Below are 72,089 nucleotides of genomic sequence, written 5' to 3'. Positions count from 1 at the left end.
ATGTAAACAATGGACTTTTCATATTTTTCTTTTCCTTATTTCTTTTCTTATTTTTTCTTCTTTCTCTTTTTTTCTTATTCTTTATTTTGTATTGTTTTGTTTTGTTTTCTCAGCACCTGTAGAGCAGAGGGGAGCCCCTCATGTGCTTGTAGCTTCAAACAGATTGCTAAGGGGCAGACATACACTGTCTGACATTGGCTTACACCAGAGTCCAACATAAGATACCCAGAACCAACACACCAAATGGCCAGGTCCAGACAACATTGAAGCAGGTTCCAACAAACTTTCCACACAGCACGTACAAAGGGAGATTGCAGCAGGCACTGAAGTCTGTTAAGGCAAACTCCACTTTTATCTTTTTACTCCTTTCTTTCTTTTTTGTTTCTTTTATCTTTTATATTATATTTCTTTTTATCCTTGTCTTTTTGTTCTTCTTTCTCCTTTTCTTATTCTTTTGTTTTTTTCTTGTATCTTTTCATATTTTTTCCTTTTCCTTATTTCTTTTTTCTCTCCTTTTCTTACCCTTTTATTTTGTATTGTATTGTTTTGTTTTGTTTTCTCAGCACCTGTAGAGCAGCTTGCATACTGTGGTCAGGGTTAAGCCTCACAGTCAGACAGCCTGAGAGTCAATCCTACCCTTGAATGGGCCAATGGCAACCAAGAATCAATGACAACAGGAGGACCTACATAACTCACATAAAAAACATTCCTGGAGCACTCAGCTCAGTAACCAAGAAGTCTGCACCACTGGGTCCCAAAGAACACCTACTACCAAATACGGAGTTCAAAAAAACAATTATGAGGATGCTCAAGGAACTTAGTGAGAACTTCAATAGCATTAAAAAGGAAATAGAAACCATAAGAAACAAGCAGAAATGAAGGATACACTAACTAAAATGAAGAATACTTTATAGGGAACCAATGGTAGAGTGGATGAACCTGAAGATAAAATCAGCAATTTGCAATATAAGAAAAGAAAACAAGTTTAAAAAATCCAAAAACATGAAGATAGTGTAAGGAGCCTCTGGAACAGCTTTATCCATACTGACATTCGCATAATAGGGGTGTTGGGGAAAAGAGAGCAAGAAATTGAAAACCTACTTGAAAAAAATAATAACACAAAACTTATCTAAGCTGGTGAAGGAAATAGACAGAAGCTCAGGAAGTGCAGAGCATTTTAAATAAAATAAGCCCAAAATAATCCAAACCAAGACACATCATAATTAAAATGCAAGAGGTTAAAGAAAAAGAGTGAATCTTAAAAGGAATAAAAGAAAAGCAGTTAGTTACCTATTAGACAGCTCTCATAAGACTGTCAGATGACTTCTCAACAGAAAATTTGCATGCCAGAGGGAGTGGTAAGAAATATTCAAAGTGATGAAAAGCAAGGACCTACAACTACTAATAAGGTTACCCAGCAAAGCTGTAATTTAGAATAGTTCAGATGAAGAGCTTCCCAGACAAGAAAAAGCTATAGGAATTCACCACCACCAAATCAGTATTACATGAAATGTTAATGGGTCTTCTTTAAGAAGAAGTAAAAAAATGAAAAATATGAACATTGAAATGGCAATAAATACATATCTATCAACAATTGAGTCTAAAAATAAAAAATAAATGAACAAGAATAGAAACAGATACAGAGATACAGAAAACATTTTGACAGTTGCCAAGTGGAAGAAAGAGGGGGAGGGATGGGTGAAAAAAGTGAAGGGATTTAGAATTACAAATTGGAAGTTACAGGACAGAGTATCGGTGACATGACAGATCCTGTTAGCCTCTCCCCCTGGATTTTCCAAGACACATCATAATTAAATGTTGTTTAACAAGTTAACCAACTATAACCCAACAAAGATTTCCTGACTTAGTATAGAGGCATGCCTGAGAGACTCGCACCTTGAAGCATCTAAAGGCAGGCAACCAGGAATAAACAAGGAGGCTAGAAGGGAGGGAAGCTCAGAAAGCCACTGACATAGCCTTGCAGCCAGCAGCTTGTGGCTTGGCCAAGAGAGGGGAAGAAGCCGGCAGTAGCGTGTGTTTCCTTCAGCCAAGAGGAACAAAGAGTCACGGCAGACAGTCCACCAGGGAGAGCAGGGTAAGCAGTGAATGAGCCAGCAGAGATGTCTGACAGAGCATAGCGGGTGTGCTGGTGGCTACCCACTATCGAGCAGTGATATTTCAGACAAAGGAGCCGAACCACAGAACCCTGCCACCCCTCGGGTTGCCCAAACTCACACCCCGTTGTCATTGGTGTTGAGGCAAGCAGCACATAATTTTTAAACCAAGAACTATTGCAGTAGAACCCCTATTTCCCTCAGTGATTGATCCCCAGGTGGGGCACATGGGGTGTTGGGGGAGGAGGCCCACGGAAGTCCAGGGTTGCCATTATGGTGAGGGCAAAGTACCCCCACCTCTAAGAAGCATGGCCATACTGTTTTTGGAAGCCATAGAGATCAATTCTGGGAGATCACAGAGGTAAAAATCTTGTGTGTCCCTATGTTCATAGAAGTACAATTTATCATAGCTAAGATTTGGAAACAGCCTAAGTGCCCATTAGCAGATGAGTGGATTAAAAAACTGTGGTACATATACACAATTGAATACTATGCTGCAGTAAAAAAAAGAGAAGAAATTCTTACCATTTGCAATAGCATGGATCGAACTGGAGAACATTATGCAAAGTGAAATAAGCCAGTCAGAGAAAGATAAACATCACATGATCTCACTCATTTATGGAATATAATGAACCACATAATCTGATGAACAAAATCAGATCCAGAGACAGAGAAGCATTGATCAGACTGTCAAACCTCAGAGGGAAGGTATAGTAAGGTGGGGGTAAGGTGGAAAGATCATCCAAAAGACTTCTATGCATACATATAAGTCTAACCAATGGACACAGACATTAGGGGGATAGGGCATGAGTGGAGGTGGGTGGAGGGTAACAGGGGGCTAAGGACACATATGTAAGACCTTAATCAATAAAATTAAAAAAAAAAAATCTTATGTGTCACCGCCATCTACTGGAAAATAATAGAAATACCTCTTCAGAGAAAGCTGCTAGAGAAGGGAAAATAATAGTAGTATCCACATACATACATGCATAGATATATACATACATACATACACACATACATACATACATGTCTATACAAAGGAGACCAAATATTATGAATAGGGGGAGAAACCAAGATGGCGGCATAGGTAAATGCCTAACTGCAGCCTTGCACAACAAATTCAATAAAATACAACTAAAATACCAAATGGACATTATCCAGAACTACAGGAAAGTTGACTGACTGGAAATTCTACAACTAGAAGGAAAGAGAAAACCAGAAGGAAAATAAGAGGAGCTGTAAAAGCCGAAGATACAGAGACATGGTATGCACGTGGGGAGAGGATGGAGCCAGAAAGGAGGGGGAGGCTGAGTGTCTGGCTGGTGTTCCCTAGTGGGAAGGAGATAAAAGCTCCAGACTGTGCTGAACTCCAGTTCTGACTGCATTGAACCCCAGTTCTGGGTGAGATCCTAGGACCCAGGCTCATATGAGGGAAACTGGTCTGTAAGGTGGAAACTCAGGGGAGCGGCGAAAGGCAAAGTTCTGGAGGCGCGCACATTGCATGCAGAGGATGGACTGTTGACTGTGCCGCTAGATTGCCCTAGCGGGAAGGAGACAAAAGCTCTGGACTACTTTTAACCCCACTTCCAACTGCACTGAATCCCAGTTCTGGGCTCATTGAGGGAGAGACTAGACTGTCTGGTAGCGGGCGAAACTTGAGGGCACCTTTCTCTCAGAGGTGCTTGCAGCAAGTAACAAAGGACACTGAGGAACACTGAGACTCAGGAACCTCATAGGGTGGGGCTGACGGGAAGCCAAGGCTGTAGTCTCCACCCTGAAACTTCGCCCCATCCAAGCTGAGCACAGAGGCTTTTACAATTTTCCAAGTCTAGGCGATTAAGGCTGTCTCCCTGCATAGACACAGCTGATCTTCACAGTCAATTGACCTGGAGGTCAGTTCCTCCCAGTGATACCAACAACAATCAAGACTTAACTACAATAAAGGGGTGGACCAAGAGTGTCCACCCTCAGGTAACTGGGAGGTTGACCCACTGAACCATATAGGACACCTTAGCACACAAAGCCACCCTACCAACTCAGGGAAGCAGTGAAAATGCCAAGACAAAGAAACAGATTACAAAAGAAAGAAATGGAGGACAAAAAGTTACTGAATATAGAGTTCAAAAGCACAGTTATAAAGTTTTTCAAGAATTTCCTAGAAAAGGCCAATAAAATAAACGAGACCTATGAGATATGAAAGGGATCAACTAGAAATAAAGAATACATTGTCTGAAATAAAAAATATTATACAGAGTCCTAAAAACAGAATGGAAGATTGCAAGAATCAAGCCAAAGATTTGGAACATAAAGAGCCAGAGGACACTCTTCCACAGAAGCAAGAACACAAGAGAATCCAGAAAGTTGAAGATAATGTAAGAAACCTCTGGGACAACTTCAAGCAAACCAACATCAGATTTATGGGGGTCCCAGAGAGAGAGAGAGCAAGATACCAAAAGAATACTGGAAGAAATGGTGACAGAAAACTTCCCCCACCTGGTGAAAGAATTAGACTTACACACCAAAACCGGTTTGGCTCAGCGGTAGAGCGTTGGTCTGCGGACTGAAAGGTCCCAGATTTGATTCTGGTTAAGGGCATGTAAATTGGTTGCGGGCACATCCCTGGTGGGGTGTGCAAGAGGCAACTGGTCGATGTTTCTCTCTCATCAATGTTTCTAGCTCTCTATCTATCTCCCTTCCTCTCTGTAAAAAAATCAATAAAATATATATATATTTTTAAAAAGAAATAATAAGGGATCAACTAGAAATAAAGAATACATTGTCTGAAATAAAAAAAAATCAATAAAATATATATATTTTAAAATAATTAGATTTACAAGTCCAGGAAGCCCGCAGAACCCCAAACAAAAGGAATCTAAAGAGGACCACACCAAGACACATCATAATTAAAATTCCAAGAGCAAAAGACAAAGAGAGAATATTAAAAGCAGCAAGAGAAAAGCAGGTAGTCATCTATAAAGGAGCACCCATACGATTGTCAGCTGATTTCTCAACAGAAACCATGCAGGCCAGATGGGAATAGCAAGAAATATTCAAGGTGATGAATAACAAGAACCTACAGCCAAAAATACTCTTCCCAGCAAAGCTATCACTCAGAATCGAAGGCCAGATAAAGAGCTTCACTAATAAAAAAAAGCTAAAGGAGTTCATCACCGCCAAACCAGAATTATATGAATCGCTGAAGTGGAAGAAAAATAAAAATTAAAATTATGAACAACAAATACATAACTATCAACAAGTGAATCTAAAAACCAAGGGAATTAAAAAATCTGATGAACAATATTAACTGTTGAATATAATAGAATCAGAGGTATGGAAGGGGAATGGACTGACAATTCTCAGGGAAAAGGGGAGAGGGGGGTGTGGGAAGAGACTGAACATAAACTGTGCACCTGTGGATGATAATAATGGCAGTTGGGTAAAGGACAGAGGGTGGGATGGGAACCTGGTGGAGGGGAGCATTGGAGGGGGAAAAATGAGGAACATTTGTAATAATGTGAACAATAAAGATTTATTTAAAAAAACACAAATACTATGAATAACTACAGTAATGAAGAAGCTCAGAAAGAAAACAAAAAATCCTTAGAAAGCAAACTGGAACACATGGAAATATGTGATATAAATGACAGATTTCAGGATTGCAGTTCTGGAAAAAAAATCAATGAGATGGGAGAAAATACAGAGAGGTAAGTAAATGTACTCAGAAAACAAATTATTATGATCAAAACAAGTACTTTACCAAAGATATGGAAACTAAAAAAGAACAAACCAATAGTTGAACATTAACCCATGAACCAAGAGGTCACCAGTTTGATTCCTGGTCAGGGCACTTGTCTGAGTTATGAGCTCTATCTCCAGTAGGGGGTGTGCAGGAGGCAGCTATTAATGATGTGTCTCTTTCATCAATGTTTCTATCTCTCTATCCCCCTTCCTTTATCTCTCTCTAAAAATCAATAAAAACATATTTGAAAAAAGAACCAGTCAGCAATCCTAGAAATGAAGCATGCCTAAGAAGATAAGGAGTGAGCTACTGAACACAAGAAACAGAGCTAGCAAGATGGAGGAAAGAATTAGTGATATTGAAGCTAAGAATCTAGAAATGATGCAGAGGGAAGAGAGACCTAAGCATAAAAAAAAGAAAGTGCTCTATGAGAACTATCTTCTTCCATCAGAAAAAGTAATACTAGAATAATAGGTATACCAGCAGAAGAACAGAGGGAGAAGGGAGTGGAGAGCCTATTCAAACTAATGATGAATGAGAACTTCCCAAACCTAAGGAAAGAGCTAGATTCTCAAATCCAAGAAACAACAGAATGGCTTTCCTATTTGGATGCCTTTTATTTCTTTCTCTTGCCTTATTGCTCTGGCTAAGACCTCCAGCACTATCTATCACCTGCAAATAGACTGAATGACAGAACAACCTGTTGCTATGATGTGTGCTGACCACCAGGGGGCGCATGTGGAGCATGGCAGGTGTTGGCCAAGGCAGATGGTGGAGTAGGTGAGCAGGGGCACCAGACCAAGGCAAGGCAGAGCACCAGTTGCTGTCATGAGGCAAGCCTCTGGTGGATACTGAAAATTCTTTGTTCCCATATGCCATAATCCCACCCAGTGCTTGCATCTGCTGCCTGAGCCTGGCTATCCAGGTAACTGGTAGTCTTTTTGAGATCAGAAGAGACCTGTATTAACAAAATGGCAACCTGAGAGGAGAATTCACATCAGCCTCAGCTCCCTAAACCAGTGGGAGCAGGCTATGAGCACTGCCTAAGGATCAGTACCATGTGGAGTGGAATTTGAGTCCCTGCTAGAGGCTTCAGCAGGACAAGAAATTGCTTCACAATGGCTGCCTTGTCTCCAGCCATAGGGTAAAATGAGGCATACCTGGAGTCTCCATCAGACAGACTCCTCCTCCTGTTAATGGAAGGATCCCAGTTGCTAGGGTATTTCTCCTTTGAAGTATAGCTTACTAAAATTCCTTACCTCCAGAATGCACTTGCAACCCCAAATGTGACTCTAATTAGCTGTTGTATTAATGGGTGTGGTTTTTAAATTTTCAGAAAAATATATTTTATTGATTCTTTACAGAAAGGGAGAAGGATAGAGTCAGAAACATTGAGCAGCTGCCTCCTGCACACCTCCCACTGGGGATGTGCCCACAACCTAGGCACATGCCCTTGACCAGAATCGAACCTTGAGTCCACAGGCCGACGCTCTCGACACTCTATCCACTGAGCCAAACTGGCCAGGGCTAATGGGGTGTTTTGTTTATGAGATGAGTATTACAAGAGAAGAGTGCCATTTACTCCCCACCCATCCCTGAAGTCTCTTGTTATATTGCTGTGGAAACTGTTCTGAAAAGTGTGATGACTTTCACAGGACCGTACAGCTTGTTAATGGCAGAGCTGGAACACAGATCTCTTCTACCACTCCCTCTGTCTCCATGTTATATTGCTTTAGTCGATGACTCCAAGTTTAATATTACCATAAAGTTGGGATTGGTGCTTTACAAGCAAGAGAAATATTACTACTAAACATCCAAAGTTTAGTGTTTTTCTCATATATATTCCACATTTGAAAGAAAAAAAATTATGAAGCAGAAAGGTAAACATTTTAGTTATTAGGAAAAAGCATTTTGTTATAAAATTTCTGGAGAATTTTTTAAAGAATTACATTTATAAAGGATTTTGTTTATCAGTTAAATTCATATTATATGTTAGAAGAAATCTGTGATAAACTTGAGAATTCTGGAATTTGATTTTTAATTCTTTTTGCAGCAGCAAGATTAAGAGAATTTTGCATGCAATTGTGTCATCCTTTTTATTGAGGTATGTGAGACCCTAGAAAAGAAGGTAATTAAATATGTATAGCACTTAATATTGATATTTTTAATGAGAAAGAATATGGCAAAAAAAACAACACGTTTCTTCTGTCAGTATGTTGCTAAATAGTCCTTGTGCCACATTTAATATAATATAATTTATCTTGAAACTTCATTTAAGCTGAACACTAAAACAAATGGCATTTGACTTAGTCTAATATTAATATAGTAATGTGTTTCTTCTATGTGAAAGTAGAAATATTAAAACATGCATTTAAAAATTCTATACTTATGGGTTTTATTAAATATTTACTTGTCTAGAATTTATGAAAGCATTCTACTTTAGCTTCTTCTCAACATGATAGTAAGATTTCATACTATAATACAGATTCACACAAAATAGTTCGTTCCTTTTGAATTTGTAATATTTTAATTTGTTTTACAATTGTAAAAAAAAAAGTAACTGGAAGACATTTACCTTCATAGATTATATAAACTGTATAATCAATTTGTGGCAAATGTGTTTAAAATATATGATACTCATTTTTCATAGATCAAATTTGACAGCTAATAAAGGTCCAAGTGAGAATGCTTGTTTACAACCTCCCCAAAAGCCCCACTCTCTGAACTAGCTGCCCCATCGTGTGGAGCACACACCCTGGTGATGAGTCATTTGCCTGACTGGAGTGTAGAGGGGTCTGGACAGACCCAGGGGGTATCGACTGAATTTTGTAGCTTTGGGGTGGGTCCATTTACCCCACTTTCTTATACTAAACCTAACTGGTGCCTCCCTCTCATTGAAATCCACTATCCCCACTCTCCAGGCTCCAGTGGCCCCATTCTCTTGACTCTTCATGACTCCACCCTACCCAGGTCTGAGCAGAATCTGGGACAGACTGAGTTGTGTGGCTCTAGGGTGGGGACATTTATACTTTTCATGCCAACCAAGGCTCTCCCTTTCACACAGCCAAATCTTGGTCTATTGGGGCCTGACAGACTCTGCTGGCTTCACTCTGATGACTCCCTGTGACCCACCTCACTACAAAGGTCTGTGAGCACCCAGGAGGTAGAAGCTACTCTTGGTGTACTCTGGGACATTAGCTGAATGGTCTCAGAACCTGTATCAATCTGGTCAACACCATTCGCCCCAGGGGCTCTTTCAGTGGCTGAGCCTAACAGGTAGGTGGTGGCTGGTAGACCTCACGGTGCCTAAGGACTTTTACTGACCTTCCCCCAGGGCAAGCTTGGTCCTCCCCACACACATCCAAGCCCTGCACAAACTGTGGATTGCTTTGTAGCACCAAACAGGTCACACAGGCCAGTTACAGACAGACATTGGCCTGCACCAGAGTCCTTACAAAGAGACCCCAGACAAAACACTCAGGGGCCAGTTTCAGACAACATTAGAGCAGGATCTAATTATTACCTTCACTAATGACATATTCAAAGAAAAATATCAGCAGGCAGCAGACCCTGCTGAGGTGAATTATGTGTTGTGAGGTCAGCACCTGCATAGCAGCATGTACACTGTGGTCCAGGTTAATTCTCATTGTCAGCCAACCTAAGAATTGACCCCAAAATGAAAATGGCTTAAGTGACATTAGGGAAAACATGAAGTGTAACAATATTCACATCAAGGGATATTATAAAGAGACGAGAGAGCATAAGAGATTTGTGAATTTATTTGAAGAAATAAAAACTGAAAACTTTCCTAACTAGTAAAGGAAAAAGACACACAATTCTAAGAAGTGCAAACAGCCACAAACAAGATGGCCTCAAAGAGGCTCTTAGCAAGACACATCATAATTAAAATGATAAAGGTTAAAGAAAAAGAATCTTAAAAGCAGCAAGAGAAAAGATAGTTAGTTACCTACAATGATGTTCCCATAAAATTTAAAGCTAGTTTACCAACAGAAACATTCAGGCCAGAAGTGATTGTTATGAAATATTCAAACTGATAAAAAAGTAAGTACTTACAACCAAAACTACTTTATCCACTATCATTTAAAATTGAAGGAGAAATAAACAGCTTCTCAGACAGGAAAAAGCTAAAGGAGTTTGTTACCATCAAACCAGTATTGCAAGAAATGTTAACGGGTCTTCTTAAAGAGGAAAAGAGGAACATGGTTTAAAAAAATAAAATGGTGATAAATATGTACTTATCAATAATAACTTTAAATAACAATGATTTAAATACTCCAACAAAAATACATTGGGTAGCTGAATGGATAAGAAAAAAGACCCATAAATATGTTGCCTACAAGAGACCCACCTCAGAATGGAATACATACACAGACTAAAAGTAAAGGGCTATTAAAAGATATTTCATACAAATGGAAATGAAAACAGTGCTGGGGTAGTAAAACTTATACTTGAAAAAATAGAATTTAAAACCAAAACTGGACCTGTCTGGTGTTTCTGTTGGCCTTTGCAACAGAGGGTCATAGGTCTGATTCCTGGTCAAAGGAATGTACCTGGCCACAGTCAGGGTGTATGTGGGAGGCAACAAATTAATGTGTCTCCCTCTCATATCAATGTCTCTCTCTTCCTTTCTTCTTCTCTTTTTAAAAATCAATGGGAAAAATATCCTCAGGTGATGATTAACAAAAAACCCACAAAGCTATAGTAAGAGACAAAGTATAATGATAAAAGGAGAAATCCAGCAAGAGGATAGAATGCTTGTAAACATTTGTGCACCCAAGATAGGAGTACCTAAATACATAAAGCAAATCTTAATGGGACCTTCATTAAGGCTGCTGAGATGATCGCTTCACTGTGGCAGTCTCCACATATCATGGAGAGATAGACATGCTGCTTATTCCTCATAGAGATTAAAACTGACAACAGAGTAAGTGGATGCTAAATGGATACACTCCAAGGACAAAACTGGGATTCCAACTAAAATACAGAAAAAATTTCCTGAAAAATCAACTGATGGCTCTCTGGAGAGAACCCTGATAACCTAAGACAGAAAGTAGAGACCTCATAGACACTGGTATGAGGAGCAGAGGTGTGAAAGGACAGCAACTGTTGTGGTGTTGCCACTGAGAAATCTGAGCCCCTCAGCAGAGAGCACCAGAACTGAGAAGGGTACCCACATATCTGGCTGTGAAAAGCAGCAAGGTTGCTGTATGCCAGGGGGAGACAGTTAGAAATATAGGCACCCTTTTAAAGTGCCAAAGCACAAAATTCCCTGTGGAGCCACGCAGCTATTGCTCTGGAAGAGGGAGGGCAGAGTGGACTGGAGCTTTGTGAGAAAAAGCCAGGGTTGGGATCTTAGTGAAGGAAAAAGACACACAATTCCAGGAAGTGCAGAGTCCCAGGCAAGAAGAACCCAAATACACCCACGCCCAGACACATCATAATTAAAATGCCAAAAATTAAAGACAAACAGAGATCTTAAAGGCAGCAAGAAAAAAGCAAACTATTACCTACAAAGGAGCTGTCAAAGGAATTGTCATCAGGAAATCTACAAGCCAGAACTGAATGGCATGAAGTACTCAAAGTAATGGAAAGCAATGATCAGAAACCAAGATTAATATATCCATCAAAGCTATCATTCAAAATAGATTGTGAAATAAAGAGCTTAGCAGAAAAAAAAAAAATCTAAAGAAGTTCATCACCACCAAGCCAGCATTACAAGAAATGCTAAAAGGACTGCTATAATGAGAAAAATAAAAAAAGAGAGAAACTTGGGAATATAGAATTAAAATGGCAATAAATACCTGAAGCAGCAGCAGCCAGGCCCAGAGCAGCAGCAGCCAGGCCCGGAGCAGCCAGGCCCAGAATGTTGTGGGGTTGAACCCTGGGTTCAAAATGAAAGGAAAGAAGGAGCAATGCAGCCAATTTGGGTACCAGAGTGTTAGGTTCATCATCACAATGGACTCAGAGAAGCTCCTGTGTCCCTTCACCCAAAAGGACTGAGAGTTGCCCAGACGACAGCAAAGTGGGAGAAGAAAACTGAAGGCTACGCAAGGGACTTAGGTGCGAACATGGAGTCATCTGAAGAAATTAAAGACTGAAGTGGAAGCTACTTCTTTAATCATGTTCCTGCTCATGCTAGCATCTGTTAGCTTCCAGTCTTCTGCAAAGTCTTGTGCAGCAAATCCAAGGACTCTGAGTAAATCTACACCAGCAACAAAAGAGACTCATTTAGTAGCTAAGAATAATATGTCCATAATTCTGATTTCTCATTTTGTTGTTTTGCATTGGCATTGTTGTTGTTATTTAATAGCCAGAGTTTTGCTCTTGACATTCAAGTTTTGAAAATAACATGTATGTGGTTTAGGTTTTGCAAAAAAAAAAAAATAATGGCAATAAATAAGTACCAATCAATAATAAACTTACATGTAAATGGATTAAGTGCTCTAATCAAAATGCATAAGATAGCTGAATAGATAAGAAAACATGACCCCCCTATATGCTGTCTACAAGAGACTCACCTCAGAACAAAAGACCCACAAAAGATGAGAATAAAATGATGAAAATTTTTTTTCTATGAAAATGAAAATAAGAAAAAAGTTGAGGTTGCAATATTCATATCTGACAAAATAGATTTCAAAATGAAGGCCATCACAAGAGACAACAAAGGCCACTATATAACACCAAAAGGATCACCCAACAAGAGAATATATAACCCTGATCAAAATATATACACCTAATATAGGAGCACCTAAATATATAAAAAAATTTCTAGAGGACTTTAAGGGAGAGATTCACAACAATACAGTCATAGTAGGGGACTTCAACACCCTGCTGACTTCACTGGATAGATTTTCCAGATGAAAACTTAACAAGGAAACAGTGACTCTAAAGGACACACTGGATCAGATGGATTTAATGGACATTTATAGAACATTTCACCCCAAAGATGCAAAATATACATTCTCTTCAAGTGCACATAGATCATTCACAAAGATAGACCACATTTTAGGACACAAAACAAGTCTCTACAGTTTAAGAAAATATGAAATCGTATCAAACTTTGTGTTTTATTTTTAAAAAGATCATACATTGCAATTTATTCTGGGGATGCAAGGTTGGTACAATGTTTGCAAATCAATAATGTGATATATCACATAAAATGAAATAAAAAATCACATGATCACATCAATAGATACAGAAAAAGCATTTGATAAAATCCAGCACCCACTCATGATAAAAACTCTTAGCAAGTGGGAATAGAGGGAGCATAATTCAATGTAATAAAGGCTATATATGATAAACTACAGCCAACATCATAATCTATAGGCAAAAACTACAAGCATTTTCCTTATGGGGAAAACAAGTATCCGCTTTCACCTTTGTTAATCAACATAGTTTGGATAGGAAGTCCTAGCCACAGTTATCAGACAAAAAGAAGAAATAAAAGGCATCCAACATGGAAAGAAAGTAGTAAAACTATTATTTGCAGATGACAAAATATTGTATACCTTGAACTCTAAAGAATCCATAAAAAAATACACTAGAATTAATAAAAAGAATTCAGTAAAATAGCAAGATACAAAATAAATATCCAGAAATTAGTTGAATGTTTATATACCAATAATGAACTATCAGAAAGGGAAACTAAGAAAATAATTCCATTTACAATTGCATCAAGATTAATAAAATACAGTATAAGGAATAAATTTAATCAAGGATTTAAGAGACCTGTACTGGGAAAATTATAAGACACTAAAAAAGAAACTGAAGAAGATATAAATAATTGGAAGCATAAACTATGTTCATGGAAGGGAAGAATTAACATCATTAACATGTTCATACTACCCAAAGTAACATATATTCAACATAATTCCTAACAAGATATCAATGGCATATTTCACAGAACTAGAACAAACACTCAAAAAATGTGTATGGAGCCAAAACCGGTTTGGCTCAGTGGATAGAGCGTTGGCCTGTGGACTGAAAGGTCCCAGGTTCAATTCCAGTCAAGGGCATGTACCTTGGTTGCAGGCACATCCCCAGTAGGGGGTGTGCAAGAGGTAGCTGATCGATGATTCTCTCTCATCGATGTTTCTAACTCTCTATCCCTCTCTCTTCCTCTCTGTAAAAAAATCAATAAAAAATATATTTTTTAAAAAATGTGTATGGAACCACAACGACCCCAGTAGCCTCAGCAATCTTGCAAAAGAAGAACAAAGTTGGAAGGATCATGCTGCTTGATATCAAACTATACTATCAGACCATAGTAATCAAAACAGCAAGGTACTAGCATAAAAACAGACATATAGATAAATGCAACAGAATAGAAATACCAGAAATAAATCCATGCCTTTATGGTTGATTAATATTTGACAAAATAGGCAATAACATGCAATAGGGTAAATATAGTCTCTTCAATAAACGGTGTTCTGAAAATTGGATATATACATGCAAAAAAAATTAAACTTGACCATCATTTTACACCTTACATAAAAATAAACTCAAAATGGATTAAAGACTTAAATGCTAGACCCAAACCCATAAAAATCCTAGAAGAAAACATGGGCAGTAAAATCTTGCACATCTCTCATAACATTTTTTTTCAGATATATCTTTTCAGACAAAGGAAACAAAATAAAAAAATACAAATACACTAGAATGCACTGTTTTTCTAATATCACATGATCTCACGCATCTAGGGGAAATAGTGAACAACATAAACTGATGAACAAAAACAGACCCGGAGACAGGGAGGCATCGATGAGACTGTCAAACCTCAGAGGGAAGGTAGGGGAAGGTGGTGGTAAGGAGGAGAGATCAACCAAAGGACTTATATACATGCGTATAAGCCTAAGCAGGGTCACAGACAACAGGGGGATGGGGATATGCATGGGGAGGGGTTTGGGATGGGAATGGGGGCATGAGGACAAATATGTGATACCTTAATCAATAAATAAATTAAAAATTAAAATTAAAAGTAAACAAATGAGACTACAACAAACTAAAACGTTTTTGCACAGCAAAGGAAACCATCAACAAAATGAAAAGACAATCCATTGAATGGGAGAACATATTCACCAATGATGTGTCTGATAAGATATTAATATCCAAAATTTATAAAGAACTTATAAAATTCAACACTAAAGAGCAAATTAAAAATAAGCAAAGGACCTGAATAGACATTCCTCCAAAGAGGACATACACATGGCCAGTAGACATACTAAAAGATGGTCAACATCACTAATCATCAGAGAAATGCAAATTAAAGCCACAGTATCACCTCATACCTGCCAGAATGGCTAACAGGAAATCAACAAACAAGTGTTGGCAAGGACACGGAGAAAAGGGAACCCTCGTGCACTGCTACTGGAATGCAGATTGGTGCAGCCACTGTGGAGAACAGTATGGAGTTTCCTAAAAATAGAACTCCATTTGACCCAATGATCCCACTTATAGGAATACATCCTAAGAAGCCTGAAACACCAATCAGAAAGGACATATGTACCCCTATGTTCATAGCAGCACAATTTACAATGGCCAAGATTTGGAAGCAGCCCAAGTGCCCATAAACAGATGAGTGGATAAAAAAAACTGTATTCATTCACACAATGGCATACTACTCAGCGGTAAAAAAGAAGGAAATCTTACCTCTTTGCAACAGCATGGATGGAGCTGGAGAGTATTATGCTAACTTGAATAAGCCAGTACGAAAAAGAATAAAAGAAAAATTGAAAATGTATATAAAAGAAAGCTTAGGAGATATTTTAGTATGCAATCATGTATGTATTTATGAAATTGAATTTCTTCTCATGTGCCCAGCCTTGTTTTAAAAGCATCCATATGTAAAATCTCACTGATAAAAAAATTCTATTGGCCAAAGTGGTCTTTTAAGAGCTTATTTAGTCATGATTTCACTTGTTTTTTTTCTCACTAAATTCTTTACATTTATTTAGATTAATAAAGTTTAATTATTTTAAGAAACTTACAGAAGCCCTTATAAAATTTGAAAATTTTAAGAAGAGTTTACAAACAAATGCATGTAATTTTAATTCAATTACCGTATTTTCCGGCGTATAAGATGACCCCCAATTTTACAGATAAAACATAGGTTTAGGCCTATATTCGCTGTATAAGATTACCCCCCACTTCCGAGGCAACACCAGTTCTTTTTTTATTAGACCGCCTCTCTGACTCTGGCCAATCTGAACAGGCTTTTTACTAGAACACTGTGTCATCTTATACGCCGGAAAATACGGTAATCTATTCTTGTTTCCGAGTACTGATGTGTCTATGCTGAAAGAACATTATCACATGAAGTGGTTTGATAGGAACTTTGTTTCCTTAACAACTGCTTCCATTGGATGAAAACTGAGTAACATTTTTTCAGATTCTAAGGCAATGTAGTTCACTACATGGTTTAATTTTTAATAATGACATTTTTTTTATCAGACTATTGGCCTAAATATAGTTTATTTTTATTCTCTTTATTTATTTGTTGTAGAATATTTGGAATTTTGCTGGTCTTTGTGGATGTGTCCCTCATCATTGCAGACCTACTTACCACTGATAGCACAATGTATATTCCTTTGGAATATCGTTTAATTTCTTTATCGATTGCTTTATATTTTTCCATGGATGTTCTTCTTCGAGCATTTGTAGAAGGGTAAGTTTGATTAATTTTTTTATAAGCGCATCAAGCTATTTTGTACTGCTATGAAAAGCATCCCCAAATAATTGTCAGGTCAACCCAACCAAATGTGTCTCTCTTTATTAAAACAACTCTCCTAGAAGGCACAGTCCACAAGAGAAACAATCCAAATCCCAATTTATACTAGATTGGGCTCTAATATTATTGTTGCAACTGGCCCTCTAGTCTCTGACAATGTATTCTGGATGGTTTTTTCAACAGGTAAACCCATTTTGGGTTTGCAAAATGGAGCCAGACAGGAATGTGTCTACATACAAATTATTAAGAGGAACATGTATGTGAAACATTTATATAAATATTAATATTTCATTAATAACTGAATCTAAATAAAAGCTGACAGTATGTGAAATACTAAAAGGAACACAAACAGCCTCTCCCTCAGTTAAAATAAAAACTTTTTTCAAGGTCCACAGGAGATCTGAGGCATGGTTATTCCATCAGCTTGGTACTGAGGCAGCAGCTGCTTTCTGAGAAGGTGCGTGGAGTGAGCCACGCCTTGGAGCTGGATTGCTGTGGGAGTTAGGGTCTAAATCCCCCAGCCTTCCTTCATCCAGATCATTTCAGAAGGCAGCTTGTCTCCTTTCCTCATGAACTATCCAAATGCCTTTGAGTTAAGGACAGCTGCCCACTCCCAGGTCACTCAGAGGCGGAAAGGGCTGCCCAGATTGGGAAAGCCTTCCCTGGAGCGTCAGAGCGTGGCTGAGGGAGCCAACGCTGGGAGGAGAGTCATCAGTTAGGGATTGTGCTGCAGGTGCAAAGCCAGATGCTAAGTTTGCAGGCAAAGTTGAGGACCTTTCTTCCTCTCATAAGCTTTTGTTGTGCATTCTTCACAGTCCTGGTTGCTCTAAAAGTGTGTTATGTTCAGCTTCCATTGCCCAGTGGTACTGCCAAACATCCTTCCTTTCTTTTGCACCTATGTAAAGGCAATGCTTGCCTCTTCTTAAATGGTTTGGTTATATCTCATACTATATTTAAATTGCCAAATATATATAAACGAACATTATATCCTTAATCTAGTTTATAAAGTGAATCTTAAATAATTTATTAAAATAGAATGCTTAATGGGAATGAGTCTCTGTGTTTTTACAAATATCCCTATCTCTTCTTTGGGGGGCATAAACATATTTTTTGTTTTATACTACAGGATACTATCCTATTTTTCTGATATACTTAATTCCATGGATGCTGCCATTATTGTATCGACTCTAGTAATTGATTTCACTTATATTTTTTATGACTATGAGATTTTAAAAGATATCCCCAGGTAAGAAACACATGATTCATCTCTCTTTTTTAAAGATTATTTTCTTCATTTTTTGTGGCTTTCATTCTGTGTAATCTTTTTAACTTTGAATATCCTGATTCTGTGCCTGATAAGTTGCTTGAAAATGAAATGTTTAGACAAATTTCCACATACACGGAAACTAAAGGCTTGGTAGGTCCAGTGAAAGGTGTACACACTTTAGTTGAATGAAGAAGATGGAAACACCCAAAGGAAAAACTAGAGACTTTACCTCTGTACTAACTTCAACTTCTCTACATTTTTAAATTCCCACTATTGGAATTTGAGCTTCAACCACAAATGACATATGAAATTCCTAGTTTTTTTCTACTAGAGAATATTGATTTGAGCATATGAAAAATTTTAATGACTCCAATGATGATTCTCTAAAAAACAGCAAATGGAACATAAAACTAGATGACATGGGTAGCAACAGAGGTAGCATTTTCAGTATAGTGTATTTAAAATTGGGAAAGCTGAGGCAAAGTTAGAAATGTTAGGGATTAGGGAACTAAAGCGTGTGTGAGGCACTGATGGATTTTTCTTTTTGTTCTTCCTCTTCCTACTCTGGTAATGAGGAAAAGAAGAGCAAATGTGGACTGGGATGTAAATGTTGGGTGGCTCACTAGGCTTATTCGATCTTCACATAATTTGCTTCTTTCTGCTATCCAGCTTCCCAGAACTTCAATTCAGATTCTGACATTTGATAGGCTTTTAGAGTTGTTTGAAAATAACTGGGGTCAGAATGGTCCTCTGACCTACAACCTCAACATCACCTACGAGCTTGCTAAAAATGGAAGAAGAAAAACACCTAAGGCCCCATTCTAGACCTACTGAATCAGTCTGTGCACTCAAGTTAGAGAGGCACTAGTCCCCGCCATCAGTTCTCTGCTATTGTGTTTCTTCCTGATGGTAGGCGGGACACCAGCTAACCCATTGCAAAGTATCTCCACCTGCTGCCTGCCTGATGTGTTAGCAGCTGAAGAGAACCTCTGTTATTGATGGAAGTAACAGAGGCCAACAAAAATCCTGAGTTTGTATTGGTGGGAAAAAGACTGAAAAATACTCATCTTAAACCACAAAAGTTAAATCTACAAAATTCTAAGTGTTTATTATCATACAACTATTTCTCTAAACTAGAGTTTCTCAGCTTCATTACTACTGATATTTGGGATCAAATTTTTCTTTATTATGGGGGCTGCCACTAGATGGCATGCCCTTACACACAATTGTGACAACCCAAAATATCTCCAGACATCCCCAATGTCCCCTAGGTGGCTGGGTGGGAAGAATCGGGTAAGAGGTGCAAAATGATCCCTTGTTAAGAACCACTGCTCTATATTTAGTTCACATTAAGAAAATCTCATTTCCAAAGCAAAATTTAATTTTTCTAATTTATTGTTAGATTGGTAATTATACTTCGATCTCTACGACTTATCATTCTGCTAAGAATTTTTCATTTGGCTTACCAAAAAAGAGAACTTGAAAAGGTGACCAGAAGGATGGTAAGTGGGCAAAACATGTTTATGGTTCACAAAAAATAAAAAATAAAATAAAATAAAAAATAAATTTAAAAAAATGTGTTTTAGGAAATACTGGCAAGGGTATAGGTATCTATATAATGATCTTTATTTTTATGTTGATTTATGTTTTACAAATTAATGATTCTTTTAAATGCTCAGGTTTCAGGAAACAAACGACGATACATGAAAGATGGATTTGACTTAGACCTCACTTACATTACTGGTTTGTGAAGTTTAACTGTTGATTTACTTACATTGATTTCACTTTTTTGTGTTTGTAAGTAATTATGTGGGTTTTTTGTTGTTGTTCTTGTCTTGTCTAAGTCATGTTCTTTCAAAGCATTCTTTATCCATGAAGAAATATGCCACTATGGTAGTGTGACATATTTGTAATTTAACCCTGACAATGTTTTTATTGTCATCTCAAATAAGGTCTACTTGGTTACAATACAGGAACTGAATGGATTTTCAGTTGACTCCATTTGTTGGGTTTAGAATTTATTGAGTAGTTATACTAAGTCCAAAAATTCCAAAAAAACCCTTTCCTAGAATCTCAAAGAACAGGTCATTCCTTTGTAGATGTCAGGTTTCTGAGTCTGCATCCTGGCAGTTCCTGACACCCCTGGAGCGCAGATCTCTCATTTTTCTTTGGTGTTTAAGTAAGAAATAAATTCCCACCACAGGGGGAGCTCCAGGCTGAGGTCAACACAAATCTGTTGCATATGGCTGGAACCAACTGAATTGGGAACACTGGGGAGTTTAATGGTCATTGTACTGGATAATTTACTATATTATCTTGATTTTCTTGAGGGTTAGTTAGCTTTTTCTGTCATTTTCAATCCTGAAAGTTTTTTTTTTTTTCTATAAAAAAGGAGTTTGGTTATTAGTAAATTAAGTTGTCACATATTGTTTGGCACCTATAATGGCATTCATAATAGTGACTATTTTGACTTCCAGATCGTATTATTGCCATGTCATTCCCATCTTCTGGAAAGGAGTCTTTCTATAGGAATCCAATTCAGGTAAGAGTATTGATCTAACAAATGCTCATATTTCTCAGTATCCATAGACTGTGGCCCAAAAATGAAAGTATTTTACTAAAAATTTACTCTTTTAGGTAAAAAAATTTTAAGGGATTGATATTAATTAGCTTTTGCTCTGTTGCACACCATCCAAAAACTTAGTGACTTATAACAGCAACCATCGACTTAGCTCATGATAATGTGGTTTGTGAATTTACATTGGACTTAATGGGTTGGTTCTGGTGATCGCAGACTCAATTAATTTAGTTGAGTTAATTCATTTATCTGTGGGCACCTACGGGGCATCTGAGGACTGGTTAAATGGATCCGGGGGCTATCTCCTTCTAACAGGTCGGTGTGGGCTTTTCACTGTGGCAGTGGCAAGGCTCCCACAGTAACAAGCAAAAGACTGCAGAGCCCTTTAAGACCTAGACTCAAAACTAGTATAATGTGGCTTCTGCCTCATTCTATTAAAAAAGCAAATTACAAATTCAGTGCAGATTCAAGGAGTTAAAAACAGACTCCATTTCTTGATGGCAGGAATTGTAACAAATTGTGACCATATTTTTGCAGTCTATCATTGGGGGGAAGGGTGAGAATACTTTAAGTAAAACATGTGCTCTTAGATTGAGATCTAAAATTATAGTAGAGGCATACTGCTTTAGATTCAGTGGATTAAGTAAACTAATTTTAAAGGTAAAATTATGTGTACTATGAAATTTCAATTAAAAGTCATTGTTTAAGAAGTTTGCATAATGTGTGAGTATGTATATATTAGAGCAATTTACAGTATTTATATCTCAATAAATATAATTATGTGTTTGTGTGTATGTCTATATTCATACATATCTAATTATACTTTTATTGTGGCATAACAAAACCTGTAAGATATACTGATCTTAAGTGTATATCTTGATGTAATTTTATATATGTATATGCATGTAACCAAAAGCAAAAATATTTCATGCTCTTTTTCAGTCAATATCCCAATACACTAAAAGTAATTACTATCCTAACATAATTAGTTTTACTTTTTATTGAATGTCACATAAGTGGAATCATACACTAACCATATCTTTTATGAATGGTTTTTTATGTTCAAAATAAATTCTGTGAGATTTATCTGATATTGTTATGTGTACAGTAGTTCTCTTAATTTATTGCTTTCTAGAATACTGTATTGAAAGTCCAAGCATTCAGTTTACATGGAGAAATTGTAACATTATACAGTACCTCACAAAGGCAGCAGATACATTACAATTTACAAAACCTACTTTACAAAATTTGAATTATCAAAAAGTACAGCTGAAGAAACAGGTATAATACTGGCAACCAATAATTTTTACAGGAAAGTTGTGCAGCTTACATGACTTTACATACATGAATTTGAAAATACTGGATTAAGGGTAATCATTATGCTTTGTATTATATAAAAACTATTAGAGGCCCTGTGCACGAATTCGGGGCTGATTGGGCTGGGCCAGCCAGGGAAGAGGATGCGGGAGCTTGGCCAGCGGGCCCACCCGTGATCAGGTTGGGGGGGCGGGGCAGCTGAGGGGAGTGGCTGCTGGCAGGTGGCAGGCCAGCCCTGCCCCCTGGTCAAACTTTAGGTCGAAATCCTGATAGAGGAAAACATTTGCATATTAGCCTTTTATTATATAGGATAATACTGCCTGTTGAAGAATTAACAGTATAATACTGATTGTTAAAGAATTGTGTTCAAAATTATTTAATTCACTTCAAAATGTCATATATTATTGTGTTTTTTACTGTGCCATTAAACCTTCACTCGTTTAGCTCAAGTACATTACTAAAGTAATATATTAAATTTTCCACTGCAGTGCTGTTTCATACCATTGACATTTGCATACTTTAGTATAAATTATAAAGAAATGTGTGCTATTCACAAATGTTCAGAAAAGCAAGCAAAAGCTCAATGAACCTGCCAGATTCTTGAGATGGTGTCATGTCAGCTTCATAAACATTCATTCCATAAAATAGTTAGCTAATATTTGAACACCATTTTCAAGATAAAATACATTTTCTCATAAATAATGAAGTCTTTTATCAAGCACTATAAAAGTATACAAAATAATTTGAATTTGAGCAAGTCCTGGAATGTGTTTAGCCTAATATATAAACAGACTTGTTTCCAAGGTTTCACAAAGACAAGATTTTAAATTGCTCAGAAGAGTTAGAAACAGCTTTGAGAGAGATGAACACAATCATTATCAACAGAAAAAGTAACCATGTGTTTATCTCATAAGAAACAGAAAAATATAGCATTTTCCCCTTAAGATTCCATATATATATATATATATATATATATATATATATATATATCACATAATAAAAATATATCCCTAACCGGTTTAGCTCAATGGATAGAGCGTTGGCCTGCAGACTGAAGAGTCCCAGGTTTGATTCCGGTCAAGGGCATGTAGCTTGGTTGCAGGCACATCCCCAGTAGGGGGTGTGTAAGAGGCAGCTGATCGATGTTTCTTTCTCATTGATATTTTTAACTCTTTATTCCTCTCTCTTCCTCTCTGTAAAAAATATCAATAAAATATATATTTTAAAATATGGTATAATATATGTAATATATTAGATACTATTGCTTCAAAAAGAATAAAATACCTAGGAATAAATTTAATCAAGGATAAGCAAAAGACAAAGAGAGAATATTAAAAGCAGCAAGAGCAAAGAAGGTAGTTACCTATAAAGGAGCACCTATTCGATTGTCAGCTGATTTCTCAACAGAAACCATGCAGGCCAGACGGGAATGGCAAGAAATATTCAAGGTGATGAATAGTAAGAACCTACAGCCAAAGATAATCTATCCAGCAAAGCTAGCAATCAGAATCGAAGGTCAGATGAAGAGTTTCACTAATAAAAAAAAGCTAAAGGAGTTCATCACCACCAAACCAGAATTATATGAATTGCTGAAGGGGGTTCTTTCAGAAGAGAAAGTAAACAAAGATAAAAATTATGAACAACAAATACGTAACTATCAACTAGTGAATCTAAAAACCAAGGAAATTAAAAAAAAATCTGATGAACAATATTAACTGTTGAATATAATAGAATCAGACGTATGGAAGGGGAGTGAACTGACGATTCTTGGGGAAATGGGAAGAGAAGGATGTGGGAAGAGTCTGAACATAAACTGTGCACCTATGGATGAGGACAATGGGGAGTGGGAAAAGGGCAGAGGGTGGGATGGGAACCTGGTGGAGGAGAGCAGTGGTGGAAGTGGGGGAAAAAGGAACATTTGTAATAATATAAACAATAAAAATTTATTTTAAAAAAAGGATGTAAAGAAGAGCAAGAAAATTATGATACTGAAGAAAAAAATTGGGGAAGATACAAATAAATGGGAGTATACACTGTGTTCATGGGTAGGAATAATAACCATCATTAAAATGCCCATACTACCCAAAGCTTCAACATGATTTAACATGATTCCCATCAACATACCAATGGTGTATTTTGCAGAACTAGAACAAATGATTCAAAAATTTGTACGGAACCACAAAAGATCACTAATAGCAACAGCAATCCTGAGAAAGAACAAAGTTGAAGGAATCACCCTGTATGATATCAAGCTATACTAAAAGGCCACAGTAATAAAAACAGCATGGTATTGGTATAAAAACATATATATAGATAAATGGAACAAAATAGAGAGCCCAGAAATAATTCCATACCTTTATAGTGAATTAATATTTGACAAAGGAGGCAAAAACATGCAATGAACTAAAGGTAGTCTATTCCATAAATGGTGTTGGGAAAATTGGACAGATACATGCAAAAAAAAAAAAAAAAAAAGTGAAACTAGACCACCTTCTTACACCGCACACAAGAATAAATTTAAAATGCATTAAAAACTTAAGTGTTAAACTCAAAACCATAAAAATCCTAGAAGAAAACATACACAGTAAAGTCTTGGACATTTCTTGTAGCAATATTTATTCTGCTATATCTCTTTGCGCAAGGGAAACAAAAGAAAAATAAACAAATGGGTTTACATCAAACTAAAAATTTTTGCACAGCAAAGGAAACCAATAACAAAATGAAAAGATAATCCACTTAATTGGATAACATTTTCACCAATGATATATCTAATAAGGTATTAATATCCAAAATTTGCAAAGGACATAAAATTCAACACTAAAAAAACCTAAACAATAACATTTTAAAAATGGCAAAAGACCTAAATAGACACTTCTCCAAAGAGGACATAGAGATGGACAATAGATAACTGAAAACCACAATGAGATATCACCTCACACCTGTCAGAATGGCTATCATCAATAAACCAACAGTAACAAGTGTTGGCAAGAATATGGAGAAAAGAGAACCCTTGTGCACTGCTGGTGGGAAGACAGATTAGTGTAGCTCCCTGTGAAAATCAGTATGGCGTTACCTCAAAAAATAAAAAACAGAGATGCCTCTAATGCAGCAATTCCACTTCTGGAAACTTATTCAAAAAAATCTGAAACACTAATTTGAAAGAATATAAGTACATCAATGTTCAATGCAGCATTATTTATAATAGCCAAGATTTGGAAGCAGTCCAAATGTCCATCAGTAGATGAGTGGATAAAAAAGCTATGGCACATTTACACAATGGAATGCTACTCAGCTGTAAAAAGAAAGAAAATCAATGGTAAGATATGTACACAGATAATAATTTAATAAAAAAATATTCTGGAAAAAAAATAAAATAAAAAGAAAGAAAATGTTACCCTTTACCATAACATGGATGGAACTGGAGAGTATTATGCTAAGTGAAATAAACCATTGAGAAAAAGAAAAGTACCATATGATTTCACTCAGATGTGGAATTTAATGAGCAAACTGAACTACCAAGCAAAATAGAAATAGACTTATAGATAGCAACAGACAGCTCATGTGTGTGGAGGGGAGGGGAGAAGGGATGAGCAAAAAAGAAAAAAAAAAAAAAGAAAGAGAACTCATGCACATGGACAATGGTGTGGTAATTGGGAGGTGAGAGGAGGGAAAGAGGTAGGGGTAGAAGAGGGCTATAGAGGGGATAAATGGTGATAGAAAAAAATAAAATTAGAAAGAAAGTTATTCATGGATGTTCAACTGTGTGGTGGTTGGCACTATTAACCCTAATGTTCAAGGTTCAAATGTATAATTATATATAAATTATATGTAGTACAACCTATATAATCTATACTAATAAAAGAGTAACATGCAAATTAACCATCACTGCTACACCAAGCCATGCCCACCAGCCAATCAGAAGTGGATATGCAAATTAACCCAAGCAAGATGGCAGCCAGCCACAGAGCTGGAGCAAGCAGGAGAGTTGGGTTGTTCTGACAATGGAGGAAGCGAAGGTTCCTGCCCACCCTGGCCAGCCCTAGCCTCCGTCAAGGCTACAAAATCTCAATTATAGAAGATAAATAAATCCCAACAAAAATGGCAGCAGCCATGAAGCTGGAGAGAGCAGGAGGCTTGGGTTGCCCCTGGAGATAGAGGAAGTCAAGCTTCCTGGCCTGCCCTAGCCTCTGCTCAAGGATACAAAGTTTCAATTATAGAAGTTAAATAAATCCCAGATACCAGGGCCTCTGCTTGGGTCACTGGGGTGGGGGAGGGGGTGGCCAGCCTTCAAACCACCACAGGCCCCTCTCTCAGGCTGCCCCAGCCCCAAGGAAACCCCCACCCTGATCCGGGACACCCTTCAGGGCAAACCAGATGGACCCCACCCCTGCACCAGGCTTCTATCTTATCTAATAAAAGAGTAGTATGCAAATTGACCATCACTCCGAAGCACAAGATGGCTGCCCCCATGTGGACACAAGATGGCCAGCAGGGAAGGACAGTTGTGGGCGATCAGGCCTGCAGGGGTGGGCAGTTGGGAGGGACCATGCCTGTAAGGGAGGGAGTTGATTGGGACCAGGCCTGCAGAAAAGGAGAGTGAGTTATGGGCGACCAGGCTGGCAGTGCTCCTTCTTACTCATTTTTTTTTGGAGTATTTTGAGGACTATAGCTATTAATTCTTCTTTAAATATTTGGTAAAATTCACCTGGGATTTTATTTGTTGTGGGTTGTTTATTATTGGTTCCATTTTATTCCTAGTAATCAGTTGTTCAGATTTTCTCTTTGTTTTTACATAGTTTAGTTTTAAAAGATTGTATGTTTCTAGAAATTTATCAAGTTCTTCTAGAGATTGTCCAATTTGTTGACATACAATTGTTTTTAGCATTCTTTAATGATCCCTTTTATTCTGTGATATTGGTTGTAATCTCTCCTCTTTACTTTCTGATTTTATTTATGGTGGCTCTCTTATTTTTTGCTGAGTCTGGCTAGAGGTTTGTCAACTTTATTTTTTCAAAGGACCAGCCATTAGCATGTTTTCACATGTCTCTTGGCCTTCCTTCTGTCTTCTTTGGAAAAGATTCTATTTAGGTCCGTTGCCCATTTTTTTTATTGGATCGTTTATCTTCCTTTTATTAAATTGTATAACTTGCTTGTAGATGTTGGAGATTAAATCTTTATCAGTGGTAACATTTGCAAATATGTTCTCCCATACAAGAGGGCTTTCTTGTTGTTTTATTGTAGGTTTCCTTTACTGTAAAAAAGCTTTTTATTTTGATGTAGTCCCATTTGCTTATTTCCTCTTTAGCTTCCATTGCTCTAGGGGCAGTATCAGTGAAGAAGTTCTTTCGGCATACATCTGAGATTTTGCTGCCTGTGGATTCCTCTAGTATTTTTATGGTTTCCTGTCTTATGTTTAAGTCCTGTAACCATTTTGAGTTTATTTTTGTGTATGGTCTAAGTTTGTGATCTAGTTTCTTTTCTTTCTTTCTTTCTTTCTTTTTTTTTTTTTTTTTTTTTTTTTTTTTTCATGTATCTGTCCAATTTTCCCAACACCATTTATTGAAGAGACAGTCTTGACTCCATTGTATGTTCGTGCCTCCTTTGTCAAATATTAATTGAGCATAGTGGTTTGGGTCGATATCTGGATTCTCTATTCTATTCCATTGATCTATATGTCTGTTCTTGTGCCAGTACCAGGCTGTTTTGAAAACAGTGGCTTTGTAATACATTGTGAAATCTGGTATTGAGATCCCTCCTACTTTATTCTTCTTTCTCGGGATTGCTGTGGCTATTCCGGGTCTTTTTTTATTCCAGATGAATTTTGGGAGAGTTCTTTCTAGGTTTGTGAAATATGCCATTGGTATTTTAATGGGGAGTGCATTGAATATATAGATTGCTTTGGGTAGTATGGACATTTTAATGATGTTGATTCTACCAATCCATGAACATGGTATGTTCTTCCATCTGTTTACGTCTTCCTCTATCTCTTTTTTCAGTGTTGTATAGTTTCCCGCATATAGGTCTTTTACCTCCTTGGTTAAGTTTATGTCTAGGTTTTTAAAATTTTTTTGGCACTATGATAAATGGGATTGCTTTTTTAGTCTCTCTTTCTGTAAGTTCACTATTGGTGTACAGAAATGCCATAGATTTCTTGGAGTTAATTTTGTATCCTGCTACATTGCTGAATTCATTTTAAGTCTATTAGTTTTTTTTTTATCAGGAGTCTCTCAGATTTTTTATGTACAATATCATGTCGTTTGCAAATAAGGACAGCTCTACTTCTTTTCCAATTTGGATGCCTTTTATTTCTTCTTCTTGTCTAATTGCAGTGGCTAATATTTCCAGTACTATGTCAAACAGGAATGGTGAGAGTGGGCATCCCTGTCTTGTTCCTGTTCTTAGGGGAAATGGTTTTAGTTTTTGTCCATTGAGTATGATGTTAGCTGTGGGTTTATTATATATGGCTTTTATTATGTTGAGGTATATAAGGTTTTATTTTCATGCCACATTTACTAGCATTGGATTTTCTCATTAAAAAGGAAAAGGCGATTTCATGGGTGCCTGACATTTCATTTTTGCTTTGACTTCTTTATTGGTGAGGGTGAATATTTCTTTATGTAGGTTCTTAGCCAGTAAATTTTCTTTATTGTGAATTTATTTATGTCTTTGGCCCATTTAGCTTTAGGGTGAGATATTTCAAGTTAAATTATTGTGAATGGGTTAGTTTATATTAGTATAACTAATTTATAGATTATATTAAACATGATCCCCAGTCACTTAATTTTTCTGAGAACCCTCCTCCCCTGTTCTTTTTTTGTTATACTGAGGCATTTTTAAAACAGAAATTTCAGATTTTATGAAGACAAACTTAAATTTGTTGGTTTTTCATTGATTTAACACATAGTTCTTCCCCATCCAAAAATTGACTAATGTTCACTTAAATTTCTTAGAGATACTTGTGGGATTTTATATTTCATTTCTCAATATACCTGAACTCCTAAGAATTTTTTATGTAAATAAAACTGCTTACCCCCATAGTACCCAATACTATGCAGACTCAGAATGTTTATCTTTTTTATTTGACATGGATTAAGCAATTAATAATTTCATCACTTTGATACATTAATTTCTCATCATTGATGTTTCTATCTCTCTCTCCTCCCTTCCTCTCTGAAATAAATAAAAATATATATTTTTTAAATCACTACTTATTTCTTACTTTAAAAGTTATACATATATGCACATTATGTGTATATTCATATACACATAATGCACATATACTGTATATTTTAGAAAATAAGAAAACACAAAGAAGACAAAAATAGTCTCCAAATTGCCTCCACTTACCTAAAAGTTGACATAATGTGTTCATCTTTTTTTATCAAGCATATATAAGAAATCATACCACATGCTTTCTTTGCATTTATTTATTTAAATAATGTTGAGGTAGATTGTAATAATCAGATCATTACCTAAAAGAAATATCTATTCAGAATTAGATCTAGATAAAAACCACATATTATTTGCCGAGACCGGTTTGGCTCAGTGGATAGAGCGTCGGCCTGCGGACTGAAAGGTCCCGGGTTCGATTCCGGTCAAGGGCATGTACCTTGGTTGCGGCCACATCCCCAGTAGGGGGTGTGCAAGAGGCAGCTGGGCGATGTTTCTCTCTCATCGATGTTTCTAACTCTCTATCCCTCTCAATTCCTCTCTGTGTAAAATCAATAAAATATATATTAAAAAAAACCCACAAAAACACACACATATTACTGTGAATTAATGATTTGGTGCAAATTTACTTAAAGTTATTTTATCATCTAATTTCTTTTTTGGGTAGCTTAAACAATGTATATTTATATTTAGTAGAGGCCAATCAGAGTAGCTAAGAAAACTTTGTGGGTTTTTTAAAAACCATCAGTGGGTTAGCTGTGACTTGGAATGTACATTAGCTCATATTTCCAATGAACTAAGTGAGAGACCAATGAATAAAAGGTAATAACCATTTTAGGTTATTCCTAGAAAATGGCTTTTGTTGGTGTCAGGTGGATATATGTAAGATGTGTGTCATCTTTCTTAGGAAGTTGTGCGGTTCCTGGATACCAAGCATCGAAACCACTATCTAGTCTACAATCTTTGCAGTATGTACACGACTATATATGTTACTACTATAGGTAGAAAATAGATTACTACTTATAAGAAGATGATTCAGTTTTTGTATTTCATTTAATCATAAGTATTTGGCGGTAGTGGGAAGTGAGTTAAAAAATCTCCATCCTGTGCTGGGCCTCGTTGGTGGGACAGGCAGGAGGCTGAAGTGGAGTGGAGCCAGGTAAGGCAGAGTCTATTCTAATGGTATTAGGTTTAGGAAAATGTTTTTGTTCTTTTTGCCAATTCAACCAATGTGTTCTCTAACCCCCTGAGGGTGAACTGTGAGAACAGGGCTCTCACAAAAACAAAACCCTGTAAAAAAGCATTATATTCCACTTTATGTTTCTCTTGATTTTTTTTCTCTTCCTGTATATTAGACATTTGCAGGAGGCAAGCATTCTTGTTGGCCACATTTGCTTCTGCTCTCTGATGTCTGACTACCCTAGCATAATGTAATGAGCAGCCTGTTAGCGAAAGGTTGGAGTGGGCCGGGGTCACACACCTATGACATGAGGCCATAAGGTATCAAAAGAAGCTTTTATTTCATGCACCTGGGTGCAGGTGGGCTGGGTCCGACAAAGGAATCTGCAGAGACTGAAAGGAAAGAAAGATTTTTTATTAATCACTAGAGTCCCAGTGCACGGATTCATGCACTGGTGGGATCCCTGTGGAGTGTGGGAATCGGGCCAAAACCAGCAGTCCAACATCCCCTGGGGGGATGTAATAGTGCGCAAAGCGAGGCTTGCTGCCGCTCCACTGCAGACTCCACAGCCATCCTAGGGCGACACCCCCACACCCATGACTGAGAAGTGGCCACTCGTGCCCAGTCATTCCCGTGCAGGTCCTGGCCCACATGAGGAAGGGACGCTCAGGGAGAGTGTCCGCGGTAGAGGCTCATGCCACTGCAGCTGTGCTTGCCCGCCTTGAGTCCTGCATCTGGAGCCCACCAGTCAGCTGAGCAGCTCTCCCATGGTGGGAGTGCACTGACCACTAGGGGGCAGCTCCTGAATTGAGCATCTGCCTCCTGGTGATCAGTGCGTATTATAGCTACCGATCAAATGGTCGCTTAAGCTTTTATATATACAGATTGCTGGCTGCAAGCCATTCTGCTGATGTGAAGGTCTGGTCCATCATTGGTTCCTCCCAATACCAGGTGTCTTCTGGTTATCTAAGCTATGCGGTGCTCAAGGCTGCAAGCTTTCTGCAAGATATCTGTTAAGCACAATTAGTTTTCTCTGCTCCTTTTATTCTCTTTAAGCCTTTCAATTAGAAAATTAAAAGTAAGACCTGTTGAACAAATCAGAATAAGTTGGGCTTAGATTACTCAAGATGGACAAATCACTCTACTGTATTTTTTGATACTCTTAAGTGTCTTTTAGTATAGCAAGTACCAGTCAGAAAGCTCCTTTTAAGGTGAATAAATCATTTCTAAGAGAAAAGTATAACATTCATAACTTGATAATTTACTATGTTTATTAGGTATAGAACTATGACCTATGTGTCATTTTTTTTAGGTGAAAGATCTTATGATCCTAAGTACTTCCATTATAGGGTCCATCGAATCATGATTGATGATCATAATGTTCCCCTTCTGAGGTAAGTTTATGTCAGTTGACTGTAAGAAGAGGGCTAAATACAGTGGGCTTGATTTTTGGAAGTCTGCTAATTCAACTAAAAATCTTACATTTGAAATCAGTGAGATGGTGGAATTTTCCAAAGAAGCACAGAATTGGCTGGCTCAAGATGATAAAAACATCGTAGTGATTCACTGTAAGGGAGGCAAAGGTAAAAACATTTTATCTTTTTATTTCTGTTTTTAAAAAAATTAGAAAAATATATTAAAGTACAAAAACATACTGCTATTAATCAGTATTAATAGTTAACATTTTAAAATATTAACTTCAAGAGTAAAGGAAAAAGGGAAGCAGTGAGAGAGAAAAGAAGGAAAGAAAATAGGCATAAAAGAACTAAGAATGATTGAACATATTTTCCCTTCTTTATTGACTATTTGAGTTTTTTCATTTTTGATTTTTCAAAATATCAGTCAAAATAAAAGCTGTGTTTAACTTTAGAAATCATCAGACCCTTTAATTTTATTTTAAGATTTTTTTTAACTTTGTAAGAATCATTTATGGTTAAAAGAGCCAAAAACAATGATATTTCATAAAACAAAAATTATCTGAAATGTTTATAGCATAACTAGATGCCTAATGCATGAAATTTGAGCAAGCATAGGCCCTTCTTCCTCCCACCTGCTGGCACCGGCTTCCCCCTGGCACCCAGGACCTGGGCTTCCCTCACAGCCCCGGCTTCGTCCGGAAGGACATCCAGAAGGAAGTGCAGTCTAACTAGCATGTTATGCTTTTATTATTATAGGTTATCATAGATGATACAAAAAAGTTGATTTTGGTGGGGATAAAATTTTTTAAGCCATTTGTAAATACAACAAGTGAATTCCAGGAAAACACAATACTTTAATATTGCCTAATTGATTGAGTAGAATCAAGTTTTAGCCTTACATGAAAATTAGCTTCAAGCCATTAGTAGTTAGCAAGTTCTATTGTTAGTTCCATAGGTTGAAATATTTTATATATAATGGCAAATCACATTGCCGGGGTGATTAGAGAACATAGAAGTTGAACCATATGGAATTCCAGGACTGGTTTGTTTTTTGTTTTGTGTTTTGTTTGTTTGTTTGTTTTTACCATTTTTTACTTACAAAAATGTCCATTTCACATGGCTCATAGTGTAAGCAATTGATTTCAGTTTTCTGATAATATAGCTAAGTCTCTGTTTGAAGGAAAACATTTATTTCAAATTAAAATTTGTTGTTGTTGAGAGGGAACTTATTCTCTGTTCACATGTTTTTCAATTACAGTACAATTCAAGGATGTATTTAATTATGGCTTTCATTTGCATTTCTAATTACTAATTAGATTACCAATAAGATTGAGAAAGTGTTCATAGGTTTATTGGCGATTTGGATATCTTCCTTTGTAAAGTTCTGTTTAATTTCCCTGTCCATTTTTCTCCTGGATTATTTTTTTTTCAGTTGACTTATAGGAGTTCTTTATGCTTTCTGGATTTTCAGCTCTGCTATTTGCTATGTCTATTGCAAGAAACTTTTTATGCAATGTAATTTTCTTTTTCTCTTTCTTTTGAGTAGCACTTGGTTAACAGATCTTACTTCTAGCATAGTCGATGTACTGTATTGTTCTTTCTCTTTATAAGGTGTTTTTGTGTTCTGATGAGTTTCAATAGCATTCTCCTGTATTATTTTATAGAAGGTTCATTCCATTTGAAATTGATTTTTGTGTGTGATATGATGAAAGAATCAAGTTTCAACTTTTTCCATATGACTATACAATTGTTTCAGTACACTGATTGAACTTTCATTTCTTTTATTTTTTTTAAGAACGAAAAATGTCATTAATTAATTGCAATTGGTTCTGAATAAATCAAAACATACAACATATTTTCTTTTAAAATAGATTATGAAAACCAGAATTCTAAATTGATCCATTTAAAAACTAGAAATACATTATACTTAGTATCATTAATAGAATGGCTATCAGGAGCTTGTCATTTATAAACCAAGCAATGTAGTTTACATTCAGCAAACTTAATTTTATCAAATTTCCTTTAATTTCATAGACAACAATATGATACATATGAATAAAAAGCGCACAATAGTTTTGTATTACAATTTCAAAGTGTATAGAAGTTGGAAAACAGAAGTTAAACATTAGTATACTGACAGCATTTGTGAACTTTGGAAAAACTGTATAAAAACTTAGAATCCAGATATTAGCAAATGCGAAACTTTACTTTCATAATATAAAAATAATACTTTGAGAGGCAAATTCTTATTTTACTAAACAAACTATATAAACCTTAAAATAATCATTAAAACTCAACTTTAGAATTTATAAATATTAGCTATAAAACATATTGATATCACTTTTATAAATGTACCATTCACTACATTACAAAATAGTCTCTAGCATAAAATTGCTTTAAAAACCATTATTTTATTCTGATAAATCTTACATTAAATTGATTATAAAATCCTCTTGGAAAACTTTGGTATGCTTCTTCACAAGTTTTTTTTTAATACTCTAATATCTCTTTAAGGGCCTATAAACATTCCATTCTATTAAAGCACAACAGAATAAGTAATGTATACTGAACTGCTTGCATAATATAGGATAAAAAAGATCTGTTATATATTTGTAGAAAACTACCATTTCCAGAATAATAAAAAAAACCAACTATTTAAAAGTGTCAAACTTTTAAAGTTTTCTTTCCATTCTGATAATAAACATTACAAAAACACTGCACCCCATTCATGCACCTTAGATGTCTGTTAGAACAAGGCCTTCAATTTTGTTTTTCCCGCTCTTCAAAATGCTCTCAAGCCCAATAAACAAACTTAAGACCCATTTAAAAGACTTGACACTAGAATAAGTATATGTAATCAGAACACATAATTATTTATATTTAGTTATGCATTAGTTTTTCTTTTAGTAATTTAGAAATTATTGACAGAAATAAAATAAATACACATGCACAATATTGAAAAAAGTTAATTTTTGAAAACAGTATGAAATGCAGACCTATTTATAGGGTAAATTGATTTAATTTTGAAAATTTACCAAATTTTATCTTTTCTGCCATTTTTGGATTATTGACCACTACTGTAATGTAGAAAATTCAGATTAGTGAATGTTTACTTCCTGCTTTTTTAGTGTTTTGTGTTTTTTTTTTACAGAGTTACCAGTTGTGCCAGTACCTTCCTTGAGATAATTTTCCGCTATATCCTCTGTCACTAGTTCTCTTGCATAAGACTGTGAGTTGCAAAAGCCTAAATAAAAGCTTCATTTTTGACCTTTTAATTTTTGGAACTCCACTAAAAAGAAAAAAATCATTTAATTTTTAGGCATATCCCCAAAATATTTTCTTTCTCAAATATCAAACACTTTTATGGAAATAAACATCTTTCAAAGTTTTAAACTGTTCTATTAGAGTTTTATTTTGACTTTTCCAGGACTGCAACTCAATTTTCCAGGCATTTCACGTATTCTTTCTTCTTTGTACAACATTCTAGAACACTTCTCTGTTTTTCATCAACCTTATTCCTCTCTTCAGTGGGGGGTCATCTGTCTTAGTTGTCAGAAATGTAAGACTCAAATGAAATGTCATCACCACAGTTTGTGGCAGCGAATTTTCTCAAAGTGTGGCACAGATCTGACACGTCGGCATATCTCCTGGTGCAATTTGTATAACCACCTGGTTTCTGGGCACAAGTATTTGCTGTGCACAGTGGAGAATTGTTGTACCTTGTTGAGTACTGCCTGAATTCCTCATGGTTAGTGTCTGAAGTCCCTGTAATCCATCTGTGCTGGGTGGCCAGCTGTAAGGCTCCATTGGGGGCAATGGCAATGCCCTGTCCGGTGCTAGTCCGATAGATGGAAGTTGGGGCAGACATAGAAGTAACAGCAGAAAGTCCAGGATTTTCTGTCTCCTTTTCTGCCCTGTGTATCTTCAGAAGGCAGATCTTCCCAAATTTTTTTTCTATAAGATGGGTGCCTTGCTAGGATCCGTGGGCTTTCTATGAGGATCCTACGAGGTGAGTCCTGAAACTCTTCACTTTCTGATAAAGATGATACCACTTGCACATGGAGTGGGTGAATTACAGAAGACTGAGCCATCTGGATGACCCTCTGAATCTGTACTTGCTCTCTAGGAAGAGGTACAGCTTCTCTGGTGCAAATCCTCTTAGTGACATCTGTTGAGCGATATGAGAAATGTGAGCTCCCTGAACTGTTGAACTAGGCTGAAGTGCTGTCCGTAAAGTGTGAGTCTAGTGGGAATCTTCCATAGTCAACTGTGGCTGTCGCCTCGCCGCTCTCCCAGGCAGGAACGAGGCTTTCATTTCTTCACTGCTCAGCAGGACATGGTCTATTTCTGACTGTTCAATAGTCTTTCCTTTATCTATATGCCTGTAGTAAAACTATCTTACTTACCAAAGCTTTCTAATACTCCTGATTCCCTGTCAAGGGAGTTCACCTTCTTCACAGTCTTAATAGACCATCTACATTTCCATATAACTTTTATGATCAGCTAGTCAAACTACATACAAATACATACACTTAAGTACATTTGATTTTGATACAATTTTGTTTAGAATTGCATTGATGTGCAGATTGAAGGCAATTGAAATCTTTACAATACTGATTCTTTCATCCATGAAGGAAGATAGTCCCTCACTTAGTTGGGTGTTCTTCAATCTCTCTTTATAATTTTTTTCATTTTCTACACAGAAAACTTTCTATATTTTTGTTAGATATGTCCCTAGATTTTAAAGAATTGCATATGTCGCATTTTCCCCCAATTGACCACCTCAGACCATTCTCACCCCCAGAACAAGCCCCTACCATCCCAGTGTCAGTGTCCATTGGTTATGCTAATTTGCATGTAAACAAGTCCTTTGGTTGATTTCTAACCCCTCTCCCCTGCCTTCAGTCTGAGGTTGGACATTCTGTTCAATGTTACTTTGTCCTGGATCTATTTTTGTTCATCAGTTTATGTTTTTCATTACATCCCATATATGAGTGAGATCATGTGATATTTATCTTTCTCCAAATGGCTTATTTCACTTAGCATAATGCTCTTCAGTTCGATCCATACTGTGCAGATGGTAAAAAGTTTCTTCTTTTTTAAAACAGCACTTGGGGCACAGTGCATGAATTCATGCATCTTGAAAGGAACTCTGGGCCACGAGGTTGCGGTGGGCACAGGGGCAGATCTCGGCCCATCTTCCATGCCCCTGCCTGGCCCCTCCTACCATGGTCTCTGTCCCCTGCCTGCCAGCAGCCCCATTCATGCCACAGCTGCTCCCAAGTGCTGACAGTACAGAGTGACTGGGGCCAGCGACAGCAGTGGATGCGAGTGGGGCGGGTGCTGTCAGTGGGTACAAGTGGCGGCTGCTATCCTGATCATCCCTCAGGAGCAGGGGAAGGTGAAAAAGCTGCTGGCACCCTCTTACAGCACCAAGAGATGGGACTGGTGCAACAGACAGCTCCAGCACAGGCTGTGGATGTGAGTGGGACTGGCACTGGCAGTTGGTGCAAACAGTGGCTCCAGCGGTGGCTGCAGGTGTGAGCAGGGCCGTCACCAGTCACCAGCAGCGGGTACAAAAGGTGGCTGCAGGCCCAGATCACCTTTCAGGAGCAAGGGGAGGTGGAGAAGCCCTGAGGGGCAATCAGGCCTGGGAGCCGCCACTCACACCCACTGCTGGTGCCAAGTGATTGGGGTTGGAGTCAGGTGCTGGCAGTGGGTGCAAGCAGTACCCCCATCACTGGCAGCGGTACAAGTGCCTGGCAGGACCACCGTGCATGGGAGCAAAGAATTTTCAGTAACCACCAGAGGCAGTTTTCCCAAAACCACTTATTGAAGAGACTGTCTTGACTCCATTGTATGCTCTTGCCTCCTTTGTCAAATAGTATTAATTAATCTAAGAGATATGGGTCAATTTCTGGGTTCTCTATTCTATTCCATTGATCTATATGTCTGTTCTTTTGCCAGTACCAGGCAGTTTTGATAACAGTGGCTTTGTAATACAGCTTGATATCTGGTATTGAGATCCCACCTACTTTGTTCTTCTTTCTCAGGATTGCTGTAGCTATTAGGGGTCTTTTTTTATTCCAGATGAATTTTTGGAGAGTTCATTCTAGGTCTGTGAAGTATGCCATTGGTGTTTAATGGGGAGTGCGTTGAATCTATAGATTGCTTTGGGTAGTATGGACATTTAATGATGTTGATTCTACCAATCCATGAACACGGTACATTCTTACATTTGTTTATGTCTTTCTCTATCTCTTTTTTCAGTGTCCTGTAGTTTTCCGAGTTCAGGTCTTTTGTCCCCTTAGTTAAGTTTATTCCTAGTATCTTAATTTTTTGGTGCAATGGTAAATGGGATTATTTTTTTTAATCTCTCTTTCTGTAAGTTCACTATTGTGTAAAACAGTGTTTTTCAACCTTTTTTGGGCAAAGGCACACTTGTTTCATGAAAAAAATCACGAGGCACACCACCATTAGAAAATGTTAAAAAATTTAACTCTGTGCCTATATATAAAGTAATTCTCTTGAATAGGAATCAAATAAACACAAAGAAAGTATTTTATAATTACTTTATTATGAAATATTAAGTAAACAAAATAGTGAAAAATTATAAAATTCTTGTCTTGTCTGCACCTACGGCACACCAGGCAACATCTCGCGGCACACTAGTGTGCCGCGGAACAGCAGTTGAAAAACGCTGGTGTAAAAATGCCATATATTTCTTGGCATTTGTTTTGTATCCTGCTACATTGCTGAATTCATTTATTAAGCCTAATAATTTTTGATGGAGTCTTTAGGGTTTTCTATGTACAGTATCATGTCATCACGGATAATGACAATTTTACTTCTATATTAATTTGGATGCCTTTTATTTCTTCTTGTCTGATCGCTGTGGCTAACGCTTCTAGTGCTGTGTTGAACAGGACTGGTGAAAGCGGGCATCGCTGTCTCATTCTTGATCTCAGATGAAAAGGTTTCAGTGTTTGCCCATGGAGTATGATGTTGGCTGTGGGTTTGTCATATAAGGCTTTTACTATGTTGCGGTATGATCCTTCTATTCCCACTTTGCTGAGCATATTTATCAAGAAAGGTTGTTGGATTTTATCAAATGCTTTTTCTGCATCAATTGATATGACTATATGTTTTTTTTAATGGTTGGTAAAATTCACCTGTGAAACCATCTCATTCAGGGCTTTTATTTGTTGGATGTTTTTTGATTACTGAGTCTATTTTATTAGCAGTTATCTATCTGTTCAGACTTTCTGTTCCTTCCTGATTAAACCTTGAAAGATTGTATGTTTTTGGAAGTTTATTCATTTCTTTCAGATTGTTCAATATGTTGACATATAATTGTTTATAGTATTTTCAATAATCCTTTGTATTTCCCTGGTGTTGGTTGTCACTTCTCTTTCATTTTTTATTTTATTTATTTGGACCCTCTCTCTTTTTTTCTAGATGAATCTGGGTAAATGTTTATCACTTTTGTTTATTATTTTGAAGAACCAGCTTTTGGTTTCATTGATCTTTTCCAATTTTTAATAGTCTATTTTGATTATTTCTGCTCTGATATTTATTATTTCCTGTCTTCTACTCACCTTTGGCTTTGATTGTTCTTCTTTTTATAGTTCTTTATAGATGTAAGGTTAGATTGAGCTCTTTCTTGAGGTACACCTGTATGTTATAAATTTCCTTCTTAGAACTGTTTTTACCGTGTTCCATAGATTTTAGGTCATGCTTTCATTTTTATTTGTCTCAAGGTATCCTTTGATTTCTCTCTTGATCTCATTGTTAACCCATTTATTGTTTAGTAGCATGTTATTTGGCCTCTATGTATTTGTGTGTTTTTTAGTTTTCTTCTTGTAATTAATTCTAGTTTTATGTCATTTTGATTGGAGAAGATGCTTGATATTACTTTAATTTTATTACATTTATTAAATTTATTGAGACTTGTTTTGTGGCCTAATATGTGATCAATCCTGGAATATGTTCTATGAGCTCTTAAAAAGAATATATATTCTGTTATTTGGGGGTGAATTCTTTAAAATATCAATTAACTGTGTCTGGTCTAATATGTCATTTAAGTATGCTGTTAGCTTATTGATTTCTGACTAGATGAGCTATGAATTGATGTCAATGGGAGTAAAGTCCCCTAAAATTATTGTATTACTATCAATCTCTCTTTTTATGTTCATCCATATTATATAGTTAGGTGCTCTGATGTTGGGTGTATAAATGTTTGCAAGGGTTATATCTTTTTGTTGGGTTGAAGTTTATCATTATGCAATGACCTATTTATCTCTTATTAGAGCCTTTGTTTTAAAGTCTATTTTGTCTGATATAAGTATTGCTCCTCCAGCTTATTTTTTATTTTCATTTACATAAAATATCTTTTTTCATCTCTTTACATTCAGTCTGTGTGTCTGTTGATCTGAAATGGGTCTCTTGCAGACAGAATATATATGAGTCTTTTTTAAAAATATATTGTATATTTTATTGATTTTTTACAGAGAGGAAGGGAGAGAAAGAGGGACAGAGAGCTAGAAACATCAATAAGAGAGAAACATCAACCAGATGCCTCCTGCACACCCTCTATAGGGGATGTGCCCACAACCAATGTACATGCCCTTCACCGGAATCGATTCTGGGACCTTTCAGTCCACTATCTATCCACTGAGCTATATGAGTCTTTTTTTCTTATTCATATACCCACCCTATGTCTTTTGATTAGAACATTTAAACCATTTGCATTTAAAGTAAGTATTTAATTTCTTCACTGATACTGCTTCTAGAGCAATGAAAACAAAAGAGAAAACAAACAAATGGGACTAAATCAAAATAAAAAGCTTTTGCGCAGCAAAAGAAACCAACAAAACAATAAGAAAGCCCACTGCATGGAAGAACATATTTGCCAGTGTTATCACTGATAAGGGTTTAATCTGCAACATTTACAGGGAACTCATACAACTTAACAAAAGGAAGATAAACAACTCAATTTAAAAAAAAAAGGGCAACGGATCTAAACACATACTTTTCAAAAGAAGACATACAGAAGGCCAAGAGACATATGAAAACATGCTCAAAGTAACTAATCATCCTAGAGATACAAATCAAAATGACAATATGATACCATCTCACACCTGTCAGAATGGCTATCATCAACAAATCAACAAATGACAAGTGCTTGGCGAGGATGTGGAGAAAAAAGAACCCTCTTGCACTGCTGGTGGGAATGCAGACTGGTGTAGCCACAGTGGAGATCAGTATGGAGTTTCCTCAAAACACTAAAAATGGAACTCCCATTTGACCCAGTGATCCTGCTTCTAGGAATATAATCCAAGAAACTAGAAACACCGATCAGAAAGGATACACACACCCCTATGTTCATAGCAGCACAATTTACAATAGTGAAGATTTGGAAATAGCCTAAGTGCCCTTCAGCAGATGATTGGATTAAAAAACTGTTGTACATCTATACAATGGAATATTATGCTGCAGTAAAAAGAAGAAATTTTTTTTAAAAAAATATATTTTATTTATTTATTTATTTATTTATTTATTTATTCATTTATTACAGAGAGGAAGAGTGAGGGATAGAGAGCTGGAAATATTGATGAGAGAGAAACATCGACCAGCTGCCTTCTGCAGACCCCCTACAGGGATGTGCTTGCAACCAAGGTACATGCCCTTGACCAGAATCGAACCTTGGACCTTTCAGTACGCAGGCCAATGCTCTATCTACTGAACCAAATCAGTTTTGGCAAAAGAAGGAATTCTTACCATTTGGAATGACATGGATGGAAGTGGAGAGAATTATGCTAAGTGAAATAAGCCAGTCAGAGAAAGATGAATATCACATTATCTCACACATTTATAGAATATAATAAACACCGTAAACTGATGAACAAAAACAGATCGAGAGGCAGAGAAGCATCAGTTAGAGCCAGGCATCCTCAAACTTTTTAAAGTGGGGGCCAGATCACGGTCCCTCAGAGAGCTGGAGAGCCGGACTATATGAACTACTAATTCCTACTGTAACACCTCGGCTGCGCTCACTGCCCAAAAAACCTGGCGGGCCGGATCAGACTCCTCTGCGGGCCGCATGTGGCCCACGGGCCGTAGTTTGAAGACCCCTGATAAACCATTAAACCTCAGAGGGAAGGTAGGGGCGGGTGGGGTAAGGGGAGAGATCAACCTAAGGACTTGTATGCATACATATAAGCCTAACCAATGGACACAGACAACAGGGGGGTGAGGGCATGAGTGGGGTGTTGGGGGGTTACGTTGGGATAAGAACACACATGTAATACCTTAATCAATAAAGAAATTAAAAAAAATAAAGTAAGTATTGATAGGTATGTAGTTCTTGCCATTGTATTATTCATATTTTTATCTCCTTTTGTCTTTCTTAAAGAAGTCCCTTTAACATATCTTGTATTACTGATTTTATGGTGATGAACTTTTTTAATTTTTGTTCTGGTAAGTTCTTTATCTCCTTCAACTCCATATGATAGCCTTGCTTGGTATATTGTTCTTGGTTATAGGTTCTTATTTTTCATCACTTTAAATATTTTGCGCCAATTCTTTCTGGCCTACAAAGCTTCTTTGAGAAATCAGCTGACAGTCTTATGGGAACTGGCTAACTAATTTTTTTGTCTTGCCATTTTTAAAATTCTTTCTCTTTAAACTTTGGCATTTTAATTATGACATGTCTTAGTGTGGTCATTTTGGATTCACCTTGTTTGGGACTCTCTGTACTTCCTGGACTCATTTGTCTATTTTCTTTGCCTGATTGGAACGTTCTCAGTCATTATTTCTTCAAATCGGTTTTCAGTGCCTTGCTCTCCTTTTCTCCTTCTGGTACCTCTATGATGCAAATGTTGGTATGCTTGATGTTGTCCCAGAGGTCTCTTGAATTACATTCATATTTTAAAGCTAGGGGCCTGGTGCACGAAATTTGTGCACAGGTGGAGGGAGTGGGTTCCTCAGTCCAGCCTGCACCCTCCCCAATCAGGGACCCCTTGGGGATGTCCGACCACCCAGGGGGCCTAAACCAGTAGTCAGACATACCTCTTGCAATCTAGGACTGCTGGCTTCTAACCACTCATTTGCCTGACTGCCTGATTGCCCCTAACTTCCTCTGCCTGACTGCCTGAATGCCCTTAACTGCCCTCCTCTGCCAGCCTATCTCACTGCCAACTACCCTCCCCTGCTGGCTTGATCTTACCTCCAATTGCCCTCCCATGCCTGCCTTATCAACCCTAACTGCCTCTGCCTCAGCCCCCACCACCATGGATTTGTCTGGAAGGAAGTCGGATGTCCGTCAGTTGGCCAGTTGACCCAGTCTAATTAGCACATTACCCTTTTATTAGTATAGATAGATTATATAGGATAGGATTGCCTAAATTGGAGGGAGCCTTTTCAACAGGAGGGATGTTCTTGGCAGACAAAAACACATAATCCCTATATCTGGACTGATAGCCAGTCATATGTACTATACTACCAAATGGGTCATGAAAAAATTGAACCGCTTTCTTACACCTTACACCGAACAGCTGTTCACCCTAAAACCAACCCTTAGCCTCCACCTTAGGTTCTGCCTTTGTAGTTCACTCAGATTAGGTTCTGATTGGTCAGTTTCTATGCCAGTCAGTGTCAAAAGCTTCACCTCCTAGGCAGCCATTGACTCCTGACACTTCACCCAGATTTGATTCTGATTGGTTGGTTTCTATGCCAGTCAGCATCTCTGGGCCTATCTCCAGGTGGGGCTATCAGCAGCCCTGGTGGAGGCCCAGAGAAAAACAGAGGCGCAGCTGCTAGCAAAGCTGGGAGAGAAAGAGAGAGGCAAAGGCTGATCAACAGCTGCCACGGAGGCTGGGGATCAGAACCTGCCTCTCTCTCTGCAGGCCTCTCTCTGGGCCTGATTCACAGCCCCCTCAGCAGTCAGTGCTGGGTCACCAGGGCAACCAAGCATTGACTTCCAGTGTTTAGTGGAGCATTGGTCTTTATGAATCCTGGTTCTTTATATATATAGATTATTTTTTCTTTTTACTTTTCTGATTGGGTGTTTTCCTTTACCTTGTCTTCCGAATCTCTGATTCAATTTTCTGCTTCAACTAACCTGCTGTGATTTCTTCAAGTATATTCTTTATTTTAGTTATTGTGTTTTTCATTTTTTCTTGATTTTTTTTATCATTTCTACATCAGTTTTTATGTTTTTCTACCTCTTTTTTGAAGTTTTTACTGAGTTCATCTGTTCCCCTAATGCCACCTAGCATCCTTATAACTAGTGTATTGAGCTCTGATCTGGTAGATTGCTTATTTTGTTCCCTTTCTCAAGTTTTGTCCTGCTCTTTCATTTGAGACTGTTTCTTTGTCTCCTCATTTTTGCTGCCTCTCTGCCTTTGTATTTATGTATTAGGTAGATCTGCTCTGTCCCCAGACTTGGCAGGGTGGTCTAATGTAATAGGTATCCTGTTGAAAATTTGTGCAAGGGGATGGGGAGTGTCCCTGAGCCCAGCCTGCACCCTCTTCAATCTGGGATCCTTGAAGGATGTCTGACCACCTGTTTAGGCCCACTCCCATTGGGATCAGGCCTACACAGCAGCTGGACATCTCTCTCACAATCCAGGACTGCTGGCTCCCAACTGCCTTTCCCTACAGGCCTGGGTCCCTGCAACTGTCCTACCTGCTGGCCTGGTTCCCCCCAAAACTGTCCACTACTGTAAGCCTAGTCCGCCCACAACGGCCCTCCCCTGCAGGCCTGGAACCCCAAACAGCTCTCTTTTACAGGCTTGCTCCCCACTACTGCCCTCCCCTGCAGTCCTTGTCCCCCCCAACTGTCCTCTCCTGCTAATCTGGTCTCCCCCAACTGCCTTCCTCTGACACCCTGGTCACCCCTAACTGCCCTCCCTGTTTGCCTGATCACCCCAACTGTCCTCCCCTGCAGACCTGGTTCCCCCCCAATTGTCCTCCCTTGAAGGCCTGGTCCTCCACAACTGCCCTCCCCTGCAGGCCTGGGTCCCCCCCAACTTCCCTCCACTGCATGCCTGGTCTCCCCCCCCCCCCCCCCCCCCCCCCGCTACTGCCCTACCCTGCAGTCCTGGTCTCCCCCAACTGCCCTTTCCTGCCACCCCAGTCACTCCTAACTTCCCTCTCTGCTTGCCTAATCACCCACAACTGCCCTTCTCTGAAGGCCTAGGTCCCCCCGCAACTGCCCTCCCCTGCAGGTCTGGTTCCCCCAAACTGCCCTCCTCTTTAGGCCTGGGTTTCCCCCCCCCCCCCAACTCCCCTCCCTTGCAGGCCTGGGTCCCCCTCAGCTCCCCACCCTTGCTAGCCTTGTCTCCCCCAACTGCCCTCTCTTGCTGACCTGGTCACCCCTAACTGCCCACAACTGCTCTTCCCTGCAGGCCATCTTGTGGAGGCCATCTTGTGTCCACACGGGGGTTTGCCATCTTGTGTCTTGGAGTAATGGTCAATTTGCATATTACTCTTTTATTAGATAGGATTAAAAGTTGTGTGATTTTTCTCTAACAGTTCTCTGCTTTTCTGGTCTATGTGTATTTGATGTTTTTATATGTAAGAATGGAGGAAGTGGATGCCCAAATTAACCAAGTATTTGGCTTTTACAGAGTGGATAGAACAAAAGGACCCAGAAGCAAGCAAGGCAATGTTATGTGGCATTGGTAAAGCCAACAGTGAAATTGTTCATTGTGCATCTAGTTGAATGAGGAAGTGAAAACAAAACGAGAAAAAGGAGTTGTCATGGGACTGGATGTCATGATAAATTGGAAGAGTATAAATGTACATTCGTTCATATATTAAACACTAGGTATTGTATAGATGCAGGGTATTTGATAAGTATTAAGCAGACACATGCACTTCTTCTATGGAGACCACAGTCTATTGTTTACTAAGAAAAAAAATAATATGTATTAGATAGAGATACATGCAACTTACACACATACACACACACACACAACACACACACACACACACACACACACACACGCACACACACACTCACACCTACCACTCTTGGTGTCTGAAAAATCACCTCATAGATTATAGATCTGCTTATAGATCCAAGAATTTAAAATGTAAGTCTACACAGTGGGGATGGGTGATGGAAAAAGACTTAAGCTTAAGGGTTGTTATAAAAGGTCATATAAGCTGGCTTGCTATTTTGACTATGTGAAAGTTTCTTAAACTTGCAAAACCTCAGTTTCTCCTTCCTCACAGAGTTGTTGTAAAGATTATACGAGATATGTAAACCCAAATGATAGTTATCATTATGAAAGCCAAGAATTTTATTACATTTAGAGGTGCAAGAGGCTGGTGACAACTTCAGGGTAACAGATCTCTTAATGACTTCCAACTAACCAATTTAGGGGCTTATATGATGCTCTCATTCCCTCTGTGAGCTCGCCTGTTGGTGTCCTTTGACAGGCTGACAAATTGCAGCCAGAAAGCTTCTCAGAAGTGTGCCTGTCTGTTTCTGCTTCTCCAGTGTCTGCCAGTTCCATCTGTTATTATACTTACGTCAAATAATCTAAAATGTTAGAGTGAATGGAGCAAGTTATAGTTTTAGGAAACAAGTTAAATATTTTAAGAAGATTCAATAAATTGAGTGGCTACAACCATAATTGCAGCCAAGTAAAAGTGAAGTAAAACAATTGGGGGAAAAATTCCAGTAGTAAAATCTAAAGGGGTTCTGCTCCTAGATTGCTTTCAAAAATCGGAAAATAAGAATTATAGATGATGCCATGATTTATACCACGGACCTAGTCTTTCCAAGAAAAAAAATCTTCAGAATCTTTGTCTAAAATCAGAAATATAGTTAATAAATATACATTCATTTAAAGTGAAAATAGGCAGGGTTATTTTTATGATTCCCTGTTGTCCCTGACTTCCCTTGGTGAGAGGGCATTTACTGTGTATGCAGTTGTACTTATCCACAGGGATACAAATCTGCAAAAGTGCTTTTCAACTGGAAGATATCAGAGTTATAGGGACCCAAAGATCTCTCCACAATTGAAATATTAACAGTCCACATACAACTGAAAGCTGGGTTATTAAAAAGCTTTTATTTATCATAGCATAGGATGGTCCAAAGTTTTCTTTGGAAGAACTTGGCTTAGAATAGAGGTTTTCAAACTATGGGTTGTAAAATAAGTTTAGTAGTTTCTTTTAAAAAGCTAAAATAGAAAATAGGTTGCATCTCAAGTTAAAGGGATAAGTTTGAAATTGGATAAAATAAGTTCATCATATACTGGTAAGACAAAAGCTACAGATCATTATAAAAATAAAAAGCAACGTTTTTAACTCAAATTTTGTTTGTCAAAAATATGTATTGGAATAAAACATAAGAGACTTTAAGGAAAAAAGTAATATGTATTAGATAGAGATACATGCAACTTACACACACACACACACACACACACACACACACAATCACACCTATCGCTCTTGACATGAAATGACATGAAATCAAGGATTTGTTTTAAACCCAGGTATCAAACACTAGATACTTTATAGATGCAGGGTATGTGCATCTAAGTGCTATAGAAGTGCAAGTGCAAAAGAAGGAAGGAGAGAGGAAACACAGGAGAAAAAAAGGAAGAGAGAAATTAAAGCTCAATAGGCCCTTGTTGGGTAGCTCACTCGGTTAGAGAATCAACCTGATATGCCAAGGTTGTGGGTTTGATCCCCTGTCAGGGCACATGCAAGAATCAACCAATGAATGCATAAATAAGTGAAAAAACAGAATTGATGGTTTTTCTTTCTCCATTTCTTTCTCTCTAAAAATAAATTTAAAAAACCAAGTAAACAATATAATATGACTAGAGGCCTGGTGCACAAAATCCGTGCGCTCAAGGGGATCCCTTAGCCCGGCTTGTGCCCTCTCACAGTTCAGGAGCCCTTGGGGGATGTCTGACTGACGGCTTAAGCCAGCAGGCAGACACCCTTAGCACTGCCACAGAGGCAAGAGAGGCTCCCGCCACCACCACTGCACTCACCGGCCACGGCCTGGCTTCCGGCGAAGTGGCACTCCCTCTGTGGGAGCACACTGACCGCTAGGGGACAGCTCCTGTGTTGAGCATCTGCCCCCTAGTGGACAATGCGCACCATAGTGACTGGTCATTCTGCTGTTGGGCCAAAACTGGCTCTCTGACGTCCCCTGGGGTGTTGCAGATTGTGAGAGGACACAGGCCAGGCCCAGAGATCCCACTAGTGCATGATTGGGGCCAGGGAGGGACACAGGAGGTTGGCCAGCCAAGGAGGGACCTCAGGAGGGTTCCAGGGTGTGTCCTGCCGATCTCGCTCAGTCCTGATCAGCCAGATCCCAGCAAGCTAATCTGCTAGTCAGAGTGTCTGCCCCCTGGTGGTCATTGCACATGATAGCAAGCATTGAGTGACATTAGCATATCATTAGCATATTATACTTTGATTGGTTGAACTGACAACTGGAGGACCAGACATTTAGTATATTAGGCTTTTATTATATAGGATAATTATAGAATCTGTGAACTGGGTGTATGGGGTTCATTATACTGTTTTATGTTTTTATATCCTATCTAATAAAGAGTACTATGCAAATTGACTGTCACTCCAAGATACAAGATGGCCGCCCCCATGTAATCAAATATGGCTGCCCCCATGTGGACACAAGATGGCCACCACAAGATGGCCTTCAGGGGAGGGCAGTTGTAGTCATTTAGAGTGATCAGGCCAGCAGAGGAGGACAGTTGGAGGTGACCAGGTTGACAGAGGAGGGCAGTTTGGGGGAGGGGGGGAGAACCAGGACTGCAAGGGAGAGCAGTTGAGGGGAGAAGGCCTGCAGGAGAGAGCAGTTGGGGAGACCTAGGCCAGCAGGAAAGGGCAATTGGGGCGGGGGGGACCAGGCCTGCAGGGAAGGGCAGTTGTGGACAATAAAGCCAGCAGGGGGGCCAGTTAGGGATGACCGGGGTGGCAGAGGAGGGCAGTTGGGAGATCAGGCCAGCAGGAGAGGGTAGTTGGGGAGGACAGGGACCAGACCTGCAGGAGAGGGCAGTTGGGTATGACCAGGCCTGCAGGGGAGGACAGTTAGGGGCGACCAGACTGGCAGGAGAGGGCAGTTAGGGGCAATCAGGCAGAGGCAGGTGAGCAGTAAGGAGCCAGCAGTCCTGGATTGTGAGAGGGATATCCCAGATTAGAGAGGGTGCAGGCTGGGCTGAGGGACACCCCACCCCTGTACATGAATTTTATGCACCGGGCCTCTAGTATTTTATAACACACTTAAAAACTTTAAAATGAAAAGAATAATGGGTATTGAAAATGCTAGATAGTATTTGGGGTTCTAACCATGTTCTTTTATTGATGTTACTCTTCACTGGCGAATAGCTCTGTAGTGTTAGAATCCTAAGCAGAGTTGGATTCAAGAACAATGCACACAGTACATGTGCATTTATGCACATAGTTAGGAAGAATTCCTAGGAGAACCTTGGAGCAGTGAAACAGCTTTGGCTATTTCTGACTTGAAGTTTTCTGAACAAGCACCTTCAGAGTGAAAGAAAATAAATTGAAAATGACCTCTGGATATTGCTGAGAGTATTTTTATAACCACATATTGCCATGAATAATGAGCTAACTTCTTTCCTTTTCTAGGAAGAAGTGGAACTATGATTTGTGCCTGCCTTATTATCTGTGAAGTATTTACAACTGCAGAGGTATGAAAGATGTTACTACAAATGTGTATGCTGACTGCATTTATTAGTGCTGAAATGTCATTGGTAGGGTAGGATGATCATTTGAGTCATGGTACATAATGAAATTGTAATGTGAGAGGCTGTCATTAAAAAGCTTGATTTTAACTCTTCCTTGTTTAACTTGTGGTAGTTACAACAAGTTAACCTGGATACCTCTTACTCTGGGCCAGGACTAGGGTGATGTCAGTGAGACACTAAGTGCGCCATAGAAAAATTTATGAGAGTGACAAAATACTCATAGTCAAGATAAATAATATCCTCATGCAATATTTTTAAATGAAAATTAATGCCAAAAATCAATGATGTATGTATGCAGTATCAACATTTTAAATAAAGGCAGGATCCAATAGGGGCAAGATTAAGGTGAGGTGAGTAAGGTCAAATTATGCAGTGCAAAAAAGCTTGTCTCCTAGTCCTGTCCTACACTTATTCTGACCAATTATGGAACTTCCTCCTTTCTCACAAGAAGAATGTCAAGGTTGATTGGGTAAGTTCTCTAAAGGACCTTGATCCTTTGAAGGGCTAGGTAGAGATAAAAGGTGGTGTTTTCCAACTCAAAACAGTCTCTCCTGAGTGTTACTTTTGCATAGTCACTCTCTGTGGGGTCTCAGCCCTCTGGAAATTTCTGAGAAGACATGGTGGGTTGTTTCAATTCTGCTGAGAAGTTACCACTAAGAGGACACACTCCCAGTAGCTCTGCTCCTCACTTGGCCCACAGTCAAGTTAAGAGAAGCTGTGCATTATGCACCATGCCCAACACTCTAATTCCACCATCTTCTTTTTTCTAATTTGAGGCAGGTTATACAAATGGATGTTCTAGAATAGTGATTTTCAATCGGTGTGCCACAAGAATTTTTAAATTGTGCAATAACTGAGTGTTTAATCAAGGGCACAGACCTCTTTTCCCTTAGATTGTCATATTATAAAATGACAGTAGCCACACAACAATAGCTATCTGATGTGAATGAATCAAAATTATACCTATACTTTGTCAGATTGGCAAAAAATATGTATTTTTTTGGTGTGCTGCAGAATTTTGGTAATTAGTTAATGTGCCATGAAATGGAAAAGTTTGGGAGTCATTGTTCAAGGACAATGCTTTTTAAATTTTGCATTAAAATCTATTAGTGAATGATAAAATCAACGTATTGGGTTGTGACTCATACTTTTTTTAAAATAAAATGGAATAGATTAGGCAATATTAAAAGGTAAATATTGTTTTGTGAAATTGTGTTTCAGTTGTGTGTGTGTGTGTGTGTGTGTGTGTGTGTGTCCCCTAGCTTATTAATGTAGATTGTTGCTTTTAAATAAAACATTTTGGAAGCCTTAGACAGCGAGCCCCATGTGTTGCTAACTGGCTACATCCTCACCATAGCAGTCACCAGCTTTTCTTTCTGTCTTAATCTTCTCCATTTTTAAAATGGAAAGGTAGGAAGACAGACCAGATCACCTCTAAGGTCTTCCCGGCTCTAAAATTCTGTGTCTTTATGAATCTTGGAATGAGAGTGGCCTTGATGTGGCTTTGCTAATTTTATTTTGGGTAGCCTCAGGCCAGAGACTGCTGACTTCGGGGAATGTGTGCCCTTAGAAACATTAAGAATACCTTAATCAAGAGAGGAAAGTACAGATGACCATAATCGGATTGCCCTCATTTCTATAGGAAAGCCTTCGTTATTTTGGAGAACGACGAACAGATACAACCACCAGTTATAAATTTCAGGGAGTAGAAACTCCATCTCAGGTAAGTGTTCTTTTTAAAAAGAGGGTCTTCACCCAGCCGGTGTGGCTCAATAGTTGAGTGTTGAGGTCACGGTACGATTTCCAGTCAGGGTACATGCCTGGTTTGCGGGCTCTTACCACAGTATGGGAGATGCAGGAGGCAGTCAGTTAATGATTCTCTCTCATCATTAATGTTTGTCTCCCTCTCTTTCCTCTCTAAAACCAATTTTAAAAATTTTAAGTAAAATAAAATAAAAGGGGTCCTTTGGGGATTGATACCTATTATTTGGTCTCAGTTTAGACATCTCCTTTGGTGGTCAGGCAGCAGCACTTGGGTGCCCTATGAGAGGCCTTGATCCCTTCCAGAGGCTGAGAGCTGAACCACAGGCACTGCCTGAATTTTGCAAGCTTTGAATTCTCCCCAGAGCACATTGCTTCCCATTTTGTATTAGTTACTAGAGGCCCAGGGCACAAAATTTGTGTATGGGGGAAGGGGGTGTCCCTCAGCCCAGCCTGCACCCTCTCCAATCTGGGACTCCTTGAGAAATGTCTGACTGCCTGTTTAGGCCCGATTTCACCTAAATAGGAAATTGGACATCCCTCTCACAGTTGAGGACTGCTGGCTCCCAACTGCTCTCCTGCCTGCCTGATTTCCTCTAACTTCTTCTGCCTGCTAGCCTGATCACCCCTTAACCACTCCCCTGCCAATTTGATTGACACCTAACTGCACTCCCCTGCTAGCCTGATTGTCCCTACCTGTCCTCCCTTGCCAGCCTGATCATCCCAACTGCCCTCCCCTGCAGACCTGGTTGCCCCCAAATGCCGTCCCCTGCAGGCCTGGTCCACCCCAACTGCTCTCCCCTGCCACCCTGAATTCCCCTCCCCCAAAAACCAAAAAACTCTTCTTCCCTGCAGGCCTGGTTACCCGCAAGTCCCTCCTCCACTGGCCTGATCACCCCTAAATGCCCTCCCCTGCAGGCTTGATTGCCCCCAACTGCCCTCCCTTGCAGGCCTGGTCCCTCCCAACTGCCCTCTGCACCAGGCCTGGGTCTCTCCCAATTGCACTCTCCTGCAGGCCTGGTCCTCCCCAACTGTCTTCCCCTGCAGGCCTGATTGCCCCCAACTGCCCTTCCCTTGCAGGCTTGGTCCTTCCCAACTGCCCTCCCTGCTGGCTATCTTGTGACAGTCATCTTGTGTCCACATGAGGGTTACCATATTGTGTGTTGGAGTGACAATCAATTTGCATATTACTTTTTTATTAGATAGGATTATTTACAGAGTTCAGGAGTTGCTTCCCTTCCCAAAGAAGGAAGGTATCAGACTGCTGAAGACTAATTAAAGTCAGCAGCCATTTATTTCCCATAGAGAGGAATTGAGTCTTTCATAATCCCCCACTAGGGTAGTTCAACCCTTGCAGAATATCATGTATGTGAGTGTGAGTGTGTGTGTGTTTGTGGGGGGGGGGGGGCATGTATGAGACAGAGACAGAGAAAGAGATGGAGTAGGAGCTGTATTTTGAATGATAAAGAAAAGGGAAAATTAACATTTTTCAAAAACCTATTATATACCAGATACTATTATACATTATTATATTGCGCTTTTATTTGTATTATCTCATTTAATATTCAGATAACCCATGTAAAATATATGCTATTACCCCTTTTTCCTTTTAAAAGTATTTTATTATGGAAATTTTCAAACATAAAAAAGTTGAGCCAAAGCCGGTTTGGCTCAGTGGTAGAGCATCGGTCTGCGGACTGAAAGGTCCCAGGTTCGATTCCGGTCAAGGGCATGTACATTGGTTGCGGGCACATCCCTAGTAGGGGTTGTGCAAGAGGCAGCTGGTCGATGTTTCTCTCTCATCGACGTTTCTGGCTCTCTATCTATCTCCCTTCTTCTCTGTAAAAAATTAATAAAAATATATTAAAAAAAAAAGTTGAGGTAATTATATAATGAATCTTCTGATACTCATTACAGTACTTCAACAATCACTTGATTATGTGGCCAATCATGTTTTATCTATTTATCTACACTTAGACACACACACACACACACACACACACACACACACACACAAACACACTACTCTTTCTCTAAACTGGGATTATTTTGAAGGAAATCCCAGCCACCAGATATTATTCTCCCGAAAGAATGTTATTATGACAGCTACCATAAAAACTCTAAAAAACCTTTACAGAAAAAACCAAGATGGTGGCATAGGTAAGCACCTAACTGAAGCCTCACACAACAATTTCAATAAAATACAACTAAAATATAAAATGGACATTACCCAAAACTACAGGAAAGTTGACTGACGGGAAATTCTACAACTAGAAGGAAAGAGAAAACCAGAAGGAAAATCAGAGGAGCTGTAAAAGCCTAAGGTACGGAGACACGTTGAGAGCTCAGGGAGAGGACGGAGCCAGAGAGGAGGGGGAGGCTGAGTGCCTGGCTGGTGTTCCCTAGTGGGAAGGAGGTAAAAGCTCTGGACTGTGCTGAACTCCAGTTCCAACAGCACTGAACCCAGTTTTGGGCGAGACCCTGGGGACTCAGGCCCATACAGAGGGAGTCCGGGCTATAAGGTGGAAACTCAGGGAAACGGCGAAAGGCAGTCCCGGAAGCACGCACATTTCTCTCAGAGGACAGACTATTGACTGTGCTGTTGGATTGCCCTAACAGGAAGGAGACAAAAGCTCCAGACTATGCTGAGCCCCAGTTCCGACTGCACTGAACCCCAGTTCTAGACCAGATCCTGGGGATCCAGGCTCATACGGAGAGAGCCTGGGCTGTAAGGCAGAAACTCAGGGGAGCGGAGAAAAGCAGTCCCAGAGGCGCGCACATTGTGTGCAGAGGACGGACTGTTAACTGTGCCACTGGATTGCTCTAGCGGTAAGGAGACAAAAGCTCCAGACTGCTCTAAACCCCACTTCCAACCCCATTTCCAACTGAACTGAACCCAGTTCCAGGCTCATTGGGGGAGAGCCTAGACTGTTTGGTAGCAAGTGAAACTCGAGGGCACCTTTCTCTCAGAGGTGCTTGCAGTGAGTACTGAAGGATACCGAGGAACACTGAGACTCAGGAGCCTCATAGGGCTGAGCTGATGGAAGCCAAGGCTATAGGCTCCACCCTGAAACTCTGTCCCATCCAAGCTGAACACAGAGACTTTTAAGGCTACCAACTCAGGGAAGCTGTGAAAATACAGAGACAAGGAAACAGATCACAAAAGAAAGAAATGGAGGACAAAAAGCGACTGGATATAGAGTTCAAAACCACGCTTATAAGGTTGTTCAAGAATCTCCTAGAAAAGGCCAATAAAATAAATGAGACCTATGAGGATATAAAAAGGGATCAACTACAAATAAAGAATACATTGTCTGAAATAAAAAATATTATACAGAGTCCTAAAAACATAATGGAAGATTGCAAGAATCAAGTCAAAGATTTGGAACATAAAGAGCCAGAAGACACTCCTCCGCAGAAGCAAGAAGACAAGAGAATCCAGAAAGTTGAAGATAATGTAAAAAACCTCTGGGACAACTTCAAACAAACTAACATCAGAATAATGGGGGTCCCAGAAGAAGAGAGAGAGCAAGATACCGAAAACATACTGAAAGAAATAGTGACAGAAAACTTCCCCCACCTGGTGAAAGAATTAGACTTACAAGTCCAGGAAGCCTGCAGAACCCAAAACAAAAGGAATCCAAAGACACCAAGACACATCATAATTAAAATTCCAAGAGCAAAAGACAAAGAGAGAATATTCAAAGCAACAAGAGAAAAGCAGGTACTGTAGTCACCTATAAAGGCACACCCATATGATTGTCAGCTGATTTCTCAACGGAAATCATGCAGGCCAGAAGGGAATGGCAAGAAATATTCAAGGTGATGAATAACAAGAACCTACAGCCAAAAATACTCTACTCAGCAAAGCTATCACTCAGAATCGAAGGCCAGATAAAGAGCTTCACTAATAAAAAAAATAAAAAATAAAAAAAAGCTAAAGGAGTTCATCACTGCCAAACCTGAATTATATGAATTGCTGAAGGGGGTTCTTTGGGAAGAGGAAGAAAATAAAGATAAAAATTATGAAAGAAATGAGTTCATCATTTCTAAAGGAGTTCATCACTGCCAAACCAGAATTATATGAATTGCTGAAGGGGGTTCTTTAGGAAGAGGAAGAAAATAAAGATAAAAATTATGAATAACAAATATGTAACTATCAACAAGTGAATCTAAAAACCAAGGAAATTAAAAAACCTGATGAACAATATTAACTGTTGAATATAATAGAATCAGATGTATGGAAGGAGAGTGAACTGATGATTCTCAGGGAAAAGGGGAGTGGGAGGTGTGGGAAGAGACTGATCATAAACTGTGTACCTATGGATGAGGACAATGGGGGGTGGGGAAAGGGCAGAGGGTGGGGTGAGAACCTGGTGGAGGGGAGTAATGAGGGGGAAAAAATGAGGAATGTTTGTAATAATATGAACAATAAAGATTTATTTTAAAAAATTAAAATAAAATAAAAGAGTATTGCTATAGTCAAACTGAACAAAACAAAACACCTTACAACCATATATCAAAAATATGATAATAATATTTTAATAGCATCAAAGTTCTAGTTAAACTTTAAATTTCCATAATTACTTAAAATTTTTTTTAAAAAACTTAGTTTGTTTCCATCAGGATCCAAATAAGAGCCATATATTTCATTTGGTGGCTATGTCTCTAAGTCTGTTGTGGTTTCTATCTTTTCTACCTCTTTTTATTCCTTGTAATTTATTTTTTGCAGAAACTAGGACACTTATCCCATAGAGTTTACAACATTTTAGACTTGATTGGACCATGCTAAAGGTTTTACATTCATTATCTCATTTCATATTCTCAATAACTGTGAGAATATGAAATGATTCCCATTTCATATTCCCACCCTGATTCCCATTTTACAGGTGGGAACTTGAGGTTCAGGGAAAATAACTTTTAAACCAAGAATGCAAATCCAAATCTGTCAGACTCTGAAGCCAGTTATTTCCCATCCTGTGCACAGCTTCTCCTCTCTGTTGCCCCTCAAACCGAAGTGAGAACTGGTTGTGAATTCTTAAATAGAATGGATGTGGCTGTAAATTAAAGTTTTTCAGTGGTGAAGTGATGTGAGCTGAACACTGCAACTGCTAGTTCAGGGGGTAAGAACTCAGCCTTATCCCATGAAACTTTCTGCCATACCCAATAAAAAATAAAAAATAAAAAGATAGCTATAGGCCATACAAAAAGTAACACTTGAACTTACCGAAGCCAGTGCGGCTCCAATCATGCCATTTCCATGCTCAAAATTCATAATGGCTTCTGATTGCCAAAGGCAGCAAATATAAAAATTTTAACCTTGCCCCCAAGATCTATGATTTGATTTTTCAACCATTTCTTCCACTGTGTGTATTCACATGTCCCACACTCTTGCACATCTGGGCTGTATGCTGCTTCCCAGCCTGCCAGCACTTTACACCCACATGCCATTGCTCACATGGCCCCTTTTCCTGGAGTTCCTTTCCCTTCCCAGCCTGATAGTCTTTTCCTCTTTCAGTTCTTCTAGCCCTTTGTGTTTCTTTTAGAGGTTACTTTGCTTTGTATCGTTTTCTAGCTATTTGCACTGGTGAGTTCTCTACTCCTTTTGCCTAGAGCCCGTATCTTGCCATCTTTCCATCCTAGGAATCCATAAGTGCTTCATACAGTGTCTCCTCTGTTTAGAGCAAGTGCTTACTAAATACATGTTGGTGTGGTGCCAGGGAGTTGGCATGAACTCCTGCTGCAGGCCCCTGTGGTTTTAAGTGGTAGGAGAAGAGAGAGTGACAGCAAAGCAGCTTGAGGGCCATGCTTGGTTACAAGCCTTAAGCAAAAGGTAGCGAAGCTGGTGGCAGGAGCTAAGGGCCTGTTAGATATAACTCCTTCAGGGACTCTCCTTGTCCTTTCCTCCCCCATTTCTTCTGCAGTTGTGTACAGTTTCTCTAACTTTAGTCCAGAACCGGCACACCCTCGCTACACAGAGTCTCTTCTGATGCACTGGTTTAGCAATGCGGGGCCTCAGCTCAGGCTGAGAGCTGTGCTGGCAAAGCCCCAGGACAGAGTTCCTTCTGCGTGGGGTGGTGGTTCTCAGATGCCATCACATTCTGACCGCACACTGCTGGCCATTCCCTATGGACTACATTTCATCGGTCCCCGAGTTAAAGACTTGCACTAGCCCTTCTCTTTTCTGTCCCTTTCCGATGGAAAGGATGGCGGTTAATTTTATTAGCATTGCCCAATGGGTGGGGCAGAGCCGATAAATGTTTTCGTCCAGTTGATTCAGTACCAGAACTCTCCAAAAAAGAGTAAGCAGCCTGCCATAGGAGAAGGACTAGGCTAAGAGAATTCCCAGGGCTTCCTTGCAAAAACAAAATTGAAGTGGAAAGTGAAGAAATGCTAGCTGGCATAGACAAGGGAATACGTATCTGCCACTGGCCTGCGGAGGTCTTCCTCTTGCGTCTGTACACCTGCCCTCCCTTGTGCCGAGAAGGCTGCCCACCACCAAACCACAAACTCTCCATCAGCGTCGCCACAGCTAAGCCTCTGACCTCACACAGATTTGTTCTCATTTGTTTCATGCTCCAAATCCATAGTGGCTCCTTAATTGTTTCCTGCTGGATGCTGCTTTCTAGTTGGTTGTGGTTATCTGCTCTCTCAGCAGCACCTGGCTCCCTTCTTATTCCTCCACCACATTGTTTAAGGTAGATATTCAGTCTTGAGGCAACATCCATAAAAATGAAGTTATAGAGTAGCACCCAATCAATGTTCCCTTAGCTAATTAATCTACTTAAGTTCTGTGTAAAACAATCAGATATGCTGACTTTAGACTTTTCATCTCCACTTAAATTAAGATTTCTGTGTGTGTTTTTTTCCAGAATAGATATGTGAACTATTTTGCAGATGTGAAGAATATTTATAACTTGACTCTCCCTCCAAGAAAAATACTTACGATAAAAAAATTTGTTATTTATTCAATTAATGGTAAGTGCTTTAAATATTATTGGATAATTGGGCACTGTTCTTACTATTTGGGAGGATTTTGATCACATTTATATACAGAGAGAGAATCCCAACTCCGAGCTATTTTGGAAATCCTCACATATGGATCTCACCCCCACGTGAGGATCAGTGCTGTGGCCATATTACCAACCCTTACCTTTATGTTTCCCATCATCAGTTTGGGGTACCCGATCCCCTTCCCTTTTTCCTGTTCTCACTGATGCCCAGGGCAGACTTTTCACAGTGGGACCTCTGATTCAGAAGAGGAAGGCCCATTGTCCTAGAGAACATTTTTTCTCACTCTCACCCCTAGATTATGTTTTCTTGGCAGAGGCCTCCCTACACCATTTTCTTTTCACCTACCCCTTTCAGGGATCCTTTCTCTCTCATCACCCTGGTCTTTCTTCCTTTCCCCTCCCTCTTCCACCTATAGCTCTGTCACCTTCAACTCCATCAACATGTCTTAAACATCTGGTTTGCAAAAGAATTTTGTTGCCAGGAATTCTTTTTACAAATAACTACCAGGACCCATGCTAGTGCCTCGAGCCCCTGGGTGGAAGCAGAGGAGCGGAATGAGTACATAGAAAAAGAGCTGACGATAGTGTTGGGGGCAGGCAGAGGCTGGCCCAGTCCATCCTGGGGGTCAAGAAAAGCTTTCTGAGGTCAGCACTTAGGTCTTTGTTACCCGAATCTGCAGGAACACAGAAAGAGCTGGGAAAAACCCGGGCTCCGAGGGTGTCTTTCGGCCCCCTAGCCGTTACCAATTATTTATCATTATTACCAGGAATGAAAATCCTTATAAGCCTCAAAAGAGTTGACTAGATCCACCATCCCCCAAATAACCAGGGAAATTCATCAGATCATTCATCTCCGGGACTTTAGAAAGAAAAGAAAAGAAAAGAAAAGAAGAGAGGTGGAGAGAGGAACTGGCCTCGAGTCCCATGTCTTGAGGCCAGTTTCTCTCTCATTCAGTCACCCACCTGGCTTCTCTGCACAGCTTCCCCAGAGGAGCTGGGAAAGCAGGCTCAGTGTGGAAGGGATGTCATCAGGTCTGAGACTCACTCTCCCCTGCAGAGGTGCATCATCGGGCAAGGCTCCCAAATCCTTAAATTAAAGCAGCAGCCAGACTGGCCCACTAGGAGGGTGGAGAGCTGTGGTGCCAAGGAGTTGGCATCCACCCAGATGGCTTAGTGTTTAGTCTTCTGAGGAGTCACACAAAATAAGGATCTGAAAATATATATTTTTTAACATTTCATCCAATTATTCATAAATTTAAAAATCCTTAAAAATACATAAAACTGCATAGTCAGAAAATAAATTAAAATTGTTAGTTAAAATATAATATAGTTTTTTCAGCTTACGTGCATTAATCCCCCCCCCAACCACACATACACACACACACACACACACACACACACACACACACATCACCACCACTTCTTGTTGACAGTGAGGAATTTTAATGAATTACCACAAAGAGATTACATAGTTTTCTGACTTCTGAAAACAACTTCAACTCAGTAGCATTGCCTGTGGGGGACATTTTGGTCTAGATTTCCAAACAAGCATTGTTCTGCAGACAGTGAAACACAGCCTGTTGTGGCAGGATGCCTCCACTGTGTATAAATGAGCAATTGTTGGTGAGAAGGCCTTGTAGATGGCATTCCTCTTCAAAGGCCATCGTGACTGGGTCAAGGGGTGTGGGGGAGGTCTGTAGGGGAGCTGAATGGAACTCCAGCCCTTGCCAGACTCCCCAGGAAGAGCCAGGCGGTAGAAGATAGAGGACAGCAGTACCTTGCTCCATCTTTCTTCCCACTCTCAGTGGCTACCTGCAAATAGAGCTGGACTGCTTTATTCTGCAGTGAGGAAGGCAGCACAGTTGGCTGCTGGAGCAGCTACTTCCACTCAGAAATTTAATCCCAAATATAAAACCAACTTAGTGGCCTGAGAACCCTTGTGGTGCCTGAATGTATACTCAACCTCAACTTCCTCTTTGTTAACCATGGGAGCAAAAATATCTCTACAGAGCTCTGTGCGTATTAAACTATTCCAAACAGGCAAACCAGCATTTAGTCTAATGGAGTCGTAATGTATTTCTTTAATACGAAAACTAGGAATAGTGTCTCAAACTCCTAAGCTTCAAAATGTTTTTAATAAGATCTAGAATTTCATATGTTGCCTTAATCTGATTTTATATCTTAAGACTGTCACTTCTCTCTTAATATTTTGAATTTTACTTAAACTCTGTGGGACATTGTTTAGTAAAATGTACAGCACACACCTGGAGAACTGCAGAACTAACCCAAATTTATGAGTACTGCAGGTGAAAACTGGTGGAGAGTTTCACAAGTCTGGTTTCCTACTCTCAGGCTAACATACAATAGAGGATTTTAAAAGTCCTATTTGAGACCCCTCATGAAGACTTCCAGAGAGCATGTGTGGCCTCAGCGCTGGTCAGTACCGTTGGGTCTAGGCTTGCAGGGCCAACTTAGGAAGGCCTATGTGGTAAGTTAAAATTCTTGCTGTACCCAATTAAACAATCAGGTCAAACGCAATGACCTCGGCTCTCCTTTGGAATAAGAATAATCTTCCCTTGAGGTCCTTATGATCACACAGAAAGGTTGGGGAGAAAAAACTGTGAAAGACTTGGAAATGGGCAATATCTAGTGCACTTTCTGGGTGGTCTCCACCTCCCATGGTCTTGAAACTATTTTACAGCTGTGTAAGTTGTAACAACCTCATATTAATGCACAACAGTTACACATAGAAATGCAAATTAATTGTGCCCGGTGTAATGCAACTGACTATTGACCCATTTTGTGTCTGTATGTAGATTCATTTCATCCTTTCTTATCTGCTATAAATGTGCAATACTTTGAACTAGCCATATCATCATACTTATTAATGAATGTTGACATGTGTTTTAAAAATGGAAGGTGCAGGACAATTCTATAGTATGACACCAATTTCTATAAAACAAAAAGTGAAATAAATATGTGTTCATATTTGTGTGTGTCTGTATTGGTAAAAATGTGTGGGAGCATATATTTTTATACTTAATTATAGAAGCATAAAGCAAGACCGTGGCTATCTATTTGTGGGTGGAGAATTAACTAGATGTGGAGAGACCTAGTAACCTAGTAACTAGATGGGTGACAGACTTTTTACTTCATTGCTTTTTACCTTTAATTTTTAAATCATGTAATTATTTTTAAAATTTTTCATGTATTGTAATTTAAATTTTTAAATCAATGCCCTTTTCTTATCACGTGATAAATACTTGACTTAGTTTAAATCTGTATTTCCTGGGTTTTGGTAGGCATCATTAGAAAGAAGCTCTGCAGCTAGAATGGTACTGAGATTACTGAGGCAAAGAAACTGATTCCTGATGACAAGTTAATGATATGGTGTTGGTGGAAACAAAATGAAATGACAACAAAGCTAACATTATATAAAGTGAATAGTCAGGAATGATCGAGATATATTTGTTTTACTTCTGTACTTTTAGTTCTGTGCATATTTAAATAAAATATGCAGGTTGAGCAAAAGCAATAAAACTTGATTGGAGGCTTGAGGAAGTGCTAAAGGAAGTGGATCATTTGAATAGAAAAAAGGGACAAGAAACCATTTGTTTATAAATGCATGCTAAACACCACAGGAATCCTATATTTTGTGTATCTTATATTTTCAAAGAAACTGCTCTCTAGGAACTAAAGAAAGAGGAGTTTAGACTGTGATTAAGAAACATCATGATTTGAATTTTGAAGAAAGCAACACATTAGCAAGAAAGGTTATACATTACTTTCCCTAATTGCTTTTCTTCTAGAAAGACAAAGCTTAGAAGTTGAACTATGTCTTTTCTCCAGACTTAAAAAGTCAGCTTTAGGAGACAGCATTGGCTTGAAGCCTTGTCTTTCAGAGACAAAATTCATGCACCCAAATTATTTCATATTGATATATTGTTACCTGGGATTTCCTCTCTTTTTAATTCATAATGTTAATTGTTGAGACTTTTTGATCTTTACTCTAACTTTTTATTTTCATTCAGGTGTTGGAAAAGGCAACGGTGATGATCTAAAAGTGCAAATAATAATGCATCAAAAGATTGTCTTTTACTGTTCTGCTTCCAAAAACTGTAGGGTAAGAGAAAGCATGTGGACTGGGAAAGCACTGCTTAAATCCAATGTCAGATCAGTGTGTTGATTTCCCACAGCCCTCGCTCCCCACAAGCAGAGGCCATGATGCTTTTTGTTTCTATGCAACTTGGTGCCCCTGGGTTTGAATCCAATCTGAGTTAAATTAAACTCATTGTTCAGAGCATGTTCCAGAACATATTTTCAGCTCAGAGTGTTGCCTTGCTTTTCATTTTTGCACAATGCCAAGCATGTTTTCATGAATCTATCAGATTTTTAAATTCATATACCTGTTCTTATCTCTGGCCATTTTTAGCCATATCTTTTTTTCTTGGTCATTTTTATTCTGTAGCACTGACTCTGAACTTTTAGGCTGCATAACAATCACCTCAGAGCTTGTAAAGATGCAGATTCCTGGATTGTACACCAAAGTATGATTGAGGAAATCTGGAATGAGACCCAGGAATCTAGATTTAGCAATGTCTCACATGATTCTAACTCAGACATCTTGTGGGACTGCACTATGAGAAAAAAAAAAAAATGACATGTGAAAAGACCCAAAGCAATGGGACCTGGTAGTCAATTTTCATTTTTGCTGGGCACAGTGAACCTGACTGATGGTGCATGACAAGGTGGAGTTCATGAGCCGGCCCATTCCTCAGGAAGTCGGGGATGAAAACTGTGGAGGTCAGGGGGTGCTCAGTGTGTTGGGGGACTGATTTGGGGCAAGGACTCCACAGCAGCTGAGGGCCTCTCTTCTCTCGCTGGGGCTCATGGTCCAGGGGCTGTTACCTTGGAGGCCATATGGATCATAAGGCTCCCCACCCTGTAGCTGTAGCGAAATTTATTGTCAAAACAGGAAATGAGCTTGACAAAGTGAACATTGAGGGCAATGCCAGCCCCAGCAAAAATAAAAGGAGTGGTGGTCACTGTTAAAGTCAAAGGCCACACCGGGTCCGCGGTATCACCCTGGATGCGCTGAAGGGGCCCTCTGATGCCCGCTTCACTGCTTTGTTTGATGTCATCGCACTTAGCAGCTTTTTCCAGGTGGCAAGTCAGGTCAATATTTTTTTAAATGTTGAAAAAATACCTTAGACTACAGACCTTTTCTGAAGCAACAAGAAAGCCTCTTTCATGGATCTAAGAAATACAATCTTAGAAAACTCTCAGGCTTGTCTCTAGTTCCCCTCTTACCTCTCCAACACCATTTCTTTCCCTTCTTTTTGCCCCTCTCCCAACTGAGGGCTCTCATTCAGGCCTGATCCTCGGCTTTCTGTTGTTACCTCTGTACATACTCTATTCTTGGTTTTGCTCATCCATTTTTCTGCTTTAAACTATAATTTTTTTCTCTCATTCACACAACACAGCATGCACTGTGTGGTAGATATAGGAGCTACGGCATGGACGGTCTCTGCTACTGTAATTCAAACACATCATATCTCCTCAAGCAAGGGAAACAAAAGAAAAAATAAACAAACTGGACTACAACAAACTAAAAAGTTTTTGAACAGCAAAGGAAACCATTCACAAAATGAAAAGACAACCTACTGAGTGGGAGAACATATTTGCTGATATACCCAATAAGGGGTTACTATCCAAAATTTTATAAAGGACTTATACTAACACACAAAAAACAACAATCAAATTTAAAAATGGGCAAAGACCTGAATAGATATTTCTCCAGAGGATTTGCAGATAGCCAATAGACATATGAAAAGGTGGTCAATGTCACTAATCATCAGAGAAATGCAAATTAAAACCACAATGAGATATCACCTCATATATACCAGAATGGCTATCATCAATAAATTCATAAACAACAAGTGTTGGCAAGGATGTGGAGAAAGGGGAACCCTTGTGCCCGTTGGTGGGGGTGCAGATTGGTACAGCCACTGTGGAAAGCTTTATGGAGGTTCCTCAAATAATTAAAAGTGGAAGTGCCTTATGAACCAACAATTCCATTTCTGGAAATTTATCCAAAGAAACCCAAAATATTAATAATTCAAAAAGTATACACACCCCTATGTTATTGCAGCATTATTTACACTAGATAAGATCTGGAAACAGCCCAAGTGTCCATCAGTAGTGGTACATTTAAACAATGAAAGGCTACTTGGCTGTAAAAAAGGAATTCTTATCTTTTGGAGACAGCATGGATGATCATGGAGATTATCATGCTAAGTGGAATAAGCCAATGAGAGAAAGACAAGTACCTTATGCTTTCACTCATATGTGGAATCTAATGAACAAACTGAACTAATAAGCAAAGTAGAGACACACTCATGGATAGAGAGCAGGCTGATAGCTGTCAGGGAGAAAGGTGGTGGGATTGAGGAAAAAAGGAAAAAAGAGAGAGGAAAAACTCAAGGTCACAGACAACAGTGTGGTGATTGCCTGGGGAGGAATGGTTGGGGGCAGGTGCAGGAGAGTGTAGGGAGGATAAATGGTGATAGACAAAGACTTGACTTGGGGTGATGAACACACAATAAATAGTGTACGATAATGTGTTGCAGTGTGTGCACCTGGAACTTACATAATTTTTTAACCAGTGTCATGTCAATAAATTCAATAAAAACGAAAAAAGTATATTTATCAAATGAGTTTTTCTTCTGTTTCTGCAAATGGCACTAGCATTCTCTCATTCAGGCCTTCAAATTTGGTATTATCTTTGATCCTCTCTTTGCCTTGGCCCCCTAAATCCTGCTGATTATACCATTGAAATCTCTCTTCACTCACTTTCTGTTCCTATTGCCACTCCCTAGTCCATTTGCTCATGTAGTCATTTGCTCATGCCTTAATTTCTACTGGCATCTCCTTACCTTTCCCCTCCCTCCTTATACAGTGTGTGTATAGAGTCCTACAATTTGCATCCTGAAATACTGCTCTCATTGTGACAAGTTGAAGGTAGAGCAGAATACATATTGTGTGCCAATAGTCAAAGACAGTTAACATTTTTGTCTCAATGTTCTTATCTGTAAAATAAAGATCACATTCCAAGTATTGTGAGGATTGAATTGGTTAATATATGTGAAGCTTCTTTGTAAACTATAAATTACTAAGTAAATGTTATCTGCAATAATTATCAGGCCACTTTGTCACATAGTAATTGCCCCACATGCTCTTTAATAACTTCTTTCTTATTTTCCTGGCTCTTGAACTCTCAAGATATAACCCTATGATATTGAGATCATTTCCAGTAGTAACTTGGCCTGCACATCCCCTTTCAAGTAGCCTGGGACCCTCTGGTCCTTGGAACACAACTCTAATTTCTATTTCATGTTTTTGCAGGTCTTTTCTCCTCCTTCCCCTCCCCCCACCACCTCCCGTCTGAACTGGGTTCTCTTTTCAGATCTTTTCTTCATTTATACAAATCCTTCCATTCCCAACTCAAGTTCTGCCTCTTCAATGAAGCTTTCTCATTCTATACCTCCTGTTAACCTCTCCAAGCATGCAACAGCACGCTCAGTCTTCATCATACAGCTCAACACATAATTATATGCCATTCTACTATCATCCCTTATGTGTATAGCTCCCTGAATTTTCAACTGAGTCAGCACCTTCTTTTGTATTTTTCCAAGGCCTAACATAGACCTTTCTCATTGTGGGTGGCACTATTACACAAGGGTGGATCAATAACAAAGAAATACTTACTATAGCTTCAATGTTGTTCATTCCAAAGATTTGGCCTGTCTTTGGTGACTTCATCTAACAGTCTGCTATGACAAGGCCCATGATGCCATCAGCAAATAATATTTTTTAACAAAGCATGGCAGTTATGCTTTGCTTTTTTTAATGTGAATGTCAGCTTTAAAATTGAGTTTCTTAGTGTATTCCCAACATATGAAAACCAGGTGACACACAGACAATATTAATGTTTGCTTGGTGAAACTGTAATAGAAAATTGAATACTTTGCTTTTCAACAGTGCCCCACCATAACCCTCAATCATACTGGCTTTTTAAAAAGGTAAATCTTTATAGAAATAATGATTAACATTTATTTATTCATGTAGTTATAGGGCTATGAGACCAAGAGTACTTGGAAAATATAGGAAGCCTCAATAAGTAAACATGAACTTCCCTGTTATACTTTCTGTCTCATTATCAGCTATCTCATTATCTGAATTCCATGTGTTTATTCACAGATAGTTCATGATATTGAAAGAGATAGAGTAATAATTCATCTATGCAACTGTCCACTTCTGTATGATGATGTAAAAGTGAAATTTCTGTCTTCTTCAGTGAGTAATCAAGAAACAACCTATACTGTTATTCTTGTTTGGTCTTTTGAGTGATTCTGGTTTGGGATTTCCATTGCTTCAGATCCTAACAAGGGAGATAGATGATAGATTTCAACTCCTAACAAGGGAGGAAGAAAAAAACATATGTAATTTTAAAGTTTTGCTCATTTGTTTTTCTAATTTCTATATAATATGTTTATATTAGTTTTCACTTAAGTAACACAAAAACTAAGATGTAAAGAAGACAAAGGTATATTTTACTGCATAGCAATAGTCAATTTTTTAATATTTTATATATTTAAAACACATTGCTCTTCATAATTTATTAAATACTTTAAAGTGAAGATTTTACTTTCTTCTGAATTGTTATATAATATATTATAATAGTATTTTAATAAAATGTTTATTTTCTTAAAAATCCAATATTTACTTTATGAAAAATAAGAATTCTGCTGTCATTACTGTATCATGAGTGTTTAATTTATATTGACCAGTCATAAAATGTATGTCTGGGCATTACTTTGTATATAACACATTTCTAATCTTAATAGTTTCATTTTCCTGTAAAACCAACCAAGGCATCCAATAAGACAGTGTTTCCCAACCTTCTCTCATGATGAGAATCACCTGGTGGAGTTGTTAAAACACAGATTCCTGAATCCCAACTAAGAAGTGCTAAACTAGAATTTTTGAGAACATATAGGTAAAATTGCATACCTAACTTAGTGCTCTGTATATAAAATCTGTCTTAGAGCACTAGTTAAGTATACAATTTTACCTATATGTTCCCAAAAATTCTAGTTTAGCACTTCTTAGTTGGGATTCAGGAATCTGTGTTTTAACAACTCCACCAGGTGATTCTCATCATGAGAGAAGGTTGGGAAACACTGCAATAAGAAACTATGTCCATCAATTAAAAAGTTTTTTTGGTTAATCCTCAGCTGAGGATATTTTTTCCATTGATTTTTTTTTTTTTTTCTTTTAGAGAGAGTGGAAGGGAAGGAAGGACAGAGATGGCAGAGGGCGGGAGGAAAGGAGGTAGGGAGGGAGAGAGAGTGGAAAGGAGAGATGTCAATGTGAGAGAGACACATGATTGCCTTCAACACACACCCCAACTGGGAATGGAAATTGAACCTGCAACCCAGGTACATGCCTGATAGGGAATCAAACCTGCAAACCTTCAGTGCTCTGGCTGACACTCTAACCACTCGCCGCACCAGCCAGGGCTGTGTCTATTGACTTAAAACATATTTCCTATGTCCTTCTTTAGCCCCTGCTTTCTTCCTATTAGGGGAGTATCTACTAAGTATTGAAATGGTAAATGTGTTAAAGCCAGTGAACTGGATGGTTCCCATCTTGAATGGTTACCCCTTGAATAATGGAGCCAGTCTGAATTCTCTCTCAATCATTGGCCTCTGGTGAAGAGCAATGGCCCAGAGGATGCTAGTATTATCTGGCCTTTATGATTTTCAAGGGCCATGAAGTAAAAGCACTTTTAAAAAATTTAGGTGTTTCTATCATCATTAATAATGACAGTTAATTATATACTAGCTGCTCCTTGTAGGAATGGATGATATATTTGGGCATAAATGGGCATAAGTCCTTAATAGATTCTGTTTAGCACTATCTAAACCAGATAAAATGTATAAATACTATCATAGAAAAGATACATGCCTGGTCTATGTCGCTCAGTGGTTGAGCGTCAACCTAATAACCAGAAGGTCATGGTTTAATTCCCAGTCAGGGCAGATGCTCGGGTTGCTGGCTCAGTCTCCAGTGGGGGATGTGAAGAGGCAGCCGTTCAAAGATTCTCTCATCATTGATGTTTCTATCTCTCCCTCTCCCTTCTTCTCTGAAATCAATAAAAACATTTAAAAAAAGAAGAAAAGAGCCGAAACTGGTTTGGCTCAGTGGATAGAGCGTTGGCCTGCGGACTGAAGGGTGCTGGGTTTGATTCCGGTCAAGGGCATGTACATTGGTTGCGGGCACATCCCTGGTGTCGGGTGTGCAGGAGGCAGATGGTCAATGTTTCTCTCATCGATGTTTCTAGCTTTCTATCCCTCTCCCTTCCTCTCTGTAAAACGTCAATAAAATATATATATATATTTTAAATAAATAAATAAAATAAAAAGAAGAAAAGATACATTTTCTTGAAAATTTTGATAGAAACAGCAATCTCTGAAAGCCTTCCTCCCTTGGTGTCATGTAATAGACTTTTAACAGTGCACATTTAATGGCTGCAATTGTTTGATAAATATATAAATGAATAAAGGAAGGAATTTTAATCCCTTTTGGGTGATTAGTTTTTGGTATCACTTTTATTATGTAGAATAACCTTCTTTTTTTTTAAATCCATGTATTTTTAGGATCTTCCTAAATTCTATGACAACTGCCCCTTTTTATTTTGGTTCCACACATCCTTTATAGAAAATAACAGGTATGGTTTCTTATATAATCCAGTAGAAATAGCCTTATCTTCTATGTTTGTGTAAGGTGTAATGGCAAGTCTTTTGTTAATTGCCATAAACTCAGTTTACAGAAACCAAAAAATCCTCATCACCATTCCTCATTCACAAACTCACTTAATCTGGTTATTATAAAAATATGGCTATTCTTTCTTTATTTATTTTAACTATTTTTAGCATTTTTTATTGTTTAAAGTATTACGTATAGCAATACATATATCTCCTTTTCCCCCCCATTGACCTTCCCCCAGCCTCAAAAATATGGCTATTCTTTATTTATTTATTTATTTAAATTATTTTTAGCATTTTTTATTGTTTAAAGTATTACATATAGTAATACATATATCTCCTTTTTTCCCCCCATTGACCTTCCCCCAGCCTCAAAAATATGGCTATTCTTGGGATTTGCATTATCTTCAAGGCCATGCCATAGGACTGTGTTATCAGTTCAAACGTATTATCATCAGATCTTGAATGTGGTAATAAATCCAGCCATTTGAGTTTGCTCAGTAACTTAAATAGGACAGAACCTCAGTATATATTCATTTATTGATCATCAACCACCACCAAATTCTGTGCAAAAGTAAGGTGTCACCTGGTTGGGGGAGGGCACTAAGGGAGGGGTGGCTACAGCTAGTTTAAAAGTTAATTGGCACAGTTTTTTCTAGGGCAGAAGTCATAAGACATAGTGTCTATGAAGACAGCTAAAAAGAAACCAGTCATAGTGAGCTCTCTCTCTTTTCTGAAACACACCCAAGCCTCTTCTCCCTCTTTTGTCCCTCAGAGTGAGTATCTTCTCCCTTTTTCTTCTAAGCTCCAAGGGACCTTCTACTATTTCTGCAACTTTCTAAGTAAACTTTACCTTATAATTTTTTAAAATTCATTAATAGTCTGACATTTTGAAGTGATTTCTAATAACTAAATTGGGAACCACTTTTAAAAATGTATGTATTGATTTGAAGATTATTATTCCAAAGAAACTTCTACTACATCTGGAAACTCATTCCCAAGTCTAGAAACTCTCCACTTTAAATATTTGTTTCAAGGTGCTGAAACAAATTTAAGATTATTGGTTGTAGGAAGCCAATTTCAGCATGTCAGCAAGGCTGAATCACCTGGAAATTGCTGAAAGCATTTCTCCAAACCTGAAAAGGACAAATAAAATGATTTCTTGCTGCCAGACAGCTAAAGGCATTTCAATCTACACGTTATTGCCTCCTACTGGCCAAGCACCTGAACAGCTGTAGGCAGTTTTTCCTCAATCTGATAATGAATTCTGTATACCTAACCCTTCCCTTTGAAGTGTATATCTACCTTGCCTTAGGACAATTTGTATTAATAAAAAGCAAGGGGTCCTGAGACAAGGGAGAACTTAGTTCCTTTAGCTAAGTCTTCTCTGGCCTCCCAAATGCCTTCCAAAATTATGTTACATCTCTGGACTCTTATTTAATTTACACACCACATCTTCTCCAGATACCTGAAGCCTTCTAGATGCTGGATTAAGATCACCAGCATTAATTGGTATCACAATACCACCCAACACAACAGAAAAAAAATGTTTTTAAAAAAATCATGCAGGTGAGTTTTGAAGCAGTTGTGATTGTATTTGGCATGAGTTGATAGTTCTCATTACATAAACCTAGCCTGTTCTTCAAATCTGAACTGTATACTTGAGTCCAGCAAGGCAACAGGAAATTTGAACATCTAATCTACATACTTATAATGTATACACATTTAATGGATTTGGATAGAATGAATTTTAGATTGAAAAATTTTTTTACTAGTTTTTTCCCCCCCTGGATGTATACAAACGATAAACTTTAACTCACAACAGAGGCAAAGTAGATATCTGGGTGGAACTTCATTTGGTGGGACTCCTCAGAAGTGGTAATTGCTAATAAGAACACTTTTTTTCCTTTTTCTTTAAAAGACCATGTTCATATTGGAGAGTCAACCACAGTTAGATCACTTTCTTCCTCACTTTTACATGTTTCTAAAGATTTCTTCAACATTGAAATTTCCATGCTTCTTGGTAAAGCTGTTTTTATTAGTTATGAGATCGTTATCAGCTAAAATGCCAACTTAATCATTGAAAAGACACTCAGCATTTTATTCATGGTTTTAATACACACCTATTCTCTGTGGCTGATTTCTGTCACATAAAAATTTACTTTATTAAACCCAGATGTCTTTTATTCAACCCATACAAGGCAAAGTTAAAAGTGACATATTGTTACTCTGTGTTTGTTAGTGAAAATTAAGATATTTTGCATCTCCATAAGAGTGTGTGAGCATACAGAAAAGTGGACAGAGACTAATCGTGGCCAGCAAATCATTTTTTTAATGCCTGGAAAAGGGGTGCTTTAACTGGCTTTTCTATAAGCCCTAAAATGTAATTTTTTTTTTTCTATTCTAGGCTTTATCTTTCAAGAAGTGAATTGGATAATCCCCATAAGCCAAAAGCATGGAAAATTTATCGTCCAGAGTTTGCAGTTGAAACTTATTTTGATGACGTTAACTTGTACCTGATATCTGATTTAAGTGTACCTCTCCTTCTAGGATAGAATCATATTCTTCCCAGTCCCTGCTATGTATTTATATCTTCAAAACCCTCTTCCTTGCTGGTAAACTTATATTTACATATGTGTACATATGTTCTTGAGAATACTATTAAACTTATTAAATATATACAAGAGAAAATGTCAATGGCGATTTTATTTTCCTTTTTGAAGGAATATACTTCAAAGTTTTGAGATAAATTTGGAACACAATACACAGGAACATTAGTTATTGCTTTTAAAAACTTTAAATAAAACTTTCATATAAAAATAACTGAAATATTTAAAAATTGTGATTCCCCCTAATACTGTGAGTTTATTTCATTTACTTATATATTTTTGGACAAGTATTTTTTCCCTTTGTTTCACATTTATAATTTCAGATTAGAAGGTAATTTCTATTTTCTTCCTCCTCTTGATTTACAAACTAACAAATATCAGATTGACAGCAGAGACTCTTAAACCCAGAGACATGTTTACACAGCAGTCCCTCCCCCCAAACACAAGCTTTTCTCTTGCTCTCCAAGCACGCACAGAGCATGACGAGCTTCCTGTAGTCACACAGACACGAGGTGGAGGGAGAATCTTGGTCAACATGACGGATACAGAATCTTGGGGGACTCTGTGAAGGAAGGTCAC

At 38.5% G+C, this 72,089-nt stretch overlaps 1 protein-coding gene and 1 pseudogene across 3 annotated transcripts; one reads left to right on the top strand and one right to left on the bottom strand.

Annotated features, from left to right (window-relative positions):
• Window positions 1–16,493: 16,493 nt before the first annotated feature.
• On the top strand, window positions 16,494–71,458 carry LOC118729614 (phosphatidylinositol 3,4,5-trisphosphate 3-phosphatase TPTE2-like). 3 transcript variants are annotated; one of them, XM_045588632.1, is made up of 15 exons: window positions 16,494–16,540; window positions 17,730–17,849; window positions 19,273–19,372; window positions 19,550–19,613; window positions 20,348–20,412; window positions 29,843–29,903; window positions 31,428–31,509; window positions 31,610–31,698; window positions 49,180–49,241; window positions 50,941–51,021; window positions 57,932–58,037; window positions 62,116–62,195; window positions 66,332–66,427; window positions 68,794–68,864; window positions 71,309–71,458. In XM_045588632.1, the coding sequence occupies exons 1-15, from the start codon at window positions 16,509–16,511 to the stop codon at window positions 71,454–71,456; spliced, it is 1,257 nt and encodes a 418-aa protein (XP_045444588.1). In that variant the 5' UTR covers window positions 16,494–16,508; the 3' UTR covers window positions 71,457–71,458. The 3 variants fall into 3 exon arrangements, with proteins under 3 accessions (XP_045444588.1, XP_036312976.1, XP_045444589.1); XM_036457083.2 differs by having other exon boundaries at window positions 62,104–62,195; XM_045588633.1 differs by lacking the exon at window positions 17,730–17,849.
• LOC118730205 lies at window positions 34,867–35,831 on the bottom strand (annotated as a pseudogene).
• Window positions 71,459–72,089: the final 631 nt, after the last annotated feature.

This window comes from Pipistrellus kuhlii, unplaced genomic scaffold (assembly GCF_014108245.1).
Source record: "Pipistrellus kuhlii isolate mPipKuh1 unplaced genomic scaffold, mPipKuh1.p scaffold_m20_p_3, whole genome shotgun sequence".
NCBI classification, from domain to species: Eukaryota; Metazoa; Chordata; class Mammalia; order Chiroptera; family Vespertilionidae; genus Pipistrellus; species Pipistrellus kuhlii.
The sequence above is the reverse complement of the archived record's forward strand: the minus strand, read 5'-3'. Positions and strand labels throughout refer to the sequence as shown.

Bases quoted from the DNA above. Each gene is read 5' to 3' on its own strand.
- LOC118729614 (XM_036457083.2), top strand. From the start codon at position 16,509: ATGGATGTTCTTCTTCGAGCATTTGTAGAAGG. The intron at 16,541-17,729 runs GTAAGTTTGATT...TTTATACTACAG, and splicing joins CTTCGAGCATTTGTAGAAGG to GATACTATCCTATTTTTCTG. The intron at 19,614-20,347 runs GTTTGTGAAGTT...TTTGACTTCCAG, and splicing joins AGACCTCACTTACATTACTG to ATCGTATTATTGCCATGTCA.